This window comes from Pangasianodon hypophthalmus, chromosome 1 (genome assembly GCF_027358585.1).
Source record: "Pangasianodon hypophthalmus isolate fPanHyp1 chromosome 1, fPanHyp1.pri, whole genome shotgun sequence".
NCBI classification, from domain to species: Eukaryota; Metazoa; Chordata; class Actinopteri; order Siluriformes; family Pangasiidae; genus Pangasianodon; species Pangasianodon hypophthalmus.
The window spans coordinates 10,188,995-10,261,083 of NC_069710.1; the positions used below are offsets into that span (position 1 = coordinate 10,188,995).

At 37.5% G+C, this 72,089-nt stretch overlaps 2 protein-coding genes and 1 long non-coding RNA gene across 11 annotated transcripts; 2 read left to right on the forward strand and 1 right to left on the reverse strand.

Moving 5' to 3' along the window:
- Window positions 1–684: 684 nt before the first annotated feature.
- On the reverse strand, window positions 685–15,550 carry esco1 (establishment of sister chromatid cohesion N-acetyltransferase 1). 2 transcript variants are annotated; one of them, XM_053231450.1, is made up of 10 exons: window positions 15,409–15,550; window positions 11,689–13,668; window positions 11,434–11,515; window positions 11,090–11,168; window positions 8,159–8,252; window positions 7,633–7,764; window positions 7,371–7,460; window positions 7,023–7,166; window positions 4,896–5,080; window positions 685–1,070 (listed from the first exon to the last, which is right to left on the reverse strand). In XM_053231450.1, exons 2-10 carry the CDS (start codon window positions 13,648–13,650, stop codon window positions 923–925), a joined length of 2,916 nt encoding a protein of 971 aa, XP_053087425.1. In that variant the 5' UTR covers window positions 13,651–13,668; window positions 15,409–15,550; the 3' UTR covers window positions 685–922. The 2 variants fall into 2 exon arrangements, with proteins under 2 accessions (XP_053087425.1, XP_034162217.2); XM_034306326.2 differs by having other exon boundaries at window positions 15,418–15,542.
- Window positions 15,551–15,780: 230 nt separating this feature from the next.
- On the forward strand, window positions 15,781–43,145 carry rbbp8 (retinoblastoma binding protein 8). Of its 8 annotated transcripts, none has more exons than XM_034306867.2 (19): window positions 15,782–15,995; window positions 16,594–16,753; window positions 16,942–16,984; window positions 19,684–19,779; window positions 20,400–20,497; window positions 20,743–20,815; window positions 21,186–21,352; window positions 23,291–23,386; window positions 23,701–23,771; window positions 24,083–24,153; window positions 24,467–24,554; window positions 24,698–24,812; window positions 26,836–26,906; window positions 27,506–27,614; window positions 28,600–28,776; window positions 35,056–35,086; window positions 35,181–35,274; window positions 36,730–36,871; window positions 41,111–43,145. In XM_034306867.2, exons 2-19 carry the CDS (start codon window positions 16,627–16,629, stop codon window positions 41,194–41,196), a joined length of 1,755 nt encoding a protein of 584 aa, XP_034162758.2. In that variant the 5' UTR covers window positions 15,782–15,995; window positions 16,594–16,626; the 3' UTR covers window positions 41,197–43,145. The 8 variants fall into 8 exon arrangements, 7 of the variants coding, with proteins under 7 accessions (XP_034163606.2, XP_053093283.1, XP_034162758.2 ...); XM_034306572.2 differs by having other exon boundaries at window positions 15,783–15,995; window positions 16,525–16,753; window positions 35,053–35,086; window positions 41,111–43,087; XM_034306271.2 differs by having other exon boundaries at window positions 15,783–15,995; window positions 35,053–35,086; window positions 41,111–43,072.
- Window positions 43,146–65,353: 22,208 nt separating this feature from the next.
- LOC117598234 (uncharacterized) lies at window positions 65,354–70,907 on the forward strand. Its single transcript, XR_004578932.2, has 3 exons — window positions 65,354–65,413; window positions 66,174–66,202; window positions 70,581–70,907. It is a non-coding gene; the product is annotated as an uncharacterized LOC117598234 (long non-coding RNA).
- The last annotated feature ends 1,182 nt before the right edge of the window (window positions 70,908–72,089 follow it).

Genomic DNA, 72,089 nt, shown 5'->3' on the forward strand with positions numbered 1-72,089 from the left:
CTTGTGGCTGAATGGACACAAATCCCCACAACCATGCTCCAAAATCTATTGTAAAGCCTTTCCGGAAGAGTGGAGGCTGTAATAACAGGAAAGGGGGAGCCAACTCTGTTAATGCCCATGGTTTTGGAATGGACACATATGGATGTGATGGGCAGATGAGCACATACTTTTGGTCATATAGAGTATGCCTAAATGTTTGTGTAAATCTAGACCCAAAAGACAGATCAATGATACTACCTGAGATGAAAAAGAAGTGTTCTGTTATTGTAAGGTAGCCTCAGGAGAGAGACATTGTTTGCAGTAGTATATTTCATATATTTTCCCTATGTTCAAAGAGGATTAGCAAACACTGATTTTGCAACTGTGCTCTAGACAAAATGGCTTCTAGAAGATATGGGAAGTCTTAAAATAGGCTTTGAACTAAACCTGAGAGAATTGCACACGCTTTTCACCAAACTTAAAAATACCTATATGCTACTGTGGAGTGTTACCCAATGCACATTTCCATATGAGATGGCCTTGATGGAGTAGACATCATAAGTTGCATAAGGCAGGTAATAAATCTCCACTGTTTAAAAATGTTACTTATTTAATATATCCTATAATTGATCTGGGATTATCTCTTCCCTGTTCATATCACTTTGGGATCTGAAATGAAATCATATTAGGATATGTATTTAAAAAAAAAAAAAAAAAAAAGTATCCAACATGATCAACATTCTTTTTTAAAAGAAGCTTGCTAACAATAAGCCCGTGTCTTTTAATAGTAAAAGGTAAAATGCTAAAATCTTCCAAGGTGTAGCTCCATTTTTTGGGGTTCATTTTGCATTTGGATGCAATGGTTGAATCTGTTCTTCTTAAATTGTTGTGATATTTGAGGGGGGGAACTTTGTGAAAGTGCTGGGTCCATTTATGAGTGTCGTCAGGTTAAACGTGTCCCACTGATGAAGTTGTACACCAGAAACTGCGAGGTTCCACAGTAATGAGTAGCAAAAAGCTTGCCATCAGGTGTTGGGTCTGAGAACGCAATCTCATCTTTGCTTAAATGCGACCCATAGATGAAATTGTTCCTGAAATGGAAAAACAAACATTATGATTGAAAACATGACATTAGAAAAATTAGAGTTCAATGTAGAAAGGATTTTGTATTTGGCAGTTAAAAATAAAAGTAATATAAAAAAAAAATTCATATTGACGGTGTAAATATATTTATGCTAAGATGTTTAAATTTCGTAAGACAAATACACTATGGAGTGGTTAAATATCTAACACCATAACTCCAGAAGAAACACATTTCAAGTCTAAATACACAGATTACTGATAATGGTATATTTGAGAATTATTAAGTACAACGATTCTAAGTCTAAATACACTGATAATTAATGATGGTGTATATGACAATGAATCTTGACTATTACAAGTCTAAATAAACAGATTCTCATATAGACCATTTAACAAATTATAATCAATGGGAAAGAAATTGTTAATTGAATGAATTTCAAAAAGGTAAAATAATTCAAATTATCAACACTTTTACTATTAACATTAAACCTGTTACTTCTTACCTTATTAATCTAGTTCTTCATGGCACTCAAGTTTTTATTTTTTAATAAAGATATATAGTCATTTGTATGAATAGGGAAATTAGTGCATGATTTATCCTCATTGTGTCAATGGAATTTATATCATTACCAAGTTGTGAAGTTGTTTTAACTAGTAATAGTCAGCTAATGATAGCTAGCTAATGACTAACAGGAAGTGTGTGTTTCTCTGCATTTTTTTTTACTACAAGCCCTCTTATATTGCGTGAGAGTGAGTTATTCAAGGTGTTTGCTGTATAACAAAATATATGCTGTATGTGCTGGAGAACAAAATACACATATTAGATACTAAAATGCATGAAGAACACAGATCAGGTTGTTGTAAGTGTAAATGTAAATGTATTGGATAATAATAAAAAAAAACATATACTGAGTCTCATTTATCAACCATTCGGTAAAGGTTTGGGCAAATGTTTGTGAAAGTCAAACCAAACTAAAATTTTCCACCAGATTTACAAAAAATTCAGAAACACTGATTTTCTCCCTACTCATGTTTATGTTGGCAGAAAGGCAGAAGTGAAAGTTATTTTGAATCACTTCTATGCCAATAAAAATATTTAGCAGTGTAACAGCACCTGAAATGGTCAGAAATCTAGACACAAATTACAGAATTAAGTTTGAAGTAAGCAATTAGGTGAATTAGGTGTGAAGTAAGTATGGTGATAAAATGGTGTAACATGAAAATGGAAGGAAAAAAACAAAAACACTATACCCAAGTGATAATGCGCACCCAGCACCTCACACTGTGTACAGGGAAACTGCTAACGGAACAGACTTATAAGCCAGCTTTTATCCTGACATCTAAATCTTCCGTCAGCTGAGGCATTTGTTTACGGCTTATGCGCAGACCAGCCAGTACTCTGTTTATACAGCAGCATTTCTTTTGTAATAGATGAATGACTAATGTTATTTGTCTTAATTTATGGGTTTGTGTTGGCTTGCTTCCTTATATTCTTTAATTAATGCTCATATTCTTTAATGAATAATTCTTTACTTTTCTCATATTCTTTAATTAATGCCAATAATATAAAATGACTGAGCTTTCGCTCCGGTATTCTTAGCCCCTGACATAGTGAACTAGCATGAGGATGTATTTTTGATAGAGACTACAAAGCACTTCTATAAGTCGCTCTGGATAAGGGCATCCACTAAATAATGCAAACATAATAAAAATAAGCAATTTAAACTTGACAGTGCAATCCATATATAAAACTGCAGTAATTAAATGCAAATTAAATGATTCAAAGTCAATCAAATCATGGTTTATATTACTTCTTGGTCTTATTACATGTAAATTTACATATAAAAAATCCATTCACTATTCACTGAAGGCCTTCCACCCAAGGGCATACAAGGCCCATGTGTGAAAACCAAGGTTTTGCCTTCCATCTCAGAGCCATGAGCAGGTCTCTGTGCTTTGGTTGCTGAATTCTGCAACACTTGAAGAATGTTGAGGAGAGGAGATGGTGAGGCCAGTTGTGGGGTAGGTGGCTTTCCAGCTCTACATGGAGAACCACAACCTGCAATCTGCTGACTTGGCATTAGCAAAGAGGTCCAATAGTGCCTTGCCAAAAATTTCTCAGATGCTGGTTAAAACTTCTGGGTGCAGATGCCACCCCCTTGGACTTATATGCCCTCTTGACAGAGTGTCTACTGCACCACTGTATAGCCCTGGCAAAGCAGATTGTGCAAACCAACGTTGGTGGTGTGCATAAACTAAGTTGGCAGAGAGATGCATCATATCCTGGCTTAGGTATCCCACCATGAGGACAGAGAAAATCTGAAAATCTGTTACTCAGCTGGGTTTTGTATCCTAAGAGCATTGTTACCCTGAAACAGCCGAGGTGCTAGACCTATCAAAGTCCTTGCTTGAACTTAGCATAGCTAATAATCTGTTCTTTCTTTCTGTCAAGCTGTATGTGCACTCCACCTCTGCTGACTAATGTGAGGTCTGATCCTGACACAATCCTCTCGCCCTGTGGAATGGTCTGAGTCATCTTGATACTCTGCTTCAGCTTAGAGTTTCTGCACGTACTGTATGTAAAATTAATGCAACAAATCATTTAAGTTTAACATATTCTTTAAAATATTTGTGCACAATACTGTTTATTTAAAACAGTAAAACACTGTCAAATGTTTCCAGTCGACATTTCACAATTACACCAATCAACCATAACATTAAAACCCACTGACAAGTTAAGTGAATAACAGTTATTATCAGTTATTATCAATTGATTATCTCTTGGACAAGGGACTTGGTGATGGCTGGATCTTGTGGGGTGTTCACGATATGCAGTGGTTAGTACCTACCAAAAGTGGTCCAAAGAAAGACTACCGGTGTACTGGCGACAGGGTCATGGGTGCACAAGGCTCACAGAAGAGATGGCACCAGAATGCACTATGGGAAGAAGGCAAGCCGACAGAGGCAGTGTGATGCTCTGGGCAATGTTCTGCTGGGAAACCTTGGGTCTTGGCATTCAAGTGGATGTTACTTTGACACGTACCACCTACCTAAACATTGTTGCAAACCAAGTACACCCCTTCATGGCAACGGTATTCCCTAATGGCAGTGGCCTCTTTCAACAGGATAATGTGCCCTGCCACACTGCAAAAATTGTTCAGGAACGGTTTGACGAACATGACAAAGAGTTCAACGTGTTGACTTGGCCTCCAAACTCCCCAGATCTCAAGCTGATTGAGCATCTGTGGGATGTGCTGGACAAACAAGTCCGATCAATGGAGGCCCCACCTCACAGTTTTTATATCATACAAGCATACTGCATAATATAATTTAATTACACTCATTATCTCATTTCACAATAATTTCTTTCCATACTTTAACCTACATGTTTTCAGTTTTTTATGCATATATAAAATTTATGCATATGCATGTAGTATAGGGTTCCCAACTAGCCTTCTCAAATGTTTTGTGGCCTCTAAGTGGCCATCGCTTGTCAAAATTAATCTGTGGTAAAATGAGTACATTATAACCAAACAAAAGACTTACAAGGCAACAAAGAGACTAGTTAGCCAAAGTGTAAGACTCCAACGGCCAAAGAAGCAGGTTGCTTCAGCCTTTCATTTTCCTTTGTTGATTTATTTATCCACTGACCAACCAATGTTGCTAACTATCTAGCTATTGAATTCTGGCATGTTAGAAAGAGCTTTTTTTAGGTACATTTTAAAAAAATGCACCTAAAATGACTAATCAGATATGCCCAATCCATGTTATGTATGTGATTCACTAAAAGTATTGCTGCAGTGGTGAATGATGATATAATAGCTGATGCTCACCTGAGACACTCAATCATTCGTGAGGCAATGCCTCTCCTCCTCATCATGTTAAAGACCCAAATGCGACTGATCCCACACACTGCTGGCTCTGGAACAGTAGAGCAGCACCAGGCCCTTTGGCGCTCAAACATCACTTTCTCCCTCTCTGAACCCTCTGGCAATGGCTCTTCGATCACCCTGTAACCCTACACACAGAATTATTAAATCCACTTATGGATTACTTCTGAAAACTACATAAAGTCTATTATGCAAAAACAAATTCATCAAAACAAAATTAAATGAGATGCAATAAGACACAAATGACAGTTATGTCAATACAGTAATGTCATTGCAGTAATGTAATTTTTGTAACACTGAGCCTCATTTAACAAGCTGGATATGAACAGATTTATGCACAAATCGTTCGTACGAGCATTTACACAAAAAAGTATTATTCATGAAAATCCCGTAAATTTAAAAAAAAAAAAAAAAATTCATATCCTACTCCTGAGTGTGTAAATTTCTGGATAAGAAGACTAACTAATGTAAACCTTGATTGATCAATGTTCCATTATATATTGCAATGAGTTACTCTATTTTTATGTACAAATTATGGTGTCAAGTTCAAATCACTTATTTATTTCAAATATGCACACAAATTCAATATTTTTTGGACTCGTCGTTTCATATAAGCCTAAATGGCATTAAGGAAATATTACACACACATACATGCAGTTATCTAATCAGCCAATCATGTGGTAGCAGCGCAATGCAAACAATCGTTGCAGATACAGATCAAGCTTCAGTTAATGTGCACATCAGAATAAAGAAAAGTGTGATCTCTGTGACTTTGATAATGGCATGGTTGTTGGTACCAGATGGGCTGGTTTGAGTATTTCAGAAACTGCTGATCTCCTAGGATTTTCACTCTAGATTTCACACTCTAGTCTCTAGATTTTACACTGAATGGTGCATTCTGAGATGCACTTCTGCTCACCAGGGTTGTAAAGAGTGACTATTTGAGTTACTATTGACTTCCTGTCAGCTCAAACCAGTCTGGTCACTCTCCTCTGATCTCTCTCAACAACAAGGTGTTTCAGCCTGCAGACCCTCCGCTCACAGGAAGATTTTTTGCTTTTCGCACCATTCTGTTTAAACTCTAGAGACTGTTGTGTGCGAAAATCCCAGGAGATTAGCAGTTTCTGAAATACTCAAACCAGCCCATCTGGTACCAGCAACCAGATTACAAAAATCACAAACTGAAACACATTAACTGAAGCTCTTGGCCTGTATCTGCATGATCTTTTGCATTGCGCTGCTGCCACATGATTGGTTGATTAGATAACTGCATGAATGTGCAGGGATACCTAATAAAGTGGAAAGTGAGTGTGGTGTACACATACTGAATACACACACAAAGACAGCAAGTAAACCCAAATCCTAAGACTAGTTCTTCAATTAAGATGAAATGCTGGTGTATAAAAGGAGGGTGAGGCTGGTCTGTGCAGATGGTAGCTGCAAGCCGAGCCGGTGCAAATGGCAGAATTGATATTACTACAACAGTTAGCACATGATGCCCTTAGGAGGCAACGGATACTTCGAGACCGGTATGATTTTTTTTTCTCCAGAGGATGAAAGCTGGCTCAGAAGTCAGTTCAGTTTGCCACACCATTTTGTCAATTTTAAAAACCTCTGTCATGGTTTCACCTCCCCTGGAAGCAGAGGGAGTCAAACCATTTTCCTTTGACCTTACTTACATTACACTGAACGGACGACAATAAATTCACCTCCGTAATTTCTCTCTTTATTTTGGCCTTTCCAGGTGCTGGAAATGCTGCGAAATAATATTTTTTTTATTCTCGTACACAAGTCAAAATTACTTCAACTTCTGCCCCAGACGTTGGCCGTTTAGTAGCCATTTTGCGCTTTCTGCTCCGTGAACTTGACCTTTTTATGGAGTTTTGTAGGCGTCACCAAACGCAAATCAGCTGCACGCACCCAATAATTTATGGGTGATTGCCATTTATCAACATAGACACATACTGCTGACATTTTAAGCAACACCAATTTAAAATGTTTTCATATGTTCATGATACTGGACAAAAAAGACCCTAACTTAATCTCTTAAAAAAGGCACAAAGCACTAACCTCCTGAATGTGTTCAGCGATCAGACACCCCGTCACCTTCTTGTCATTTGAAATGAAGAGGAAGGTTTTGGTCTGGGAAGGGACTTTAGTCTCCACTTGCTGGAATCCTAGATCGTTGTCCACCATTTCTCTTATTTCCTCCACCTCAAAGCAGACAAAATTAAAACAAACTATTAAGGACAATAAATTCTCCTGATTTACTGAAGCTTTTATTTAGCACTAATTAAGACCGGTGAATAAAGGACTTTTTTTAAACTACTTCAGCACCCAAGGTTCATCTCTGAACAATTTTATCCTGTGCTGTACTTATGTGAAAGTGTGAAAGCACTTTAAATTAGTATGCAGTACCTTTTTCAGTGCATATTTAGGGTCATCTGGGAGAACAAGTATAATCTTGCCATCTGGGTATTCTCCTAAAATCCTCTCCTTCTTCCAACCCTGTAAAATAATCAAAATAAGTTGTGTTGATACAAGTGTGTCCAAAAAGACAGCAGACGTTATATAGGTAGTCCATCAAGACCATCTCACATGTGAAATATTTTAACCAGAATTTAAAATAAAATTCAAAGGAACTATTGTAATATGCAGTAAGGTAAGCCAAAATGCGCACCACATATCTGACAGCACTGATGAACTGGTTGTGGAACAGTAGGTGCTGGGTCTCATCCTCGGTGGTGGAAGGAGAATATAGCATCCCACACACATTGCAAGTCGTGGCTCCGAATGCATTCTGGTTATTGTCCTTCATTACACAATATATATTGTTATCAGGCAGGAACTTTCATTAATACTGTGCACAACTTGAGATGGAAATCTTGAACCTGTGACCATTTTTGTGTACAGTCTAAGATTCTAGGTAATATCATAAAAAGAACATGAACTGACTTGATAAATGTAGTGATTCAGATAATATTCACACATGACATTTCAATAAAAATCTAAGGCATACTAACAGCTGAACAGGTGAATAAAAAATTTGAGAAATATACGTTGATTATACTTACATTTACTTACATGTTTCAGTTAATCAGACAAAAAATTATAAAACCATTGTAAAACATCCACAATAATTACACACATATACATCTTAAGAGTCAGCTATAATCGTGACAGTTGAATCTATAATCTTGACTTACTGAGTTTTTTTGCTCTCCTTCTAGACTTCCAGCCCTTAAATTATTCGTAACCTCATTCCTAAGCTCTGTGTCTGACCCACTGCCACAGCTGCCCCTAAAAAACAAAAACAAATCAAAAAAAAAAAAAAAATTATATATATATTATATATATATATATATATATATATATATATATAAAATAAGATTCAAAATTCAAGAGATTTATTGTCATATGCACGGTGAAAACACAACGGTTTAGACCATACATTGAAATTCTTACTTTGCATGTCTCCCTAAAAAAGAAGAAGAAAAGAAAAATATACATAAAAAAAAAATATATATATATATATATATATATATACATATATATATTTTTTTATATATATATATATATATATATATATATAAATATATATATACATATATATATTTTTATATATATATATATATATATATATATATATATATATATATATATATATATACAGTCCCTGAGTTGGTAAGTAAGTAAGGCGCTCTGTGCATTGTGTGACAACAGGATAACAGTCAGTAGGGGTGATGGGGAGTGAGGTGATTAGTGTTTGCAGTATTGTTCAGGAGTCTGATTGCTTGTGGATAGAAGCTGTTGGTGAGTCTTTTTGTACTTGATTTCACACTCCTGTAACGTCTCCCAGATGGCAGAAGTGTGAAAAGACTGTTGTGGATGTGTATTGTCCCTGATGATGTTGTGGGCCCTCCTGAGGACCCTGGTGGTGTAAATGTCCTGGAGTGATGGGAAGGCTACTCCACAGGTGAACTGTGCAGTTTTTATAACACACTGGAGAGCTTTCCTGTCCTGAACAGTGCAGCTTCTGTGCCACACTGTGATTGAGCTGGTGATCAAGCTGGCGATCACACTTTCAACTGTACATCTGTAGAAGTTGCTGAGGATTTCGGTTGACATGCCAAATTTCCTTAGCCTTCTTAAGAAGTACAGTCACTGCTGGGATCTCCTCAGGAGCTGCTGAGTGTTGTGAGACCAAATGAGGACCTCACTGATGTAAATTCCACAGAATTTAAAGGTTTTCACCCTCTCCACCTCTGTCTCACCGATGTAGACTGGGGTGTGCTGCTCCTTCCTCCTCTTCCTAGGATCAATAATCATCTCCTTGGTCTTGTCTATATTTAAGTGGAGATTATTTTCCTGACACCAGGCTATCAGTCCTGCTACCTCCCTTCTGTATGATGTTTCCTCTCCACCAGTGATCAGTCCGATGACTCATGTGTGGTGTCATCCACAAATTTTATTATCCTGGTGTTGGTCTAGGAGGCCACGCAGTCATAGGTGAAGAAGGTGTACAGCAGTGGGCTCAGGACACAGCCTTGGGGGGTCCTTGTGCTCACAGTTCTGATACCTGATGTCCGGTCTCCCACTCTGACTGACTGGGGTCTGTCTGTCAGGAAGTTCAGTACCCAGTTACAGAGGTAGGGTGTCAGTCCGAGGGCGAGGAGCTTTTCGGAGAGCCTGTGTGGTATGACTGTTGAATGCCAAGCTGTAGTCAATGAATAGCATTCTCACGTATGTGTCCTTACCCTCCAAGTGTGTGAGGGCTGTGTGGATGGCATCGCTGAAAGCATCATCAGTGGACCGGTTTTGTCGATATGCAAATTGAAATGGGTCCAAGGTGTCTGGGATTGTCCTTTTTATGTGGGTCATGACTATCCTTTCAAAACACTTCATCACATTTGGGGTGAGTGCAACAGGATGATAGTCATTCAGGCAGGTCACAGTGTTTCTCTTTGGGAGGGGCACGATGGTGGTGGACTTGAAGCAGGAGGGCACCGAGGCCTGAGCGAGGGACAGATTGTAGATGTCTGTGAGCACGTCAGCCAGCTCCGACGAGCAAACCATGACTGCCCGCCCGGGGATGTTATCTGGGCCGGCTGCCTTCCATGGGTTCGCTCTCTTCAGAGTCAATACACGTGTATTTATTTATTTATTTATTTATTTTTTCCCTATTATGAAATTCTACAAAAGTGGTGAGAAACACCGTAACCCCATTGAAAACTTTTTGGGCAACATGTTTATAAAGTTTAGTACTTTTTTAGACACAATTAAAATATAGTTCTAGTACTCCTTAAATTATATAAAAAAAGCTAAAATACTGTTTTCTAATATGCCTTTTAAAATACTATTAAAATAAATAAATTTTCATGTGTTTGAGAAGTACAGTATTAGAAGCGTCAAATCAAATTATTTTACTGTTTTCAAAATAATTTAAGTTCCAAAATGCTATGCAGATATGCAGTGCAGTTGTGCTGAGTTAGGGGGTGTGGACGACAACCAACTCGGGTCAGCTAGCTAACAATCTACGAGATAACTTATGCTCTTATACTCCATTACAGGCCTAGGCTTTAAACTGGTAATACCATTGGGCATAGGTGGTGTCACAGCAGGGAGTGTTCTCCTGCACCCGCTTTGACACACTTGCTGGAGCAAGTGGTGTAGGAGAAAGGCTGACTTGACCAGTTAACATGGGTAAAAAAAAAAATCTGGCCATTTTCCTCTGACCTCTTTTATCAACAAGGTGTTTCCACCCAAAGAACTGTTGCTCACTCAATGTTTTTTTGTGTCATTCCGTGTGAACTCTAGAGACTTGTGTGTGAAAATCCCAGGAGATCAGCAGTTTCTGAAATACTCAAACCAGCCAATCTGGTTTGAGATGCCATGGTTAAAGACACATAGATCACACTTTTTCCCCATTCTAATGTTTGATGTGAACATTAACTAAAGCTCTTGATGTGCATGATTTTATGCACTGTGCTGCTGCCACATTGGCTGATTAGATAAATGCATAAATGAACAGGTGCACAGGTGTTCCTATTAAAGGGGACAGTGAGTGTATATGGCTAGCAAAGCTCGTACTTAAAGAACTTTTATTACCAGTTCAAAGACAGGAAAAAGTACAATACCTGTTTTTCACTTCTGAATTGTCTGTTGGTGTCTTATGAGAACCATCTTGTTGGTTAGAGGACTTGATACCTGTAGATGCTAGTAACAAAAATAATATTCAGAATAAATGTAATGGGTTTTTGGCTATTGAAAGGAATATATCATAGTCCACACAGGAATTCACAATGCTCAGATTGAGACTAAACATTTTCAAAAAAGAAACAGACTTTGGGATAACCAAGCAGCTTGTGACCATTTATTGAAAAACATACAACTGGAATGCAGAGATCAGACTCCACAATTTTATAGACAGTCTAAGATTGATCACTAAATGTAGGTATAATGAACAATGATTGATGTTTACCTGTAGGGGTCTTGATGCATATGTGCTTTCCCAGTGTTCTAGAGGACTCTACAGCCAAAGATGAGGGTTCCTCCATTCTGCCCTATGAATAAATTAGACATAAAAATGGAATAACTGTGCCAGAAATAGTGTATTATTTGTACATAAGTTTGTTAAGATAAATACAGACACTTCACCAGTAGAACTGATGAGTATGGTTGTGTCAGGGGCAGAATAAGGGCAACATGACATGTACAATGGTCTTGATGTCTTTACCTCCTGTTTGGGAACAGCTGGCTTGCTAGTCTCTTCACCTGGCTCATCCAGCTCAAAGTCATCTGGTGAGTATTTTGGTCTGGGATTATATGGCTTATACTCCACAACAGGCCTAGGCTTTAAACTGGTAATACCATTGGGCATGGGTGGTGCCATCGCCGGGAGTGTTCTCCTGCACTCGCTTGATCCCACTTTTAACACATTCACTGGAGCAAGTGATGTGGGAGAATGAGGAGGAAGACTGACTTGACTAGCTGATACTGAAATGGGTAAAGTCTGTGTGGAGTCTTTTGCATCGTCTTGACTAGCCTGATCTGATTTCAGCTTTTTAACACGGGTCCATGTCAGTTTGTCCCTCTGCAGCTCAATCTGTCTCAGTTTCTGGAAGCGGGACAGCTTCTTTTTTTCTTGAGTTTTAAGGGGGACGGACACTTGGCTAAGGAAAAAACGTTTCTTGGGTGCACTCCCGTGTACCTTGGGTCCCGATGTCTCCTCAGTGAGGCTTTCTGGGATGGGGAGGTCACTGGAAACAGTGGGAATTGTTGCATTCTCTACCTCATTTTTACTCTGAATCATCTCACTGGACTGAATGCTATCTTCTGTCTTCTCTTCTTTAGCTGCCGTTGTGTCAGATGCAATGTCGTCGGCGATTTCCTCACACAGAGCTAGGAGATTGAGCTGCTTGGGGGGCGGCCTCCTAGCAGCAGCTGCTCTCTCCTTAGCCATCGCTGCCAGACGAGCCTTGGTTCTGGCCTGAGGATTCATTGCTTGCTTCTTGGGAGGTTCCGCACTGGCCTGTGCAAGGGAACCTTGTGTGGAGTCTTTTGCACTGTCTTGTGGAAGAGAAGGAGTTGATGTACTCTCCTTACATACCACAGCTTTGCTGGTTTCTTTGAGTCCATTTGATTCCTCCAAGTCCTGGGGGGGCTGCTCGTTATTGTCTAAGGCACTGAGGTCACCAGCCATTTCTTCCAGCGTTTCAATCTCAACTACACAGTGTTCAATCTCAATATCACCCAGTGTTTCTGAGGTCAGAGAGCTCTGTGTCACGCCAGGAACATCAGAGGCCACCAGATTATGTAGAGTATCCTGTAGAAAACATGCATTCACCATGGCAAATGCACCAATATCTGAGATGTTTTCACTATTTAAGTCATGTTTGTTTAAGCTAGTTTCTTGAATGACATCAGAAAATGCTTGTATAGGAGACAGAGATTCTCCCATCACACCTACTCCAGCATCTAAATGTAGAGCGACTTTCCCAATGGGGTCAACTGAGAGTTCTTTCTGCTCTTCAAGTGATTTTTTTTTTGTTGTTTTAGTCTCAGAAGATTGACTCACTTGGGACACTGAATGATACACTGCAGCATCATGTTCATCATTCAGATCAAGACCTAAACTGGTGGTTCCTCCAAGCTTGTTTTTATCTGGCAGTGTTGTTTCTTCACTGTGTGAATCAGGAGGCTGACCATAGCTGTGCTCTACTAACACAGGGTACAGTACTGCAGACACTGTGCAAGCTGTTTCTGAAAGCGGAGACTGACATTTATCCTTCTTCACTCTTGAAGAGTATTTCTTGCTTCCTTTTTTAAGGACAGGCAAAGTCAGACACAATTTATCCCCATCTTTGTTTGAAGTTTTACTACTAATTTTGGAGCCTGGTTCCTTTGCCACTGCAGATTTAATTGATGTTTTTTTCCTTTTTACACCAGTCACCATCTTCGAGGGTGTTTTCAGTCTAGAAGAGCGACGTGGTGGGTTTTCCACATCATCTCTTAGCTGTGTTGAAGATTTTCTTTTGGCCTTAACTGAAACTTTCTTCTGCGCCGCTCCGGACCTTTGGGACCTCTTGGGCCGCAGAGATGTTCGGCCGGGTTTATCAGACGCTGTCAGGCTAGGATCCACCTGTTTCTTATTGTCTTGTGGTTCAGTAGATTGCATTTTCCTTTTCTGACATGGCATTCTAGTGAAAATTAAATACTGGAACACAGTCACAAATGAGTAAATATTTAACACATGAGCAATGGATTAACAAGCAAGAGAAGTTAAAAAATCATTAATAATGGTAATTGCAAACAAACTAAAGATTATTTGAGAAAAGACAACATGATAAACTATAAACAGCCATGGCACATGTATAGGCAACATATACAAATTATAGAGTTCCACTGCACATTGTCTTGTGTCCATTGTTTTCTTGATACCACTAGGAGATTTCATTCGTATATAAACATATCAGAAAGACCTGACGAATTTTGCCAGAAAAGCAAGTTGTACTAGGGGGTCAAAGGCTGGACAGCCAGTCTGCATATGAACCCAGATAACACTGAAATCATTCTTGGACCCAACACTATTAGAAATAAGATGCCTGAGCACATTATATTAGCTGACGCCAAGCAAAATATACTAAACTTTTGACGTTATAGCCTCTTATTATATTTCATCCAAGGGGCTTGATATTTTGTGATGTAGTAGTAAAATATGTGCCAGTGTGTATCATGACACCATGTGAAATTTAATTTAGTCTGTTAATTGGTCTGTTTAATTTTGGCTTATTAAGATTAAAAATGAGTGCAGTTTAGTTAGTGAGAAATGCAGTTAGTTAGTGAGAATATCCAGTTAAATCCACAAATTCCAAGTAGCTTTTATTTAAAAGAATTTCCTTATGGAACTGCTTATTCGTAATTTAAATTCGGTTATTGTTATCAATACAGGGTATTCTCATTAGATTAGCAATAGAAGAGAACGTCATGAAAGTAACAAGATTTTAAATGTTTGATATTTGTGTGTCATTTATAAGCCAATTTAATCCAATTAATCGATTGTTTGTAAATTAATTATTAATTAATGATTAATCCTGACACCTATATATGTCCATGCTCCAATGCTGGACACTTACAAGACCCTGTTCTCACTTCTGATGGACTGACACATGGCTACACTGTCTGCTTTACCTACAGTATAATGATTACAGTCACAACTAGATTCCAGGTGTTGCATAGAAAGTGCAATCAGGCAATCAAACTGCAACTTTTAACATTATGAAAGGTCAGGGGGGAAAGAAAAAAGAAAAAAGTCAGATGCTCTGTATTGCATGGGGCAGAACTTCTGAAACAGAGCTCACTTGCTCACTGAGAGCTTATGCGTTGCTTATAAAAGTGCTTTGAGACTGCACTATAAAAAAGGCCAAGTGTATTCTAACTTTCTGCATGAAGACATTCACACAATATAGTACTGAACGTGCAGTGAAAAATATCAAGATCAACTTAAAATGAAGTGATCAGCAGGAAGTCAATGTGATCTGTCGCACTAGGACTAGGTGCTGGGAATCCACTTCCATGAAGGAGATTAAAAAAAAAAATCTGTTTTCTCATTAGACTCGATTCTAGACACTGGGTGTTACATTAGAAGCGGGTTTTAGGCATTTAGGAGTCTGAAGCAGCTGAGAAAACGTCCAAAAGCACCCTAAACAACGTGTCAGAACATCAGACTAGGACATGAGGCTGAAATACTATTTTGACAAGTTGCTGATTTCGGTAGGATGTGGTTTTGGACGATCTCGCAGCTTTAGCAAAGCGGCTAACCTGCGGACAGCCATTCAAAAGCGATTCCTTGGTTAGAAAATCGTTGCTGGAAACCCAAAGACATACAGAAATGCACGGAAAACGCATAAAACGTAATTACAACAAAATAGAACCACGTATACGAGCTAAAACTTACTTATCTTACTCGGTTTTCGAAAACAGCTGTTCTGTGCTGTGCTGTGGGAAGTTTACATTCGCTTCCGGAGCTTGTGTCTTCTTCATCGGCTTTGGCATAGTGATTGTTTGTGTGAATAATCGCCACCTGTCGGTCTGGCGCGAGGAGACGATCTGCTGTATATAAAACCTAATCCAGGCTAAGAAACTTTTGCATGTTGATGTGTTTAGATATGATTTATTTTTATTTTACTATTTTTTTTGCAATTTTCCTGCAAATATCTAATTACGTAGGTTATATAGGTTTCAACGCCATTTACACCTCGCGCTGTTTTTTTTCAACCTAACCAACAGAGGGCGCTGGTGCGTCTCTGGACTGACTGATGGGCTTAAAGCCGGCGAGCGAGTCTTCGAGGGCTGAATCCCAAATGCTTCAAAGCTCCTTATATGCGTACACTATTTAGGGTATTGAAAAGGATACACATAGTGCACTATATAGTGCAATATGGAGGCATTTGGGCGTGAGACAAACACGATCTGGCGCGGGATTCGTTTGTTTTTTCAGGCTGAGGCTGTGAAGTTGTAGCTGTAGCTGTATGTACTGCGTCGGTAAGAATAAACTTTTATTGTTACTTCTAGTATTTGCGTTTGTAATTAGATATTTTGATACAGAAGCAACAACTGATAAGGAAAAATGATTGATTTTTTTTAAAGATTTTTTTTCTGCTAATGTAACATAACATATAACATAATATAATATAACACACTATAATAGCTAGCTAACGCTAAATCAGTATTGGATTACGGTTCAGGTTAGAGCTGCACGATACAGAAGAAAAATGCGATATGCGCTATGATAATGCTATAAGTGTGTAAAATCAACTTATATATATATATATGTGTGTGTGTATATGTGTGTGTATATGTGTGTGTATATATGTGTGTATATACATACATACTGAACATGGCATCAGTATGACCTACATACATGTTTAATGTTCTTTTGAGGAAAGGAAAGTATTCTCTGCTATCTGCGTCACCCTAAAACTTTTCCTAACTTTTTGAAGTATTAAAATCATCCGGTTATATCGTAATATTTACATTGGCGATATTTCGATAATTTCGATATATTGTGCAGCACTGGTTCAGCTTCTTCCAGCACGGCCTTTTGAGAGTGGTGTCGTTTTTGGCTCTAACCCCCATAAAGGCAGCTTGCTGTCCTAACTGACTGAAGTGAAGAATGAGCAGTGCTCAGTGTAGTGATGAAGTGTGCACTCCGGGTAGCAGCACGAGAGCCGCCGAGAGCACAGAGCTGTTCCAAGACCTGCTGGAGCGTCTCAGAGAGTGCCATGATAATGCAGTGCAAGGTCATTATTTAACCTTTCTCATTTATTACTAACACAACCCTTTTGTGGCAGTGATTGTGGTGGTGATAACAGAATTCGAGAGATGATAGGTATTTGTTGGTCGATGTGAAGTGTAAGCATCACAAGATGTTCACTAATAATAGTAACATTAAAGTAACTATTATTTTTGTTCTTCTTCTTCTTTTCAGGACTGCAGTTAAAAGTCAATAAACTGAAGAAGGAGCGTTGTTTGTAAGTAGAATTAAAAAAATAAATTTGCATTTTTGTTTCCAAATCCATTTTCCCTCAAACATATATTTTCATTTTGTTGAGACAGGGGTGGTTAATTTTGGGGCTTAGTGGGTTAGTGATTTGGGGGCCCTTGGCAAAATATAGGAATGGGGCCTTATTCATTTGCACTTTATCCTTGAGCTTCCTTTCTCTGTTGTGATAACAGTGATATGAATCATTTCATTGTTTTAACATCGATATTTAAATTTTTGGCATACGTTATTTAGCATTAATAAATAAAAATATATATAATTTGCATTTTTAGGGGGCCCTTGGCATCTGGGGGCCTCAAGGCAGTTGCCTACCGTGCATAGTGCTAATCCGCCCCGGGTCCGGATCCAGATATTTCCATTCTGAAAGTTAATTTCAGGCCAGTGAATACCAGAGGCAGAAAGAATACAAAATATACTGACTTGTGTAAACATATTACTACTCTAATAATAATTCAGTTGAGTAAAATTAATGAACAAAATGACTAAATAAATTATTTACTGGTGAAAATCTACTTGAGTAATTACTTGACAAATTAATTTTTTTTTTTATATATTTATACAATTGACACAACTAGTTAAAAAAGTTCTACTCTTTTCTTATGTTAACTAACCAAGTGGCCTATGTAAAGAATAGCACACAACAGACCATGCTGTTACAGGAAAATAATATGATGTGGCATGATCCGCAGCAGAGTCTCTCCCATTGTCTTTTTTCTGAATATTCTGGTGTGTTTCAAGTGACACTGCCGCTATGGGACATGCTTACGTTATATTACAGTACGAAGACTTTACCCTAGTGAGCATTGGCGCATGATGCCCTGATGTGCTCGCGGATATCCGCATACAGAAATGTAAATGCTCTAACATCAGTAGTCTCTGAATATAGAATAAGGTGAGGATAAGGATAAAGAAGAGCTAACAGAAACTATATGCACTATTAGATGATATCATTTATTAAACTGATTAAAGGGTTTATATTTAAGTAACATATATATCGCACGGGCAAGAGTGCTGTTAAAGTAAATGTAAGCAGATATCCGCATGCTATAGGCACAAGGCCGCAGATAATCACAGCCATGCTGATATTCAATTTAACAGTACAATTGCGAGTGTAATGTTGCCTTTTTTTGGGTTTGAGATCAAAAGAAGAACATGAGATGATATATATTAATATATTCTATCTTGTCTGCTGTTTACATATTTCATATTTATATATAGCATGTTGGTCTCTTGCACCATGGTCTCTTGCACTTCAGTATTGTTTTACCCTTGTTATTGTGTTGCGTTTTTGTATTTTTGTATTCTTCATTTCTGTATCCCCCTTGACTTTATATCTTTGATTCTGTGTTTGCACCTGACATCAAGACAAATTCCTAGTACTGTAGAGTGTCCTTTACTGTACGTGGCAATAAATTGTTTCTGATTCTGATATATCAGAATTTCATTTCCTGATATTTACATTTGTGTTATACAAATTAGAACATGGCACCTTTGGTGGCAGACCACCCAATCTTTAGGTGAGAAATTGGTATTGGAACAGATAATTTTAAAGTAAATTAAAGTAAATAACACTTAATACTTGGTTGCATATCCCTTGCTTGCAATAACTGCATCAATCTGTCGACCCACTGACATTACTGACTGTTTCTTTCTTCTTTTGTGATGCGTTCCAGGCCATGGCTTCTTTCAGTTGTTGTTTGTTTTGGGGAGTTTCTACAAGACGATGTTCTCTTTAGCAGTGTCTTTTGGCCATTGTCTTGCTGCATGATGAAGTTCCTCCCAATTAGATTGGATGCATTTCTCTATAACTTGGCAGACAGAATGTTTTTGCAGACATCTGAATTCATTCTGCTGCTTCCATCATGAGTTATTTCATCAACAAAGATGAGCTCGTTCTAGAAGCAGCCATGTAAGCCCAAGCCATGACACTACCTCCACTGTGCTTGACTGATGAGCTCATATATTTTGGATGATGAACAGATCCTTCCAATTTTTACTGCTGATGATTCTTACGGCCTCTATATTTCTGCTCTCAAAGTCTTGTCATACCACCACCCTGCCCTGTGAATGTTGTTGTTGATAATGTTACTGACCATTGTTTTGAGGTTTTCTTCACAGCTCTCGTAATGCTTCTGTCAATCAACTGCAGTGGTTTTCCCTTGGCTGACCTGTTCGATGTCTGGTTGTTAGTACATCAGTGGTTTCTTGCCTTTTCAGGACATTCCAAATTGTTGTATTGGCTATGATTGGTTTTTTTTTTTTTCCAAAATGGCTTGCTTTTCTCCCATAGACAGCTCTCTTGTCTTCATGTTGGTTTATCCTTTTTAACAACAAATTGAGTCTTCACAGGTGAAACCCAGGGCTCAAACCAAGAGTAGACATTTAGAGCTATTAATTATTTAAACAATCAGTCTAACAGAGCACACCTGGCAACAAGAATCACCTGTTGGTCACATGTTCCAATATTTTTTGATCACTGAAAAAATGGGTGGGTTCAAACAAAAGGTCTCATTCATACTGAAACCTGGAATGTTCTGTCAGTGGGCTTTGGGGTATTTTAGATGAAAGTACATATAATCTTTACAAAATAGATACAGTATGTTGTTTAAGGATATGTTTATAAGGACACTGTTTTTTCTGAGTCTGTCTGGATGCTTTCTTCATTAGTGATGCGCAAAGACTGGAGGAGTTTTATAACAAGAATCAGCATTTACGTGAGCAACAGAGAACACTGCAGGAATCCATCAAAGTCCTGAAAGAAAGGTACTTCATACAGTTTTACCATTTCCATCCATTAATACTTGCATATAACACCCATACTTTACACTTTATATGGATATATAAAAAAGTTTTTGACCAATTAAGAGAAATTAATTATGGAAATTATTTGTGTAAAATAAAACTATATATGATAAGTTGAAAAAATACAAAAAAAACCCTTTTGAATTGTTTTCTCCATTCCACTTATTTTGCACAGCTTCAGTTGGCGATCTGAGCTGATGAATTTAATGTGTCTCATTGTTGGTACTGAGTGCAGACATGACTGATATATTTAGTGAGAACTTTTTTGCATCATAAATGGCACACACTGGCAAAACATTAGATATCTTACTCCTTTTTACTTATTTTATTACTAACCAGGATATAGCGCAACTCTTTAGCAACTTTCTCTATGTCTGACGTCAGGTGTGAGATGAAGAGGCATAAATAAATTATCACATAAATAGTTATTCCAATTTTAATTAGAAGTTCTGCAGTACTTAATATATTTTAAATAAAATAGTCTTATTAAACTCATGAAGTCAGGTGAGTTTAGGGAAAAATCAAGAAATATAAAGTGAACCATGATATATATGTGTAATATATGATAAATATGTTACTAGATTACAATCTGGACCTTGTGATCGCTGCAGAGAAACAGAAAAGCAGATGAAAAAAACACAAGCTGTGTTTGAAAATCTCCCACTCCTCAATGAACTCCGTAAGTACATACCTGCCTCTCTTTCTGAGGTTCTGTTTGGACTACAGTGCAGTAGGTATTTGTTCTAAACTTCTGGGCCAAATTAATTTCTATAAACTAATTTGAGTTGGCTAAACTGATGTAAAATGCTTACAGTGTTTTGTTTTTTTTTAATATAATGTTATGTACACATGTGTATCATGTATTTATTACATATAATGTACTTTTTGCAGTGTTGGTTTATCAGTGTGTATGTTGATGTTTAGAGTCTGAGAGAAATATGCTTAAAGAAGAGAACAGGAAGCTCAGTCTTCAGCTAGAGCAATTACGTGGACAACTGTAAGTGAAATGAACAAGGACGCACACACCTCACATTACTGTACCAGAAGCACATTTCATGTTCAAGGTTTCCATGCATTCTGGAAAAAAAATGGCAATTTATAGTAATGTAAAATTGTGCCAGTAAGAGTGTATATTTTAGCATATTTTTTCCTCAGCAGTCTTGGCATATATGCATTTACGCTACATTTAACACTGAGTGAGCCTATATATTTCACTTCTAATATTCCATTAAAACGTTATCAAATGATAGTTGGTTTGTGAGAGTGTGTGTTTCAGTCACTCAGGTGTTTGAGTTGTATTGTTGACTTCAATATTAAGGATGTTGACAGACGTGAGCATCCATTTGCTGGTAAATAATTTCCGTCAGCTGCATGTTTAGTTTTGCGCAGACCTCAGTCTCAGAGCCAGAGGAAGGCATGATCCCAGATTCACCAAAGCAGCCACTGTCCTTTCCTGTAGTCAACAAGATGAAGCGCAAGAGAGATCAGAGCCACGTTCGCTATGCTGAAAAACTGCTTTCTCAGCCACTACCTGGTTAGTCATACAGAAAGTACAGACACATGCACACTATGTTACATTTTTATAACATTGCAGACCTGCCAGCCTTTACAAATTTTGTGTCCTTTGCAGTTTAACATCAGTACGCTGCTGGTTATCATTCAGAAATATGCAAAAAGAGTCTTGATTTTTGTTGTTGTGCCCACTCTTTCTGTCAGGGTAAATGGAGAATATTTTGAGTTCATTGATTAAGCAATATTGCCTGAGCAAAAGTGCTGTTGTACTGAATATCAGCACAGCTGTGATTCTCTCTGATATTCAGTCCAAAAGCATGATTGTAAGTGTGATATTTTGTTTATTTAATTTAACAAACTATTGCTAGAATTGGACATTTATGTAGTGAACACAGACAAGTGAATTGATAATAACAGTGAAATGTACCAGTGCTGTTGTGCTAAATATCAGCACTCTTAGAACGCTGCTTATCCAGTCAAATTTGTGGACCGAAACTAACTGTTGTCTAATGTGAAATAAAATCTATCAACCTACTGTATGTTTGACTTGGCTAACATTATATAATATTATTAACCTCACTTAACTAAAATTGTTTAGGGATGGCACTGAAAAATGTCAGCTGAAAATGGACAAACACGGCACTTTTCCAGAAATGTGCACCTTTTTTTCGCAGAAAAAAAACCCCTTTAAATTTGTTTACAATGCAGTGTCATAACTAACACTTCGAAAGTATTTTAAAATGCGCTTTGCTTTCCCGTGATGGTCAGCACTGATGTGTTCAATTAGCACTGTCAAGCCTGTCATGGTAGAAACTAATGTGCATTTACAGTCAAGTCCCTTAATATTTGGTTATTGTTATTTAAGCTGTCTGGCACAGTACATTTGAGTTGAAATTAAATAATGAATACGCATTTCAGCTTTAATTTGAGAGTATTTACATCCAATTTGAGTGAACGGTGTAGGAATTACAGCACTTTTAATATGTGGTCTCCTCCTTTTTAAGGCCCCAAAAGTAATTGGAGTAATTGTTTAGCACAGGAACACCAGAAGGCCTGGAGGACCACAGAAAACAAGTGTGAAAGATGACAGAAGAATTTTTTTCCTGCTGAAGAAAAACCCCTTCACAACAGATCAAGAAACCCTCCAGAATGTAGGCATATCTGTATCAAAGTCAACAGTCAAGTGATGTTTTCACCCAAGTACATACAGAGGGTTTACCACAAGATGTAAAACACTGGTAAGCCTCAAAATAGGAAGATCAGATTAGAATTTGCCAAAATGAGACACAGATGAACTTTGTACCAGAATGATGCGAAGAGTAGGGCATGAAAAAGGGAAGGAACTGCTCTTGATCTGAAGCATACCACCTCATCTTACGGTGTGGGCATGAATGGCTGCGAGTGGAACTTCTATTTATTGATGTGACTGCTGAAAAAAGCAGATTTTTTCAGATTCAGGCAAATGCTCATTATACAGCGCTTCGCGCTGTAGATGGACAATGACCCGATGCATACTTCAAAAGCAACCCAAGACTTTTTTAAGGCAAAGAAGTGGAATGTTCTGCAATAGCCAGGTCAATCACCTGACCTGAATCCAATTGAGCATACATTTCCCTTGCTGGAGGCACAAGTGAAGGCAAAGCGCCTCATTAACAAGCAGGAATTGAAGACAGCAGCAGTATAAGCCTGGCAGAGCATGACCAGGGAAGAAACCCACCGTCTGGTGATGTCTATGGGTTTCAGACTTTGACTGGATGCAAAGGACCTGGATGTATATACGCTTAAATTAAAGCTGAATGACTGCACTTTGAGGTCATATTCATTATTTAATTTCAACTTCAATATACTGTGGTAGACAGCTAAAATAAAAATAACTTTGTCAGTGTCCAAATATTTATGGACTAACTGTACATTTTCACAGTAAGTGTGAACGAGAACATTTTTGTTTTGTGTTCTGTAGACCCCCAGAAAAGAGAGCTGGCTACATTCTTGTCCTGCCATGCTGGAGCTGTGCTTGTTCCAGAGACATGTGATATGGATGTAACAAGTATTACAAGTAAGAACATTATTAATTGATGAAATAATGCCCAAAATCATATGTCCTCAAACTGTAGATCATCCTCACTATTCATTCACAATCAAAAGAGGTGATCAGAAAAGTATAAAATCAAAAGCTGTCAAAATTATGACATTCGTCTTTATATGGAGCTAGTTTAGAAAAAGGTTTTTTATAAATCTGTATACACACCAGTTATTTACATATCAGCATGCTCTGCTATTTCTTTTTTTTTTTCTAATCTTTTATTTATTTATTATTATTTTTTTATTTCTTCTACCATTCCTAACTTATTTGTCTGATGATTTATTTAGAGTGCAATACCAAGATTCATGACAGAACTGTGGTTGCAGAAAGTTGTCATATCGACCTAAATTCTGAGCAGGTTTGTCAGACTTTATTGCTTTTTCAATTAAATGTACTTTATTTTAGATATCAGGGGTTAACACAAAATATATTTAATGAACTACTTCTGTGATACCATACTGAAGAGACTAGTGGACTAAAAATTATTGTCTCAGTATTGATGTACTGACTTGTGTAGGGACTTTGAATGTGTGCAAAATGACTGTTTGCGCTGTGTGATTGAATAATGTAAACAGTAGTACTCTAATACACATTCTACACTTGTAATCTACCACAGTAAGGTGTGACAGTGCCTTTACTTTTTTAACTTCAAGCATCTCTTGCCTTCAGATGCCTGAGACGGATGTAAACTCTCAGAACTTTCTCAGTGACCCTAAGCACAAGGCAAAGAATTTCACTAGGTAAGTAGATATTCCCAGCAAGCCAAACATGATTTCCTGTTATCAGGAAATTAACCAATATGAAAAAAGTATGATGTGATTATGAATGTTAGAGTCTTGGTTTACAAATATTTCCTTTTTGCTGTTATCGCCTTCTGTGTGTAACTCAAGTGTCTCTGTATTCCATGACTCACCATTTATTTGGCAAGGTGATATGGTTGATTGTTTTGGGCATATGCAGCTAACTTCAGGTGACAATCCCAGCTGCATGTCCTGTAGCCTCTCAGAGGGAGGGAAGCAAAAGCACATACTTGTCTCTTCTCTGTCCTAATAGTTGTCCGGGGGACGAAGAGCAGAATATGGGGAAGAATCATGACAGGCCAAAGTCTTCAGAGAAACAGTCTAGCAAGCACATTGAGCAGGTAAATGTCCAGGAAAAACATAGTGTGTTAGGTGTTTCTACTTCTTATAAACAGCTCTGTAGCTCATACAAGACCAGCTTTGCACTTTTATCATTACATTTTGGAGTTACTTGTATTATATTCTTATAAATACACATTTCAAGGAACCATGCAAAAGAAGAAGCTGGGAGACAGAACGGGCCATGCCTGATGCCCCATGTACGAGTCCATGTACTCCATGTGAGAGTCCTTTGTTGAGCCAGAATTGTAGTCCAAATGGTATGTATGTAACATTTCCTAATATTACAGTTGCTGTGGACAGAATGCACACATTTGTCATCATTATATACCCACTTACCTCAGAGCACTTATCACATCCTGCCCTGCACCACGCTCCCTCCCATCCTCTACCACCATGCATCAAGGCATGCATCAAGACTCTTCTCTGTTCGGACATCTAGGTGTTGGAATGAACTTCCCCTAGATGTCCGAACAGCTGAGTCACTGGCAGTCTTCAAACGATGTGTAAAGACCTACGTCTTTCTAAAATATTTAAATTAGCACTTAAAAAAAATCTTTGTGTTGTCTGTGTGCGTTTTACTATATACAGAGTTTTTAGACTGATGGTATTCTTAGTCCGTGACCTAGCCAAACCAGTATCAGAATGTATTCATTGATAGAGACTTCAGAGCACTTGTGTAAGTCGCTCTGGATAAGGGCGTCTGCCAAATGCAATAAATGTAAATGTAAATCATAAAATATCTTGGTATACCAAAGCACCCAACCTCGCTTATAAATGCAGTCAAAAAGAGTTTAATGACTACTAAACTTGTCACTGGCAGTTTTAGCACTTCAGCCAATTGTCAGGCAAATTAACAATCCTGTATTTTCATGGTTTCGTTTAAGGGTGGGTGGTATAATGATTTTAGATTGTGAACAGTTAAAATGTCTCTACAATCTGTTTTTACAGAGCGAAAACATGTTTTGTCAGTTGCACTGAAAACGCTTAGACTTGGCACCCCACATTGTTTTTTGGACCAGACATTACTATATTTGCTAGTCTAGCTAGCTCCCTGACTGACACACAAACAAACCAATAACAAGCAAGAGTAGGCAGTTCCTTGGCTTACATTTTCTCCTCATTTTTTTGTGCAACATAGCAGCATGGAGGAGTTGGTGCCTAAAAGATTTAGCATCAGTTATATGGAACTGCTGGATTTTAAAAATAGTTGATTTCTAAAAATACTTCTTAAAAAAAATAGTTGATCCTACAGAATTATTTTTTCTAACACATTTATTGCTTAGCTGTACACAGAATTCCGAGAGAAATGCAATGAAAACCAATACAATGAAACACGAATGCTTATTCTGAAAATGTTAAATAAAATATAAAACCAACTCAGCTAATGTATTCAGTATTTACACATATTTAAAATACTCATTCAACCATCAATCACCTTTCCATTTATAGCAATTTTAAATACTGAAGACATTAGTAGAGTTGATGTACTTTTTATTTACTATTTTTTAAATATGCTACCCATGCTTGATTGTTTTCATTTTAGAAATAATTGTTTACGTTTTGTTGGGAAGTGCACTTTATTAAAATTTGTGTGAAAAGGTACTGTGGCCTAAGTGGTCTCTGTTATTCTGTAATTGATTTTGAGGTTAATATTTCCTTGTAGAGCAATATTTTCATCAATAGGAAAATTAGTTTGGTTGCTTTGTTCAGGAACTTGCAAAATAGTCTTTAAAACCTTCTTGTAAAATAACTATGTTAAGATTGTGGATCGAGATCCAGCCTGAAAAAAACTTGTGATATGATGTTTTTGCCAGATCTCACTAGTTTAAGTTTGAGTTTCATATAGTTCCATATTTGACTTAATATAGAAGGTTAATATAGAATGTCTAATATAGAAGGTTACCCTGTATTTTTGTTTTTTTAAGTATTGTCTTATTTCAGTCCAGTGTCTCCCTCATTGCTGCTCTGAGTGAGAGAGTGATCGCAGACAGGGCTTTTGTGTTTACCTGAAACACATAATGCTCATGTTAAAACACTGTGCTTTATAAATTAAGGAAGTTGTGTCTCATGCCGCTAAATAAACTAAGATGGCAAAAAGTTTTAATTTTTTTAACTTACCATTTCAACATGATTTAACAACTCTCTAGAAATAATTTTTTCCAATCCTATCCAGGAGGACTGGCTACTCTAATTTGTGCAATTCTGTACTTCAGAAATGATAGTGTGTATCTATGTAAATAATATTCATATTTTCTCAAAGATTTTCTCACCACCTTTCAGATGAGAGCTGGAGCATGGACCCAGGTGCCGCTCTGTCCCAATATGACACAAGTATCCTTCCTCAACCAGAGGTACTATTCTCCGATACATATTTCTTTAGCTTAGGTAGTAGGTGGACAACCATCTCTGCAGCGCTCCGTAAATCAGGCCTTCATGGCAGAGCTTCAAGATGGAAGCCACTGTTGAGTAAAAGGCATATGACAGCATAAAGGACTTGTGGAAGAAGAGACGATCTGCCATGAAAAATGGGATAGACTGCCCAAATCCAGGTGTGCAAAACTTATAGAGATGTAATCCAAGAAGACTTGTGATTGTAACCGCTGCCAAAGGGGCTTCTACAAAGTATTGGATAAAGGGTCTGAATACTTCTGTGAATAAGAGATTTCAGTTTTTGATCTTTAATTAATTTTCGAAAATTTTTTCCACTTTCACTTCGACATTATGGGGGATTAAATGTAGATTGATGGGATCAAACTCAAATCCACAACACTATAAAATGTGCAACAAGTAAAGGGGTCTGGATACTTTCTGAATCCACTACAAGTCTTGCATTGGGACAAACAGTTATAACCACCAGGCAGGAGATATCTAGGCCCAACACATAAAATATCTTATTTGTTACAGAACTCTACAGTTTTTTTTTCTTTTCTTTTCTTTTCTTTTCTCACAGCCCAAAATACAGGCAGAGACTGTAGACCTGGACTGCACATACGTGAGTCATAGTTTGCTAGTAACTCACCAAAAGCAGACTGAATTGGACCAGACAAACAGCATCACAGGTATCTGCAGTTCTACTGACACTCATCCAAACATTAGAAATGTGTTAAATGTGCTTACAGCCAATGTAGTGCCAGGAAAATTGCACTAATACCTTCTGATGCTGAGAGTGTATGTTGAAATACCTACTGCAATACCCAAGACAAGCAAGATGACAGAAGGCATGGACCAAATTATCAGCTTCACATAAAGACATAAGTTTAGTAATATTTCAGAAATGAAATAATTGAGAGATCAGAGTCAGTGATCATCAAAAGGTCACAGCTACACAGTGCAATTTCAACCAATTAAGGTTTAAGCCTAAGACATATTTGGGTAGGTAATTTTGACCAAAAACCTGTTTTAGAATTCAGTCCTTAATTTGCTTTTAACCATTCTTAATCCATAAAATGTTGATATTTTTATTTATTTATGCTTGGCTGGAGAATGTCAGGCCACACATCTCACTTGTTTCCTTGAAGAATCCAAACTGTTGCCCATTCATTATTCAATCATTCATTCATTCATTCATTCATTATTATTGTTGAGACCTCATGTTTGCTATTGGCTGCTATGTTCAAAGAACCAAGAATATGTACTTTTATAGCTGTTATGTTTAGGTCCAGTACAACTGAAACCAATGAAAGCCACAATCTTAATACTACAAAGCTACAAATATCTTAATAAAATAATGAAAACTGAGGGCCTAGACACAAAAATTGCTGTGATATCAAAATTATTTACTATATATGCCAAATCAGACCCCAAAATGTTGTTATTCTCTCTGGTATTTATATTTATTACAGTTTAAATCAAAAGAGCACTGATATACTTACACATTTTTGTGCTTTTATAGAAGGCACTGTATTTTATAGGAATGACTCATTTAATTCATTTAACTCAAATTACTACTTGTCTGTCATACAGTAGACTCAACTGAGTGGTTTCCCTAGAAGACATAAAAAGGTAAAATGCCTAATTTATAAGTTCAAATCTCTCTTTTCATAGGAATAGGGCAGAAGGCTAATGACAGCTTAGCAAATATCTTTGATACCACTGGGAATGAAGATTATGAGTCCTGCCCTCAGGATGAGATGAGTGCCTTGGAGAAGGAGGAGGAATGTGAAAAACAGAAGGAGGACATGAAACAAGATGAACAGATGGAGGAAGCAAAGTTTATGGATGGTAAAGACTTCTACACTTACTTATTAAAGCAATCCACTGCAACATTTCCTCATGTAAAAACCACTGGTATTTGCATCTAGTGCAAGTTAGTAACATTACCTATAGATAATCTGCTAGATTTACAGTTCCTTGCAAAAGTATTCCCCCCCCCCCCCCTAAAAGTTATTAGATTTGTCTGGCTTACAAATGATACTTAGACAGATTATTCCAGCCAGTATTTTTATTGCAAACCAATATGCCCTTAAAGTACATTTTCAAAGTCAAAATTCATTATTTGTCAGCAGATCTTTTTTAAAAAAAATTCAAAACTGAAAAAATGCTGTTTTTGTAAGTATTTAACCCCTTCAGTCTAGTATTTGGTAGAACCATCTTTTGTTGCAATAACAGCTTTAAATCGTCTGAGTAAGTTCCTCTCAGATCTCCACACTGTTTGGGAGTGATTTTCACCCATTGTTATTGACAGATTTGCTCCAGGTTGTTCAGATTATTGAATGACCCTTGTGGATGGCAAATTTTGATTAGTGCAACAGATTCTTGATTGGATTAGATTTGGACTTTGACTTGGCCATTGTAGAACATTCACTTTTTTCGTTCTCTGACCACAAAACTTTATCCCACATTTTAGTTGCGTCACTCTGATGCTTTCTGGCAAACTCCAGACATGCTTTGATGTGGTTTTTCTTCAGTAATGGCTTCTTTCTAGCCACCCTCCCAAACAAGCTAGTTATATGCAGAGCTCTTGATATCTTTGACTGGTGCACCTTCAATCCAGTCTTAGACACTGAAATCTGTTGCTCCTTCAAAATTGTCAGCCTCTCTGTGCTTCCCTCACAAGTCCCCTTCTTGTTCTAATGCTGAATTGTCTTGCCCTGATGCCTGGGAGGTATGAGGCAGCTTCCATTTCCACACAATTGATCCAACTCCACAAGTGCACACTGGCAAATCCAAACATTTGGATTTTGGATTTTATTTTGTAGCCTTTTCCTATCTTGTGCATGTCTCTAACTTATCTCTATAATGTGTTTAATTTATCTCTAATTTCCATAAATGGTCTTCTATATTTTCACAGCTTTCCTTCAGATTCCCAGCCTGAACAATGGTATTTGAATTAAGGGGTCTTTTATATAGAAAAGGTGAACTTTTTAAATGATTCACAGGTAGAGGCTTACTGTAAGCTTCCACAGTGTAGGGGTTGAATATTTATGCAGTTAGTAACAGAAGGTTTAGTTAGTTATTTTCAGTTAGTAACAGAATGTTTTCTGACATAAAACCATATTTAAATTAATTATTTTTGAGTGTCTTTTAAAGTAAAAGGTGACTCCGCATAATATATTAGAGTGTCATTTTTAATCAAGACGAACCTTGAATACGTTTTTGCAAGGCGCTGTAAATATTACTGTGAGAACCCTGGTCAACTGGGTGGGGAATGAGGATGCAGGAGGAAGGAGATGGAGAGAATGGAGCTGTTCTTTTTATTAAACATGCGCGCACACAGCACAAAATCAAAACGAAATAAAATTAATCTCAGCTCTCTCTGAGAACAGTCGTTCCCAGTTGCTTCAAATCTACAACCATCAAGCCCATGCCAAAGAGGTGTAGCATGACATGCTTGACTACATCGCTGTAACATTCATTTCAGTTATCATGAAGTGCTTTGAAAAGTGGTACTGGGACATTATGGGTAATGGTAATGGGTCAAAGCCTCACTTCCAACTTCACTTGACTCATACCAGTTTGCTTCTTGTTCAAACCAGCCCACTGACTACACCATATATACAGCCCTACACCGAGCCCTGTCCCAAGGAACATATATTAGTAAGTGCTGTTCACACTGACGCTGTATGACAGCACTGCAAAGCACAGCTCAAACTGCATTATGCTTGTAGGCAATACCACAGTAGTGGGGCTCATCAGCAACAATGAAGAAACAGCATACAGAGTGGAGGTGAAGCCAATGGACTGGTGTCTGTTAAACAAACTGTCTCTTTGACAAGACAAAGGAGATGATTGTAGAGTTTAGGAAAACCAGTGTGCATCACTCTCCACTTCTCATGCCCCCCCCTGTGGAGACAGCGATAAACTGCAAGTTTCTAGGAGGATGTCTGATGAATTCACCTAATGTTATGCAACATCTTCACTTACTGCACCAACTGAGGAAAAGTAGACCCCCACTTCCTATTCTTACCACATTCTACAGAGGTGTCTTTTGAGAGTGTCCTGACCAGCTGCATCACTGTGTTTTATCGGAACTGCAATTCAATTCAATTCAATTCAATTTTATTTATATATCAATTTTAACAACAGAGATAGTCACAAAGCAGCTTTACAGAAATCCAGATGTAGATGTAGAATGAGCAAGCCAGAGGCAGCATTGGCAAGGAAAAACTCCTTACGATGACATGATGAACAACTTTGAGAGGAACCTAGAAGAGGCTGGGTTCTCTTTTGAACCTGGTTCCTCTCAAAGTTGTTGAGTCAGGAGTGTGACAAGAGATAGTGAGATAGTGAGATAGTGAGATTGAGTCATTACTCTTCCACAGTTGTATACTATATAGTCAAACAGTGCTGAGTATGTTTAAGGGATGTTCAGTATCAGAGTCTTTGATGATTAAAGAAGATGGTTTTAGGTACAAGTCTAGAGGATCCAAGTGTAGTTATCCACAGAAGAGCACATGAGTCTTGGGCATAAACTCACTCAGCTTTTGTAACCGTTTTATCCTGATCAGGGTATTGTGGTGGATCTGGAGCTTATCCCAGGAACATTGGGCATGAGGAAGGAATACACCCTGGATGGGATGCCAGTCCACTGCAGGGAACCATGTACACAAACATTCACATACACATTCCCACCTAGGGGCAATCTATGTTAGCTCTCAACCTACTGACATGTTTCTGGGAGATGGCAGAAAACCAGAGATCCCTGAGGAAACCAACACAGGTACGGGGAGAATATGCACTCGGCACAAACGTTCATTTTAGCTCAGGGTTGAAACCGAGACCCTGTGAGGCAGCAACGCTACGTGCTGCCCCACCACGTTGCCAGTCTGCATAAACTGTTTTTAGTAAGTGCAAAATTTAGGGTATATGAGTGGAACCATCCAGATCAGAAATATTCAAACCTCCATGAGCCACACTTCCCAGTTTGTGAGAACTCGCAAAAACCCATGCCCCCCGCTGAAATTTTTTTTGGTGGCATCCCTTATAAATATAGTTAACTGATGTTGACGATTTGCTTATTTAATGATAGTTAAGTCAGACATACATTAATAGATTTTATTTCACATTAATGAACTTAAAAATCATGAAAATTAATACATCAGTACATCTTTTAAAAATACTGCTCTTTTGGCATATTTTCAAGTACTTTTGTTAAAATGCGGAGCTGCTGCACAAAATGTTTAAAGGTTGGCATGTCTGAAATGGTTTACATTTTTTTTTTTTTTTTTTTTTTTTTTTCTCCTTCCCCCTCCATTTGCAGCCAACCTGCAATTCCTTTCCCACAGTTTGAATGCCTCTGATCCAGAGTAATCTTTACGGTTTTGATGTGGAGCCACCCCAAGCAGCAGAGGGAGTCAGAATGAGGCACCAGCATCCCATCAGGCAGCAGGAGTAGCAACACTGTATTTAATATGTGGTGTATCAGACAGCAAGGCCCTGCTGAGGATAGTGAAGAAAGAAGAGAACATCACAGGGGTCTCTCTGCCTCCAATACAGGATAGTTACCACAAGTGCTGCTCTTTATCCCTCTGCCATCTGGCAGAAGTTGCAGAAGATTCTTTCCTCAAGCTATCAAAAACTGTCTCCCATACACCTCCCTTGGAAATAATGGGACACAAACCCAGAATTGTGTACTAGCCAATCACCTCGTCTGGCTATCTATTCGTACATCAAAGCATATTCACACTAGGGTGGTCTATATAATAATTTTAGATGATCAGCAATTAATGTTTCCTCCTCATTTTCTTGGGCAGTATAGTGACAAGGAGAAGTAGGCACATTAAAAAATTCAGCATCTGTTATATGGATCTGGTGGATTTTACACAGTGGACATAGCTGAAACAGTGGTTGTTTGCAAAGCATGCAGAAGCATGCTTGTCTTGATTAACCACAAGAAAAAGGTCAACAAATGAATGGCTTCAGAAAAAGATGATCAGTATTTTGGAATGGCCCAGTCAGAGATCTAAGTCTCATTGAAAACCTGTGGAATGACTTGGAGAGGGCTGTGCACAGGAGATCCCCTCACAATTTGATAGATATGGAGCATTTGGAATAAAATTGCCAAAACAAGCTGTGTTAAATTGTTGGATTCTTGTGCTGTATTACAAGCAAAAGGTGCTATTGACACATTATTAGCTAAGGGGTGTGAACACTTGTGCCACTAGATTATTGTACTTTTTCTTTTTTTTTTTCCTTAAAACGTTTGTTTGTTTTCACTTGGATTTTGTTGATATAGACATATCAGAAAAAAGGAGAGAAAAAAAGTCTGACATGGTTTATCTTGGTTTCATTTTTTATATCACAAAAACCTGCAATTTTAACAGGGGTGTGTAGAATTTTTACATCCAATGTAATGGCCATCGAAACAGTCCAAAGCAAGGATTTTAAATGGCTACTAAAAATAGTTGATCCTCATTACAACTTGAGGGGATTGTGATAATATACTGTCTTTGTTTTCGCTAAACATAGCGGTGTGCATGATGACCAAACATTCAATTCAATTCAATTTTATTTGTATAGCACTTTTAACAATGGACATTGTCACAAAGCAGCTTTACAGAAATAATTATATTCAAATTTAATTAAACCCAAATAAATTGTAAATATTATTGTAGTAATACTGTAAATGAATTTATCCCTAATGAGCAAGCCAGAGGTGACGGTGGCAAGGAAAAACTCCCTGAGACGATATGAGGAAGAAACCTTGAGAGGAGCCAGACTCAATAGGGAACCCATCCTCATCTGGGTGCTAACAGATAGTGCAATTATAAATAAATCCCTTCATGGACAAATAGTGTAAATTCATCACAGTTTTCACATAAAATCCTGTTTGTTGAACCTATTCACTGTCCACTGATGGAGTCCTAAGTACAAAATTGCTTGCGGCAACCGCAGCTCCAAAGCCACCACAGCAATCGCAGTCCCAAGCCATCACAGTACAACTCCCCATACATCTCCACCTTGGTCTTATCAGTCCAAAGGATATTGTTCCAAAACTTTTGGGGTTTGTTCAGATGCAGATTTGCAAACCTAAGTCATGCTGCCATATTCTTTTTGGAGAGAAAGGGCTTTTTCCTAGCCACACTTCCATGAAAACCATACTTATTCAGTCTTTTTCTGATTGTGCTGTCATGAGCATAAACATTTAATGTGCTTACAGAGGCCTGTAGCTCACATGAAACAGTCTTTCAGCCTGTAGCTCACATTAAACAGTCTTTCCTTTGACTGAAACAGTCCTTCTCACTGTAGAATGGTGAATTTCAAATTGTTTGGTATTACCTGAGATTATTTTTTTTGCTTATAGAAGTTGATAGAGACCACAGAATTGTTATTTAGACCCTATAAGTAAAAACAGAATTGAAGGAGGATACACTTTCTTTTTCCCATGACTGTAGGATACCTTTGTATGCTGCAGCATTACAGTTTCCCTTCAGTGGAACTAAAGGGCCTAGCCCAAACATGTTCCAGCACGTCAATGCCCCTGTGCACAAAGCAAGGTCCAATATAGACATTGTTTACCAAGGTTGGAATGGATGAACTTGAGTGGCCTGCACAAGGCCTTGACCTCAACCCCTACTGAACACCTTTGGGGTGAACTGGAATGTTGACTGCGCCCCAGACCTCCTCGCCCACCAATTGGTGCCTGGCCTCACTAATGCTCTTGTGGCAGAATGGGCAAATCTCCACAGCCACATTCAAAAATCTAGTGTACAGCCTTCACAGAAGAGCGGAAGTTATTTTAACAGCAAATGGGGACTAAAAAGCACATATGAGTGTAATGGTCAGGTGTTCACAAACTTTTGGCCATATAGTGTACATATGGCTAGAATGATGATAAAGCTCTCTACAACATCTACTCCTCCTCAGTCTCCTCATATTCTCTCATCCTCCTCTCAACCCAGCACTCAATCATGCCCCATTGCCACAATTACGTATGAAGAATCGTATATTTTTACATACATTTTCTTTGTTTTATTTTTTAAATGTAACAGGGATGGCACAGTCTAATCACAACATTTGCATGGACATTTACTAATGCACTTTTGTTTTTGTAAACAGAAGAAGAGAAACCCAATGGAGATTCTGCTGAGAGGTGAGATCTGGAAGTAGATGTAATGTTAACAAAGTATTTAAAAAAAAAAAACAACCAATGCTTAATCATGCTTTGTTCTTCCTTTCTTCTTCAGTGCTAAGAACAAGTCTGTTGCTTGTGTGGTAGTTGTACGCAAGAAAGCTGAACGAAGAAAACTTCAGGGCCACACATGCAAAGAATGTGAGATTGTAAGTAAGGTCTTGTTCAGCAAAATATATATTCTCTCAAACTGCACGACGTCCAATCTCATCCAAAAGTATTAGACCGGCAAGGCCAATTCTTTTTTTTTTTCGTTTTTGTTGTACACTGAAGACATTTGGGTTTGGGATCAAAAGATAAATATGAGATGATAGATCAGAATTTCATCTTTCATTTCCTGATATTTACATCTAGATGTGTTAAACAACGTAGAACATGGCACCTTGAGTGTCAGACCACCCATTTTTTTTAGGTGAGCAAAAGTATAGCGACAGATAGTTTTAAAGTAAATAACACTTAATATTTTGTTGCATATCCCTTGTTTGCAATAACTGAATCAAGCTGGTGACATACTAACATCACCAAACTGTTGCATTCTTCTTTTGTGATGCTTTTCCAGGCTCGTACGGAAGCTTCTTTCAGTTGTTGTTTGTTTTTGGGGGATTCTCCCTTCAGTCTCGTTTTCAGGAGGTGAAATGCATGCTCAATTGGTTTAGGGTCTGGTGATTGACTTAGCCAGTCTAAAATTGTGTTGACAGTATGTTTTGGGTCATTGTCTCGCTGAATGATGAAGTTTCTCCCAATTAGATCGGATATATTTCTCTAAATTGGCAGACAGAATGTTTCTGAGACATCTGAATTCATTCTGCTGCTACCATCATGAGTTAATCATGATCAGCCATGCAAGCCAAAGCCATGACACTACCTCCAACTTGCTGAACCGATGAGCTCGTATGTTTTGGATCATGAGCAGATCCTTTCTTTCTCAACACTTTGGCCTGTTCACCACTTTGGTAGAGGATAATCTTGGTTGCAGAACTTTTGTGGCTCATCTCTGCATTTCTCTGTAAATTCCAATCTGGCCTTTGGGTTTTTCTTCACAGCTCTCACTGTATTTCTGTCATTAACCACTGTTGTTTTCTTTCTTTGCAAAGACATTCCATATTGTGGTATTGGCTATGACCAACAAAGTCACCCAGTGTAGACATTCAGAGTTATTGATTGTTTTAACAGGGCACACCTGGGCAGCAAGAAACACCTGTCAGTCACTTTTTCCAAATTTTCCAATATTTTTGATCACTTGAAATGTAGGTTCAAACAAGGTGCCATGTTCTAAACTGTTTAACACACCTAGATGTAAATATCAGGAAATGAAAGCTAAAATTCTGATCTGTCATCTCAAATTAATCTTATGATCTCAAACCCAAATGTCTTCAGTATACTGTATAGCAAAAACAAAAGAATTGGCTTTGCTGTTCCAATACTTTCAGAGGGGACGGTATGTCACCAAATATTACTCATGTTTATTCATTCACGTAGTTCCAGAGCATATTTCACATTATTAATAGATGGTTGAGGTAGTGCAATTCACAGAACAAATCAGGATTCTTTAAGTTCACCAAATGTCATTGTTAATTGTAATGATGGCATGATGTGGTATTTAGTATTATGCAGACCTCCCGGAGGAAGAGAGACAGAAGAAACTGTCGTCCTGCTCACGGCATCGTTTTCATTACATTCCCCCTTCCACCCCAGAGAACTTCTGGGACGTGGGCTTCCCTTCTACACAGACTTGCATAGAAAGAGGTACTGTCTTTAACAGTTGTTCAGTTTTGTATTTTTTATCCCAAAATATTGTAAGCAAATTCAGTTGGTGAGTCCATGCTAAATTACAATTATTGCTATGTTGTATTAATAGAAGTTACTATGAATATTTTGAATACGTTGTAAATATAATGAATGGCTCCGTATGGTACCCATAACCCATTCTTTAAAAGGTTATCTGAAATATTTATGTAACTTAAAAAACAGCAGCTATACTTCCAGGCTGCAAAGAATCTGCTGATAGAAGTATTTGTATATGAAATATCGGATGTCTTTGATAACTCAAAGAAGAGTGAAAACAGTCTTGCATGTGGCTCATGCTGGTAGCTCAGTCTTTAGCACTGATTTGGTGAACCAGACCAGTGATAGATTTTTTTTTTGTGAAATCAGTGATAGATTCATCAATAAAAACAAAGGATTTCTCTGTTTCTAGGATAAATATTACTTTGCTCAATTCATCCAAAACAACTGTGGTGCATAAAGTCAGCTCTTGATTTATTAATTAGAATTATTGTTGCCTTTTGGTAAACAATATGAAAAATGTCTTTGTTGTTTATTCACCTAATCTCACACTGAAAATATGAGTGAACTATAAGATTTAATTGAAGCATGATACCAGTCATGATAACAGTATTGTATTGCATTTTTTAACACAGAAACAATATCTATATATAAAATAAATACCCACTGGGCCTCATTTATCAAGCTGGGTATAAGGGGATTTATTTGTAAATCATTAAAGCATTTACAGAAGAAATTTAGTATTCATGAAAATCCCTTAATTTCGGAAAGATATTCGTATCCTACTCATGCTCCTGAATGTGCATAAATTAGCATAAGAAGACCTTGTCTGATTGGCTTCAAATCCTATAAATCATGAGTTATGGCACTTTTATATGTGGATTACACTGTCAAGTTTAAATAACTTATGTATTTCAATTACACACAATAATGAATATGTTGTGAAACCCAGTCATTTCATATTAAAGACATTAACTACAGAAATATTAAATATGAATAAATAAATAAATAAATAAATAAGACAAAGTAGAACAGTCATTCATTTAAGAATGCTGCTCAGGCTGTGTATAAGTTGCATCTTCTTTTAATGCTGTGCAACACTTCATTAGAGCCAGCTTAAATGACGAGTGACTGATATGGTATGTCTCAAGCTGCAATGTGCCATATACTATCTAGTGTGCCATCATCAGGCTTACCTTGACACTTCCTGCTTCTCCAGCATGGCATTGAGGAGGGCACATTGCTGCTGACAGTCCCCGAGACACTTAATTTGAATAAAATAGCGGTTTCCCTGTGTGACGTGCTTGTTGTTCATGATCACTTGAGTACAGTAGATATTTTTTCTCCATTTTCATGTCCAAACCTTTTTCTTTTCACTTTACTTAATTGGACCACACTGAAAGCCTATCATATACCCGGCAAATTTAAACAGCTTGTCCAGGGCTACTTCAACCTAGCTCCTTCATACCTTGTGGAGATTCTATCTGTTCATAATCCCTGTAGAACTCTCAGGTCATGCGCTAAAGCGCTACTAATGGTTCCCAGATCTAGATGGAAGCTTAGGGGGGAGATAGTGCTTTTGCTGTGGCTGGCCCTAAGCTTTGGAATAGCCTGTCTCTACACATTAGAACTGCACCTACCTTAACTATTTTCAAATCCAAGATAAAAACTTTATTTTCCTCGGCATTTGACCAGCTGTAGAGATAGTTTTAAATTTGTTATATGATTGTTATGTAACAAGAGTTATAATGTTAGGTTTTTTTTTTTTTTTTTTTACTGATATTATTTTATTTCTATTTTAGCTTCTGTAATTATTGTTGTAAAGCACTTTGGTCAACCTATGTTGTTTTTAATGGTGCTATATAAATAAAAATGACATTGACATTGACATTCACCCAGTTTAAGATGTGTCACCTGCAGCAACTTAACCAAAGACTGGCAGACACTGGAGATAGAAATAATCACCTGGTGTAAAATCTCAGTGGTCATGTCAGTTAATAAACCGGGAGAGGGAGCCATACTTGCAACTGGTGTTCAGCATACTCCGATCAGGGCTTTTTTGGATGACCTGACAATAACAGCAAGTTTTTTCCCAGAAGGTCCTTGGAAGATCTAGTAGAAATCGCCAAAGAGGCTAGAATGGAGTTAAAACCATTGAAATCCAGAAGTCTATTCCTTAACAGGGGCCGCATTCAGGATTGGTTCCAATTCAAAACTTTATCCCCTGGAAAAAGCCTATAAAGAGCACGGGGAAGTGGTATAGGGTGAGCGCAAAGGAGATTATAGAACAGTAAGATACTTGGAAGAGAGCCCTGGAGAAGAATGGGTTCTATGGTAGGTTCAAGGCCTCAGCATGGGGCCCCTCCCAGGCACTCTTTGTCTGTGAAGTGCCCCTTTCCACAGTAGGCTAGAGGGATTTTTCCAGGACAATCACTTTGGAGAGGTATAATAAGACTAAAAGGTCCAGCTCAGAAGAAGTTGGTAGTGGACATCAGTAAGCAGGTGGAAACTGCATCCGCTGCTGTCGCTGAAGAGAGGAGAGTGGTGGCAAAATCAAACTGGCAGCAAGGAGGGAGGGCAGAGATGAACAGTGAAGTGACTGGTGTAGTGGTGGGGACAGTTCCAGGATGCTGGTTTTGATGCTGGTTGTCAAGCCCTTCTGAGGTGTCAGAGGCTTAAATTGATGAAACACTGGTGAGGAAGGGGTCCCATTTGAAAACCTAAAGAAGCCGCAAAACCGCAATGTTCCTCAAACCATTCCTGAATGATTTTTGCAGTGTGGCAGGGTGCATTATCCTGCTGAAAGAGGCCACTGCCACTAGGGAATACCATTGCCATGAAGTGGTGTGTGTTCTGCAACAATGTTTAGGTAGGTGGTCTGCGTCAACATCCACACGAATGCCAGGACCCAAGGTTTCCCAGCAGAACATTGCCCAGAGCATCAGACTGCTTCTGCCGGCTTGCCTTCTTCCATTAGTGCATCCTGGTGCCATCTTCTCCCCAGGCATGCGACGCACATTTACCCTGTCCACAGATGATTCATCAGGGGAGTAATTACACACATGATTCATCAGACCAGGCCACCTTCTTCCATTGCTCCATGGTCCAGTTCTGATGCTCACGTGCCCATTGTAGGTGTTTTCGGCGGTGGACAGGGGTCAGCATGGGCACTCTGACCGGCCTGCGGCTAAGCAGCCCCATACACAGCAAGCCGCGATGCACTGTGTGTTCTGACACCTTTCTGTCATAGCCAGCATTAACTTTTTCAGCAATTTGTGCTACAGCAGCTCTTCTGTGGGATCAAGCCAGACAGGCTAGCCTTCGCTCCCCACACGCATCGATGAGCCTTTGATGCCCATGACCTTGTCGCTGGTTGACCAGTTGTCTTTCCTTGGACCACTTTTGGTAGGAACTAACCACTGCATACCGGGAGTGTGCAGTGGTTAGTTCCTACCAAAAGTCTAGCCATCACAATTTGGCCCTTGTCAAAGTCACTCAGATCCTTACACTTGCCCATTTTTCAAGACAACTTCAAACAACAACAACTGTTCACTTGCTGTGTAATATATCCCACCCCCTTGACAGGTGCCATTTTAATGAGATAATCAATGTTATTCACTTCACCTGTCACTATATTTCATATATATATATATATATATATATATATATATATATATATATATATATATATATATATATATATATATATATATATATATATATATATATATATAATATTGTGTCTGATTTATTAAACTGTGATATACATACTGGTAATATAGGGGCGATTTATTACCAATTTCCCTGAGCTTTGATAACATCCTGATGCAGTACATCAGTATTACATTTAGTGTGTCCCTGGTTTCTGCCAACTAGCATTATGTAGTAAGCTGGTCTGACCAGCACTGACCTCTTCCTCAGGCTGTTTTAATTCTTATTTCTTATTTCAGTACACAGTCATGGGCACAGAAACCGGAGATTTGTTCTGTTCAGCCATTAGCCTATCTGGGATTTATTGAAAAATGTAAAAACAAAATATCAGCACTAATATTTCTACATATGTGTTATGTTTTGTTACATAGCTTAATGCATTTAAGGCCCACTTGCCAGTTTCTTGAGAACTTTCTTGAGAATTTAACACATGTATGCCACATGATTTAAAACTGTATAAACCTTGTAAATTCATTATATTTTTAACAGGATACATCAAAGAGGACAACCAGGCAGATCCACGTTTGAGGAGGAGGAAACCTTACCTTGCTACATTCTCACCAAAAGCATTGTAGTAACACCTCATTGGGATATTAATATCCTCATCCAATCTTCATGTTTACAGAACACAATATTGCTCTTTAGCCCATGGAAAATACTTTATAAATCCAATTTTTATTTGGAAGCTAATTATTTTTACCTAGTATTTCTAACATGTGTTTAGTATATGATGCAGGTTGTAAATATGAACACTTACAAAATCGATTAAATAAATAATAAAATGAACACTTTCTTGTTTTTGCAATGCCTGTGTCAAGCCTGAAACCACAAGCAACATTAAACAAAAAAGACAAAATCACTAAGCCAGTCACACATTAGTTCCATGGCAGCCATCTGACAATCTTTCACTACCCTACTTGAAGAGCACTTTAGACCAAGTGCTTGATTGTGGCGACAGCTGTCACTAGCAACATGGTTGACCTGAGTCACCATGGGGCCCAGACGTAGGCACACTGTTCTCAATTTCCTAAGTAACATCTCTCTTGATGGCCAGGTGATTTTTAATGACTGTGAAGACCAAGGTGAACCTTCAGATAGTGCCAGTATTTTGTTTATGGATCTTGATCTGGCTTCAGGGTCTGCAAGGTCTCCTAGCTCAATGCTCGCCTCAAGATACCCAGTGCATCAGTTTGGATATTTTGCTCTTCATACTAATCTGAATCAGGGAGCGAAAGACACCTATCCATAGCCCAATTCCCTGGTAATTTAGGCAGATATCTACAGCACATACATGGAGACTTGCATGGTTTCACAGTGGAAACCAAAGGTCTGTGCTTCTATTCATGTATGAAAACACATTTGATGTTCCTTTTAGTGCTCTAATTTGTTAAGTTCTTAAACCTTAACAGATTTTAGGTTACACTAACACTAAGTATTATTAATGAACCTGAAATATTTATGGAAATGTCAGTGTAATTTTGTAGCAATATGAGACTAGTGCAAAATTTTGCATGTTCTCCTCATATCTGGTTTCCTCCCACCTCCTAAAAACATGTCAGTAAGTGAATTGGATGTGCTAAATTGGGCCTAGTTGTGAATGAGTGTGCCAGTGTGCGTGTATGGTGACCTGTGATGGACTGGCGCCCCATCCAGGATTTATTCCTGTCTCAAACTCAGTGTTGCCAGCATAGGTTCGGATCCACAAAGAAACTGAATAGGATAAAATGGTCACTAAAGATGAAGGAATAAATGACTATAACATGACTATATAATTATGTTGGCTTGACAAACCCAACATACTGTTTTCCTATTTAAACTTATTATTTAACTTCTTCTTCTGAGATTATTTATTTCTACATGCTACTCCTCCCAGAGCTTTCAAGATACATCCACCAAACTTGAGTTGCTATATCTTTTCTAACTGATTGGAATTACGAGTTTCCTGTTACAGAAGCTCAAAGTGGCCAAAATTCTGATAGAATTCCTTTCAAAATTTCTGACTGTTATAACTCCTTGACTGGAGCCAGCAGGTTACTATTTCATCTTTGGTATACAGTATCAGGATCAGATCGAGTATATGCGTAAGTATTCAGTAAGTTTGCACAAAGAAATGTAAAGCAAGGACATAGAACAAAACCCACAACACTGAATTAGACCTTATTGTTTAATTTCAGAGGTGGTGTGGTGGCGTGGTGGCGCAGTGGGTAGCACTACTGCTTCACAACTCCCGAGTACCTGGTTTGATCCTGTTGGAGTGGGATTTTGCTGGGTTTCTCAGCAGCTGATAGTGCCATGTCTAAGGCAGAACTGTCTTTATTAATATAATATATATTGTTATTCATTACTGTTTGTATTTATGTTAATATCTTTATGCATCATGTATTAATTTTAGCACCAATTGAATATTTCTTTTGGTCAACTCTGTTACCATCCTTTGACGGAGTTGACAATTTTAAACATTTGAGACAAAATTTCTACTTGAGGTTAAAATGATAATCACAGAAATGACATTTAAAGGTTCAAGAAAATAGTCCAATAAATAAGCGTTGGTCCCCATCCTGTCATAATATGGTTGTGACAACTCATAAATGTATTTTCAACCCAGTTACTATTTTTATCAAACTTTTTTTCAGAGAGGGCAGCAAACATACCTCCATGTGTTTAGCAGCCAAGATATAAGAGGAAGTTTCATCACCGCCCGTCACTTACAAAGCAGTGGGAATTAAAGTTCCCAATTTGAACAGGAATTTCAAGGTAACAGAGCTGACAAGATGATATTCAGCTTTTCTAATCGTAAAATTTGACAGGCCTAGGTCAAAGCAGTGTAGTCTACGTGATACGCAGGTATACGCCGTATACCCACCAGAAAAGGTCAAGGATTTCCGTATACCCACTTTAAAAAGCGCGAGGATACGCAACAACATCGTATTGCGACAGAATTTTCACACCTTCATTCATAAATTAACCACATCTGTCTTGCGAGGCGTTTGTTTGACTTGAAGCGGCGATGTGCAGACCAATCGGCTGCTTCAATTCGAACACTAATGACATATGGACTATTAAGGATTCCGTAGCGTGCTGTGACCTGGATCTGACGTCACCTACCAAGCTTGGCGGTCGTTGTCGGCGCGAGTTTGAAACCAAGTTATGCAAACCAGTAAAGGAGATATGAAACGAAAGCAGACTCAAATTACACTCTTCCAGTGCTTTCGTAAGCCTGTCCTTGAACCTACTGCCGCTTCGTATGACACTGCAGCTGCAGGAGAAACCAGTACTACAGAAAATGAGCCAGGTGAGGCTGATGTTATCGAAATATATATAAATATATATATATATATATATATATATATATATATATATATATATATATATATATATATATTTTTTTTTTATATATATATATTATTTATATATATACAGTATATATACGTAATCATAATAAAGTACTACAAGATAATACAGAGAAGTAAGAGGAATAAGGAGAGAGAGATAAGAGAACAACTGGAAAAGGAATTAAATGAGAACGGAAAAGATACACAAAAAATAAAAGAATTGGAGGGAATATTAAAAGAAATAGAGGAGGAAAAATATGAAGGCGAGATTAAGAAGTAAAGCAAAATATACGGTGGAGGGCGAAAAATGTACAAAATTTTCCTTTGATCTAGAAAAAAGAAGAGGGAAAGCTGAAATGATTAAAGAAATAAGAGGAAAAAATGGTGTAGCTGTGGAAACAAACGAGGAAATATTAAAAGAAATAAAAGCATACTATGAGAACCTGTTTAGTGTAGAGGGCGTGAGGGAAGAAGAGAAACTGGAGTTACTGAAGCAAATAAAAGCAAGAGTAGGAGAAGTAGACAAAAAAGAGTGTGATGAACAGATAAGAGAAGAAGAGATAAAAAGAGCAATAACTGAATTAAACAAAAAGAAAAGTCCAGGAATAGATGGTTTGGGGAGTGAATTGTATATAGTTTTTAAAAGATTTTTTAACTAGCATTTTAAAAGAAGTATATGTAGATATTTTTAACAAAAGAGAATTAAATCAAAGAATGGGAATGGGTTTAAATGAAGTTGATATACAAGAAAAAAGGAGAGAAGACAGATTTAAAGGATTACAGACCGATTACAATGCTGAATACTGATCTAAAGATTTTATCTAAAATATTAGTCAACAGACTGAAGGAAGTCATGCCGAGTATAATTAAAACTAACCAGGTGTACGGAGTGAAGGGAAGAGACATAGCAGATACAACTATTAGTATAAAAGATATGATAAAATACATACACGAAAGGAACAAAGATAGGTTTATAATCAGTTTAGATTTCGAGAAAGCATTTGACAGGGTGGATCATGGTTTTTATTTGATGTTTTAAAAAGCTTTGGTTTTGGAGAGAATTTTATGAAATGGATCAGGATCTTATACAAGGGTGCAGTAATAAAAATTAAATGTAATGGGTTTTTAACACAGTGTTTTAAAATAACCAGCTCGATAAGGCAAGGATGTCCGTTGTCAGCTCTTTTATATTCTTTAGTTGCGGAACCTTTGGGCCTGACTATAAAACAGGAGAAGGGAATTAAAGGGATAGGCATTGAGGGAGAAGAAGAAATTATTTTTCAATACGCAGATGACACGACATTATTGCTAGAAGATCTGGAGAGTGTGAAAAAAGCAATGGAATTCGTACAAAAGTATTGTAGGGGATCAGGAGATAAAGTAAATGAGGACAAAACAGTATATATGAGATTCGGAGGGGCAACAGTTTTAACAGAGCACTTTATTTTTAAGGAAACTAAAGAAATAAAGATTTTAGGTGTATTAATGGGGAGGGATGAAAAGAAGGCAGAAGAAACGATGTGGGAGGAAGCGTTAGGAGGGATTGAAAGAAGATTGACTTTTTGGAAAATGAGAACATTAACTTTGAAAGGGAAGGTTTTAGTTCTTAATGTTTTAATGATTTCTAAATTGTGGTATATTTTATATATGTCAGCTATGCCGTTGTGGGCAGAAAAAAGGCTGAAAAAAATGTATTTTAGATTTCTTATGGGAAGGGAAGCCGCCGAAAATAGCACACGACACTTTAATAGGAGAAGTAGAGAAGGGAGGACTGGGGTTTATGGATGTGGAACAAAGAAAGAACAGCTTGAGAGTGAAAATAATAAAAAGGTATTTGGATGAAGAAAACAAAGCAAACATGGAAGAGAACAATGGGGCATTTTTTAAGCAAGTGTAGTAATTTTAATTTGGGGGACAACATTCTACGGATGAAAACAAAAAAATTGGAAGACGGAGGGGTCGCCAGATTTTTATAAAGAACTGATGGGGCATGGGGCAAATTTTTAACTAATGTGCATTTTCAGCCACAAGGCAGAGAGAACATCTTAAATCAGCCTTCATTCTTAAACAACTGGATTTTAAATCAAGGGAAGGAGATTTTTTTAAGAAATGGTGGGATGTGGGAATCACGAAAGTCAGAGATGGTTTATATGAGTTCAAAGTTTTTTTTACCAGTACAATATATTGTTGATGTAATGGAGGAAGCAAAGTAGGATTATAGCAGACAAGAGATAACAAACAAATGTAATTAAGAATGCTATACCTCAAGAGTGGATAAAGAGAATTGAAAACATGGAAGAAGGGAAACAAGAGAAAAATGTGTATGTGAGGCTCGGGGAAAAACTATATGCTTTAAATGAATGTACTGTGAAAAAGATTTATTGTGTTTTTAGAGATACTGTTTTTAAGAAACCTGTTGTAAATTTTACGATCTAGAAGAAAACAGCATATGGGGGAATATGAATGGAAAGCGTATACAATAATTGGAAAATAATTAGAAAACTCAGAATATTTTATCAGACACAAAGTACTACTTGTAAAGTTTGTAATGATGATGATGAAGGATTTTTACATTTGTTTTTACATTGCAAAGAACTGGAAGATTTTAATGGGAAATGTAAAAGTATGGTGTTAAGATTGAGAGGGGAGGACAATGAAAATACTGAATGGGATAAGGTGGTGATGTTGGGTCTGGATAAACAATGTAAAAATAAAAAACTTATAAACTTGTGATGTTGATTAAGAGTGCAATATGGGAAAGAAGAGTGGTAGCAAAGAGAGAAAATATTTTAATGGATGTGTGGCATGTGTTTAAAAGGAAACTTGAAAAGTATGTTCAATGTCTGTTTTATTATTTTAAACAAGAAGAGAAAATTGATGTTTTCTACAATGTTTTTACACATGATGCCTGTAAGGTTTTAAAAGACTCGGGTTTGGGAATGTCATTTTTACATAATTGAAAGATTCAAAAAAAAAAAAAAAAAAAGGAAGGAAGGAAGAACGCCCTCATCTGATTCAGGAAGATTGACTACAAACTTGAAAAGGAGAGAGGAATCAAATCAATCAAATCAATCAATCTTACACTATTTAAGTAGACACCTTTTGGAACCAGCTCTCGCTTACGGCCATACCACTCTGAGGGTGCTAGAGAGTTTACAGGAAGTGGGTGGGCAGTAGCTGGGAGAGAAAGGCTTTGTCCATTGTGTTTTTTTCATTTTTGTTCATTTTGTTGGTTTGCGAGTTTAAAGTTTAAAGTTTGTGGTTTTTTACGGTTTTGTTTTGTTTTTTAAACCACCTAACAGCAGCATATTGCTGTCTGGAGGGTGGTTAATTTTTATTTTTCTTTATAAAATGGACGGATTATCTGGTATCGACTTGGAACTGGCTGGAGAGACACGAATGGCTAATGATGCTGGACTGGAAAATCGACAAAGAGTTGGAAATGGAAAGGATCAAGGAGCAAGGAAAAGATTCAGTGAAAAGAAATACTTAAAGGAGGCAACTGTGATCGTGAGTGTGGAGAAGGTGAGCGAGGTGAGAGCGGAGCATATAATCAAAGCTATTTCGGAACAAATTGGAAGTGGAAAGATTTTGGCTGTAAGACCCAGACATGACAAAGAATATGAAGTGACAATGGAAAAGGAAGAAATGTGCGATGGACTGACAATAAAGGGAGTGAACTGCGAAGTAAAGAAGTTGCAAAATAGAGATTAACTTGTTTCCTTCATGCACCTGCTCGTCTACCTGGAAGATAATGAAATTTTGGACAAATTGGAAGGATGGGGGGTTTCCCCCATATCTAAAATCAAAAGAAGGTGCTATCCGGGCACTGACATAGAAGACAGAACAAGATTCGTTAAGGTGAGGTTCCCAAAAGAAGTGGCATCACTCCGTTATAGCACGAAGTTGGAAACAGCGGAAGGGCTGCAGTACTTTAGGGTGATGCCCAGCCATCAGGTGAAGACCTGTAGGCTGTGCATGAGTCCACAACACCTGCAAAAAGAATGCCCACAATTCAAGTGCTATAAATGTGAGGAAAGGGGACATTTTGCACGAGATTGCAATGCTGACAGGTTCCCGGAGTGCCAAGAAACTTTAAATAAATGTGAATGTTGGATGGAGGGAGAGGAAGGAGGAAGGGAAGAACAGGTGGACGGACAGGTGCATGAAGGAAACGGCGAAGAAGAAGGACATGAAGAAGGACAAGAACAAATAAGAGAAGAGGACACGCAATGGACACCAATGGAAATATCTTGTTTCTAAAAATTTCTTGGATGATGTGGAAAAAGATGGAGAAGAGGGAAAAGAACAAAGCAAAGAAATCGACAGTGAAAGAGAAATAAGGAGGGAGGGGAACGAGAAGGACAAAGAGGGGAGGGGACTAATAAGAAGAAGATCAATGAAGGTAACGCCAAATTTGGAATCCGCAAGAAAAAAAGTGCTGAAAAAAGGACTAGTGAAATGTTTAAACCGATATAGGAGGACTAAGATGATGGATTTTAGGTATTTATTCTTTTTCTTTGGTTTTAAGTTGTGTGACCTTTAATGCGAGAGGACTTTTGGACTTGAAAAAATTTGGAAAAGTAAAAGAAAAATGTAAAAGAGAAAATATTGTTGCAAATAATGGAGACGGGAGGTTTGGAAGAGGAGTGGCTATTTTAATGAAGGAAGATGTTTTTAGAATTTAAAATTTTATACAAAGATAAGATGGGGACATGTATGGTGGTTGAGACAAAACATGAAGGAAGAGAACTGATTTTAGTAAATGTACCTGCACCAGGAGAGGAGAAAAGAAAATAAAGAGTTTTTTAATGTTTTAAGAAATATTGTAAACAAGTATAAAGAAGTAATAATGATGGGGGATTTTAACACAGTTTTTAGTAAACAAGACATGGCAGAAGGAATGGTTTTTAAAACTGACACGGGAAGAAAATTAAAAAATTAAAAGCATTAATGGAAGAAAATAATATGATCGATGTGTGGAGAGAAAGGAATGAAAAGAAAAAGGAATTTTCAAGGAGGCAAATAGTGGGCAGTTTGTGTGTGAAACAAGAATTGACTTTATTTTATGTACGAGAAATGTGGAGAATTTTATAGAGAAGATTAAGTATGAAGAAGCAAGTTTTAGCGATCACAAGTGTTTATCTTTTAAAGTGGAATGGAGTAAGGTGCAAAGAGGGCCGGGAGTATGGATTTTAAATACAGAGATTTTAAAGAATGAAGAGTATGTTTCAAAAGTTAAAGAGATGATGGAAAAGGAAAAGGAAATGTATGAAAAGGATAAGAGAATATGGTGGGAGAACGTAAAGTTTTTAATCAAAAAATTCTCGTTCAAGTATTCTAGTATTGTGCGGAAATGCAAAAGACTCAAAAAAAGAGAAATAAAGGAAAGTTTGGAAATGGAATTGAATAAAGAAATAAAGACATACAAAAAACTAAAAGAAATAGAAGAGAAAGAATATGAGGGGGCGAGGTGAAGAAGCAAAGCAAAATATGTGGTAGAGGGAGAAAAATGTACAAAGTTCTTTTTTGCTCTGAAAAAAAGAGAGGGAAAGCTGAAATGATAAAAGAAATAAGAGGGGAAATGGGGAAATTGTAGTAGGGAACAAAAAGATTTTAAAAGAAATGAAGAATTTTTATGAGGATCTGTTTAGTGCAAGGGGTGTTGAAAAGAAGGACAAAAATAAACTGTTGAATCAGATAAAAGCAAAAGTAAGTGAGGAAGATAAAAAAGAATGTGACCAAGAAATCAGAGAAGAAGAGATTGAAAGAGCAATAAATCAACTGAATAAAAAGAAACGTCCAGGAATAGATGGTCTGGGAACTGAATTTTATGTATGTTTTAAAGAGTTTTTAACAAAGATTTTAAATGAGGTTTTTAAAGAAATTTTTGAAAAAGAAGAAATTAATGAAAGAACGAGGATGGAGTTAATGAAACTGATATATAAAGGGAAGGGAGAAAAAGTAGATTTAAAAAACTAAAGGCCAATCACTATGCTGAACACGGGTCTTAAGATTTTAGCGAAGGTTTTAGCAAACAGATTAAAGGAAGTAATGCCAAGCATAATTGAAACAAACCAAGCACACGGAGTAAAAGGAAGAGATATAGCGGACATAACAATGAGCATAAGAGACACAACATGGTATATGAAGGAAAAAAATGAAGATGGATATGTAATTAGTCTGGACTAGCTTTTGATAGGGTGGAGCACGGGTATTTATTTGAGGTTTTAAGGAGCTTTGGTTTTGGGGAGAACTTTATCAAATGTATTGAGATCTTGTATAATGGTGCATTAACAAGGATAAAATGTAATGGGTTTTTAACAGACTGTTTTAAAAACCACATGATCAATTAGGCAGGGTTGTCCACTTTCAGCCTTACTGTATTCGCTTGTATCGGAACCGTTGGGATTGGCTATAAAACAAAAAGAAGAAATAATAGGGATAAAAATTGAGGAAAACAATGCTGAAGGGAAGGTTTTTCAATATGCCGATGACACAACGATAATTGTAAACGGAAAAGATAGCGTCAAAGAAGTTATGAATGCTGTAAAAGAATATTGTAAAGGATCTGGAAATAAAATAAATGAAGAGAAGACAGTATATAAGAGATTTAGTAAAGCTATGGTTTTAATGGATTGTTTTAACTTCAAGGAAGTGGAAGAAATTAAGATTTTAGGAATTTTAATAGGGAAAAATGAGAGGAAAGCAAGAGATGAAACGTGGGAGGAACTAGTAACAGATATAGAGAGAAGGTTAAATTTTTGGAAATTGAGAACACTAAACTTGAAGGGGAAAGGTTTAATATTGAATGTTTTAATGGTTTCTAAGCTTTGGTATGTTTTATATGTATCTGAGATGCCTTTGTGGACAGAAAAGAGGTTGAAGAAATGTTTTCTTGACTTTTTATGGGAGGGGAAACCAGCAAAAATAGCCTATAACACGATTTTAGGGGGTGTTATACGCTATTATATAGAGAATCGGGGCTTAGGTTTAATGGATGAGGAACAGAGAAAAAATGGTTTGAGAGTAAAAATAGTGAAGAAATACCTACAAGAAGAGAACAAAACTAAGTGGAAAAAACTATGAAATACTTTTTAAACAAATGTGGGAATTTTAACATTGGGGATGGAACTTTATGGATGAAAACGAAAAGTTGGATGACAGAAGGATTACCTGAGTTTTATAGAGAAATTTTTGGTGCCATGGGGAAAATTTTTAACGAAAATTGTGTACAATCCACAAGGGAGAGAAAACATTTTAAATCAACCTCTGTTCTTAAATAACATTTTAAAACAAGAGAAAGAAATATTTTTTAAGAAATGGATGGAAGTGGGGATAACAAGAGTGAGAGATGTCTTGTATGAATTTAAAGAGGGGTTTCTACCGATACAATATATTGTGGATGCGATGGACGAAGCAAAAGAAGAATACAGTAAACAAGAAATAATAAACAACTATGAAATAATTAAAAATGCAATACCCAAAGAGTGGATTAAAAGAATAGAGAGTATGGGAGGAGAGCAAACAGAGGAAAATATTTATGTGAAACTGGGGGGAAAAATTGTATGATTTTAAAGGATGTACTGTAAAAATGTTTTATTGTGTTTTTAGAGATGGGGGTTTTTAGAGAGCCGATTGTAAATAAGTACTGGGTGGAAAAATTCAAGGATCTAAAGGAAGAATGTATATGCAGAAACATGAGGGGGAGGTGTGTGGAAACAAAGTTAGAATGTTTGGCGTATTTTATAAGACATAAAGTGGTCTTTACTGAGGCTATTTTAAATAAAATAGGAATGGAACAAAATGCGATGTGTAAAGTGTGTCAGGAAAAAGAAGAGGGGATTTTACATCTGTTTTTATATTGTAAAGAATTGGAGGAATTTTTAAAGAAATGTAAATGTTTAATTAAAGATTTGACTGGGGAGTGGGATGAAAATGGAATGGAATGGAAGAGAGTGGTGATGTTCGGTTGGGAAAAGTGTCAGAACAAACTGTTTATCAATCTGTGTGCAATGTTAATGAAAAGTGCAATATGGGAGAGAAGAACTGTGGCTAAAAAGGAAAAAAATTGTGTTGGATGCTTGGACTGTTTTTAAAAGGAAAACAGAAGTGTACATGGAAAGACTGTATATGTATTTTAAATGTGAAAATATGTTTGATGCATATTATGCCGTTTTTACAACAAATGTTTATTGTGTTTTAAAGGATTTAATGTGGAAGCTGCCGGGGAGTGATGGAGATTTCTAAATTATGTATGTAAATGTGTGAATAAAAAAAAAAGAACGCCCTATCTCGTCTGATCTCGGAAGCTAAGCAGAATCGGGCCTGTTTAGTACTTGGCTGGGACACCACCTGGGAATACCAGGTGCTGTAAGCTTTTCAGTGAGGCCTTCATTTGCATTAGGATTTTAATTCTCTCAGGACATCATACTGTTTTGGGAGGAAGATTGACTAGAAACTTGAAATGGAGAGAGGAATCAAATAAATAAATACACAAATAAACCAACCAACCAATCAATCAATCTTACACTATTTAAGTAGACACCTTTTGGAGCCAGCTCTCGCTTATGGCCATACCACTCTGAGCACTTGGTACATTCCAGTGACATCACAGGAGGTGTTGCAGTAGCATTTGGTGGGAGAGGCCCCCCATTTTGTTTTTTGTTTAGATTGTTTTTGTTTAATATTCTTTCTATTTGGGCTCCCTAGCAGTTAATGCTGCTTGGGGAAGCCACTTCTTTGAAATGTCAGAAATGGATGGATTAACGGTAACGCATAAGGATGTGGCAAAAGAAACAAGACAGGAAGAGCATGGACCACAAATGGCAAAAGATAATGAATTTCGATAAGTTTGGTGGCAAAACAAAGGAAAGAAATGCAAGCAAGTCTTTTCTGAAGGAAGCTACAGTAATTGTGAAATTGATGGATCTAAGAGATGCAACGGCAGAGGACATTATAACGGCTGTGACAGAAAAGATTGGATTGGGAAAGCTGTTGGCAGTAAGACCAAGACCAGAGAGAGAATATTAATTAACTTTGGAAGATGAAGGTATGTGTGATGATTTAATGGACGGTTTAATAATAAAAGATAAGATGTGTGAAATCAGGAAATTGCAGACAAGAGAATGCATTGTTTCATTTATGCACTTACCAGCATATATGGACAATAAAGACATTTTATCAAAGCTGGAAATGTGGGGTGTAACCCCAACGTCGGACATTAAAAGGCGGTACTACCCCGGCACAGATATAGCTGATGGAACGAGGCACCTAAAAGTCCGCTTTCCAAAAGAGGTAGTATCTCTGCCCTATACTGCCAAGTTTGAGACTGCCGAAGGGGCGCAATACTTTAGGATTATGCATGATAGGCACATGAAAATCTGTAGGTTATGCATGGATCTTGGCCATATCCTAAAGGACTGCCCTGATTTGAAGTGCTATGAGTGTGAAGAGCAGGGTCATTATGCTCGTAACTGCAATGCTGTGAGGTGCCCAGAGTGTAACCGTGCGTTGGTGAAGTGCGAGTGTTGGATGGAGGATGAAGAAGTGGAAGGAGATGACAATCAAATAAAAGAGACTGAAATTTTGAGTATAGAAGGACAAGTACGGAAGGAATCTCAGGACTCAGCTGAAAAGGAAATAAATAAACCTGAAAGGATGGACGAGGAAGAACGTAATAACTTGATGGACAACGGGGATAATGAAGTGGAGCAACAGAAAGAAAAGGACAACGATGGACAAATGGAAAGTGATAAACATCACTAGAGACGATGCAAACAATGACAGACGAACAGGACAAAATGGAAGAAGAGGATTTTGAAAAAGGTGAAAAAGTGGAATCTAAAGACATGGAAAAGGGAAGAATGCAGAGAAGAAGATCCATAAAGGTAACCTTCAATATAGAAATGGCTAAAAAGAGAAGACAAAAGAAAAGGAAAGAATTTGAGGAAAACAGATTTGGAGTATTGATGAATATGGGAGGTGAAAATGAATGATGAATTTAGTAAAGAATATTTTAATTATTAGTTTAAGTATTGTATCATTAAATGTTAGAGGTTTACTGAATGCGGTAAAATTTGAAAAAGTGAAAGAATTATGTAAAAAAACAGATTTTATTGCAAGAAACAAACTGGAAAAATGAAATGATGGAAAGTGTTCAAAGAAGGTGGAAAGGGAAAATTTATTATAATAATGGAGATGGGGAAAAGGGAAAAGGAGTTGCGGTCTTATTTAAAAGAAATATAAGTGATGATGTTAAAATTATACATTGTAATAAAGAAGGGAATTGTATTATTGTGAGAATGGTCTTGGGAGGAGAAAATGTTATTTTATGTGATGTACATGCTCCAAATGCAGAGACTGAAAAGAAAATATTCTTCAATAATTTAAATGTTCATATAAAAAAAATGGGAAAAGGTTATACTAAAGGGTGACTTTAATACGGTTCTGAGTAGAATGGATATAGCGAGAGATATGGTTTTTAAAAGAGATAGTGGAAGGGAAGAATTGCTAAAATTAATAGATAAAAATGATTTAATAGATATATGGCGAGAACGAAATGAAGGAATAAAAGATAAAAGGCAACAGTTGGTAAAAGAAAAAATGAAGCAGAGTAGAATAGATTTTATGTTGATTAAAAGAAATATGAAAAGAAATATTGACAAGATGTAGGATGTCTTCTCTTAGTGATCATAGTATGTTAATAGTGAATTTTAATGAAACGGGGGTGGAAAGGGGATATGGTGTTTAAATAATGAACTTTTAAAAGATGAGAATTATAAATTGGAGGTGGAAGCAATAATAAAAAATGAGAGCGGGAAAGGAATGTTTGAAGAAGATAAGAGGGTGTGGTGGGATAATGTAAAATATGAAATAAAGAAGTATTCACAGAGGTATGGTAGACTGAAACAGAAGATTAAAAGGGGAGAAGAAGCAGCAGTTAGGAACGTTTTGAAAGAGGAATTACAAAAGAATAATAGTGATACAGGGAAGATTATAATTTATGAGAATAGACTAAAAGAAATAGAAGAAGGAAAATGTAGAGGAGCTATGATAAGAAGTAGGGCAAAGAATGTGATGGAAGGGGAAAGGTGTACAAAATTCTTTTTTAAATTAGAGGAAAGTAGACAAAAGGCTGATACAATAAAGGAAGTGTTAAAAAATGATGGAAAAAGAGTAAAAGGGAACAATGAGATTTTGAAAGGTGTAGGAGAATTCTATGCAGATCTATTTAAAAGTGAAGGGATAAAAGAGGATGAAAAGCAGTTTTTAATTAAAGCCGGTTAAAACAAAAGTAGTTAAAGAGGATAAAAAAATGTGTGTTAAGGATTTGTTAGAGGAAGAAATCGAGACAGCAATAGTACAGTTAAACAATGGGAAAAGTCCTGGAGCAGATGGCTTGAATTTTATAAAGTTTTTAAGGATACTTTAACCCCAATTTTGAAAGAAGTATATGAGGAAATGTATGATAGAGGGCAAGCAAGTCAATTGATGAGAGTAGGAATGGTAAAGATAATTTATTTAAAAAAAAACCCAGGGGATTCAGCAGATTTAAAGAACTATAGACCCATATCAATGTTAAACACAGATTTTAAATTTTTAGCCAAAATGTTGGCAAATCGATTAAAGAAGGATCTAAGAGAAAACAACAAATCAAGCTTATTCAATCATAGGGAGAGAAATTACAGATACAGTAAGTAACATAAGAGACAAAATAAGATATATGATATATGATAAGATATATGATAGAAAATAAAAAAGATGGATACATAATTAGTTTAGATTTGGAAAAGCATTTGATAGGGTAGAACATGATCATTTATTTGTACTTTTAGAGCATTTTGGTTTTGGGAATAATTTTATAAGATGGATTAGAGTTTCATACAAAGGTGCAATCAGTTTCATAAAGTGTAATGGGTTTTTAACTTATGTTTTTGGTATAACAAGATCAATAAGACAAGGATGTCCTTTATCTGCATTATTGTATAGCATAGTAGCTGGACCTTTGGGATTAGTGGTAAGGGAAGATGGAAAATATTAAGGGAATAGGCTTTGGAGGAACAGAAAAGGAGCAAAAAATATATCAATATGCAGATGATACAACTTTAATTTTAAGGGATATAGACAGCATTGAGAGAGCAATGAATAAAATACAAAAATATTGTAAGGGTTCAGGAGCAAAAATAAACATAGATAAGACTGTAATGATGAGAATAGGAACAGCAAAGCCTTTACCAGATTATTTTAGTTTTAAAGAAGAGATAGAAAGTATGAAAATTTTGGGAATCAGAATTGGGAAAGATGAAAAGAAAACTAGAGATTTAATATGGGATGAGATCTTAGGAGGAATGGAGAGAAGACTGACCTTCTGGAGACAAAGAATGTTGAAATTAAGAGGATTTTGATTATAAATAAGATTTTGATTGTAAATGCTCTGATGCTTTCAAAAATGTGGTATGCATTATAGGTCACTTCATTACCGATGTGGGTTTATAAGAGATTGAAAAAGTGTATTTTGAATTTTATATGGGAGGGGAAACCAGCAAATATTGCTTATGATACAATGATAGGACTATTTGAGGAGGGAGGTTTAGGTTTGTTAGATCCGGATATAAAAATGAAGGGTCTAAGGGTTAATTTTTTTTTTTTTTTTTTTTTTTAAATAGGTGTGGTGGTCTTAACATGGAAAATGACATTATATGGGTGAAACTGAAAGAAAATGTGATAAAAGGTATACCAGAGTTGTATATAGAAGTTTTAAGAGCGTGGAAAGAATTTTTATTGACAATTATGAACAACCCAGAAGGGATGGAGGAGCTTTTGAATCAACCATTATTTTTAAACTCAAATATTGTATATGAAAATAATGAAATATATTTTAAGCAATGGGTTAAAGCAGGAATAAATAAAGTTAAAGATGTTTTATATGAGGTTAAAGAAGGTTTCATACCACTGCAAGGCATAGTAGATGAAATTGAAGAAATTGGAGAAGAGGTAGATAAGAGTATTATAAAGCAACATTTTGACAAATAAAAAAAGCAATTCCGAATGAATGGATAGGAAGAATAGAAAAAAGGAGGAAGGGGTGGGAAAGGTTGAAGTGTTTTTAAAAGAAAGTGGGAAAGAAATGTCTATTCAATATGATCTTTAAAAATGATTTATAATTTCTTTAGAAAAACGGTTTTTGCTAAACCAATAGCAAATGGTTTTTGGATTAGATTATTTCCAGTGACAGAAACTTGAAAATTGAGAATTTTAATTTTCTTTTAAGACACAATGTAATATATACATTATATACAATATATACATATATACATGAGACTATGTAAAATGGGAATTAAACAAAATGCAAGATGTGATGTATGTGAAAATGAAGATAAAGGTCTTTCGCATTTGTTTTTATTTTGTATTAAACTAGCAGATTTTGTGAGAAAAAATAAAATGTTTGTTGAGGAACCTTTGGGAGAAAAAATTGAAAGACAAATAGAATGGAATAAAGTGTTTTTGCTTGGTGTAAAAGGAAAAAGGAAAGAAAAGTATATAGTGAATTTCATTTTATCTATAGCAAGATATGCAATATGGTGTAGACATAATGTCATGAGAGAAAAAAGTTGCAATATTAATATGTGGAGTTTTTTAGAAGTAAGTTGGAAGGACATATACAGATTTTATATAATTATTTTAGTATGAATGGACAAGTTGAGAGGTTTTATAAAATACTAATTAGGAGTGACACAAGAATTATGGAATGTTTTCAACAATATAAGATAAATTTGCCAAGCTAATTTCTGTTGGTTACTAAAGAAATGAGTATGTACTCAATTAGGAGGAATGAATACGATATGTGGAATTGTATAATGTGAATTTTGATATGTAAAAATGTGTAAATGTAAATTGTTTATAAAAAAATTAAAAAAAAAAGAACTTTATAAATACTTTTAATAAATTTTGCACTATTTAAGTAGACACCTTTTGGAGCCAGCTCTCGCTTATGGCCATACCACTCTGACAACTAGAGGGAGCTAATGAGAAACAGGAAGTGAGTTGGCTATAGGGAGGTGAGAAAGGCTCACCCAAACTTATTTTTTTTGTTATTTTTTGCGTTGTTTTTGTCCAAAATAAGTATTTGGTTTCTAGTTTTTTTGTGTTATTTTTGTTATTTGTCTTTGCTGTTTGGGAGGGATCGTTTCAGTTTTGTGTTTTTAAATGGACGGATTAACGGCTACAGACATGGATTTGGCACGAGAGACAAGGCGGCAAATGGAAAACGGACTGGATAAAAGACAACGAGAAAAGAATTACCCTGAAAAGAGACGCGAACTATGCTTCCTATGCTAAGGACGCGACGGTGGTGACTGATTTGACGGAGGTACAGGACGGGAGGGCGGAGGACATTATAAAAGCATTGACCGATAACATCTAAGTGACGAGCATACTAGCGGTAAGACCAAAAATGATGAAACAATATGAAATTACATTGGAGAAAGAGGAAGATATTGAGAAACTGGCAGATGGATTGATGATAAAAGGAAAGACGTGTGAAATTAAAAAGTTGAATAATAAGAATTTTGTTGTCTCTTTCATGCATCTGCCCGCTTACCTGGAGGACGACGAGATTTTACAAAAATGGGGGGTAACTCCCATCTCCCAGATCAAACGGAGATTCTACCCGGGCACCCGCATAGAGGATGGAACGAGATTCGTGAGAGTACGGTTCCCGAAAGAGGTGGCTTCTCTGCCCTACAGCACGAGAATGGAGACGGAAGAGGGACCTCAGTATTTCAGGGTGATACATAGCCAGCAGGTGAGAACCTGTAGGTTGTGTATGAGCCCCGAACACATGATGAAGGACTGCCCGGACTTCAAATGTTGTAAGTGTGAGGAAAGGGGCCACTTCACGAGGGACTGTAATGTGGTGAGGTGCCCGGACTGCAGGCTCGTGCTGGTTCGGAGACCAACAACAGGAGGAAGAGCAGAGAGCGGGCAGATGCATGAGGGAGACATTGAAGAGGAGCAACTTGAGGACACGGGAGGAACACAAAGAGAGGATATTGCAAGCACAGACATTGAAGATGAAAGTGAAGGTACTGGATTAACGCAGGACAGTGAGGAAACGGGGTCACTGATGGAAATAACAGGCTGAATTGGAAAAGACAGAGGGGCAGGAGCGAGTCAGCGAGGAAGGGAGAATGGACAAAGTCAGGGAATACATCGATGACGGCGGCACTACGGGAATATCAAATAAAAGAAGAAGAAAAACTAAGGTAACACCAAATTTAGAGAAAGCCAAAAGAAAAGTTTTAAAACAAGGATGTGAGGAGAAACAGGACAGTGGAGAGACTGTAAAGGAAGGGGAGGGCATGGACTGACAAAATGGGGATTTTATGGCTTTTATTTTATTTTATGGTGCTGAAAATCGTGACTTTTAATGCTAGAGGATTAATGAATGGTTTTAAATTTGAAAAGGTGAAGAAATTGTGTAGAAATGAAGATGTGATTTTATTGCAAGAGACAAACTGGAAAGAAAATGTTATGGAGGATTTTAAAAAAGATGGGAAGGGGAATTACTTTTCAATAAGGAAGAGGAAACAATGGGAGGAGGAGTGGCGGTTTTAATAAGAAAAGACAGAGGTATCAAGACAAAATATATGATAAAAAAGGAAAATGTATAATGGTAGAAATTGAAATGGAAAGAAGAAGACATTTATTTTAGTGAACGTGAAGAAAAGAAAATGTACTTTAATGTTTTAGCTGATGTAACTGAAAAATGGGGGAAGGTGGTGATCGCAGGGGATTTTAACACTGTTGTTAGTAAAATGGATATGGCAAACGGGATGGTTTTTAAATCGGATAGGGGAGAAAAGAACTAAGGTCACTGTTGGAAGAGAAAAATATGATTGATGTGTGGCGGGAAAGAAATGGGAAAAAAAGAAGGAATTTTCAAGAAGACTGTTGGTGGGGAATTTTATGTATCAAACCAGAATAAACTTTTTATTAGAATTTTTTTAAGTACCAGAAATCTTGAATGTTTTATTGATGGAATATTTTACAAAGAAACGACCTTAAGCGATCATAAAATGGTTTTAATGACGGTGGACTTTAAAAGAGAAACGAAGGGACCTTGGGTGTGTATTTTAAACACTGAGGTTTTAAAGAATGAAAGTTTTAAAAAAGAGATCGAAAATATATTAGACGAGAGAAAAAAGGACCTGATGTATACGGAAGACAAAAGGCAATGGTGGGAAAATGTTAAGTATGAAATTAAGAAATATTCAATAAACTACTGTAATTTGTTACAAAAGGTGAAAAGAACTAAGGAGAAAGAAATAAGGAGACCGCTAAAAGAGGAGTTAAGTAAAAATGAAGTAAATGTGCAAAACGTAATCGAAATAGAAAATACGTTGAGAAAAATAGAAGAGGAGAAATGCAAGGGGGCAATGTTAAGAAGCAAAGCAAAATACACGGTGGAAGGAGAAAAATGTAACAGATTCTTTTTTAATCTTGAGAAAAGCAGGGGGAGCGCGGAAACAATTAAAGAACTTAAACGTAGGGATGGGCAGGTGGTTTTGGATACAGAGGGGATTTTAAAAGAAGTGAAATCATTTTATGAGAAACTTTTTAAGTCAAAGGGAGGAGATGAGGAAAAAAGGAACATTTTGTTGCAACAGATAACAAGGAAAGTTGGTGAGGAGGATAAAAAGGATTGTGAAAGGGAAATAACAACAGAAGAGATTATACAAGTCATAGATCAGTTAAGAGTGAGGAAAAGCCCCGGAGTAGATGGTATTGGAAGTGAGTTTTACAAAGTTTTTAAAGAAAAAGTAACTGTGATTTTAAATGAAATTTATGAAGGCGTTTTTAAAAAAGAAAGAGTAAACCCAAGAATGGGGCTAGGATTAATGAAAATAATATACAAGAAAAAAGGAGACAAAACTGAGCTTTAGACCTATTACAATGCTAAACACTGATTTTAAAATTTTAGCCAAGGTCTTAGCGAACAGGGTAAAAAAATGTCATGCCAAATATAATAGAAACCAACCAAGCTTATGGAGTAAAGGGGAGGGATATAGCAGATGTTACTAGCGGCATTAGAGATATAGTGGGGTATATAAAAGAAAAGGAAAAAAAAGTGCATACGTTGTAAGTATGGATTTCAAAAAGGCTTTTGACAGATTGGAACATGGGTTTTTATTTGCGGTTTTAAAGGAATTTGGGTTTGGGGGTAATTTTATAAAATGGATTTCAGTTTTATACAGGGATATTTTAACAAAAGTAAAATGCAACGTTTTTTTAACTCAACCTTTTAAAGTTTTAAGGTCTATAAGACAGGGGTGTCCGTTGTCGGCGCAGTTGTACTCTTTGGTGGCAGAACCTTTAGGGCTTTTAATAAATAGAGAAAAAGGAATAAAGGGAATACAAATGGAAGAAGGAGAAGAATTAATTAATGAAAATATTTCAATACGCCGACGACACGACAATTGTGGTTGAAAATATAGAAAGTGTTAAAAGAGTGATGGAGAAAACTAAATTGTATTGTGAGGGTTCGGGTGCAAAAATAAATGAAGAAAAAAAACGTATACATGAAATTTGGAAGGGCGGAGGTTCTAACAGGGGTCTTTAAGGTTATGGAGGTGCAAGAAATGAAGCAATTTTAGCAAAGAACGAAAAGGGGGCCATGGACAGTATGTGGGAAGAGACGGTGGGAGGGATGGAAAGAAGACTGATTTTTTTGGAGAAGCAGGTTTTTAAGTTTGAAGGGGAAAATTTTAGTTGTAATTTTTATGGGACAAGAATCACATATTTTACACTGATAGGGAAACCGGAGGAGGGAGGGATGGGTTTGGTGGGCGTAGAACAAAAAATGAAAAGCATGAGGGTAAAGGTGGTTAGAAAATATTTGGATGACACAAACAAAGCAGAGTGGAAGAGATTGATGGGGTTTTATTTAAATAAATGTGGGAATTTTAATTTGGGGGAAAACATTTTATGGATGAAGCTGAAGAATTGGATGATGGAGGGGATCCCACGGTTTTACAAAGAGGTTTTAAGCGCTTGGAGGCTTTTTTTTTTTTAACAGAGGTGGATTTTAATCCGGAGGGGAGGGAAAGGATTTTAAATCAACATCTGTTTTTAAATGAAAAAATAAAGATACAAGAGCATGACATCTATTTTAAGAAGTGGTTGCAAACGGGGATTGTAAAGGTGAGGGATGTTTTATGGGAATTTAAAGAGGGATTTTTACCACTTCAAGTGATTATAGATGCGATGGAGGAGGAGAATGTAACGGTTTTAAAAAGACAATATGAAGGAGTTAAAAAAGCAATCCCAGGACAATGGCTGGATGAGATTAATAAGAGGGAGAAAAAGAAAACAGGATGAATGTGTTTCTAAAAGGTAAAGACAAGATGGTGAATTTTAATTTGGTTTCTGTTAAAATGTTTTATGTTTTTTTTTTTTTTTTATAAATGGAGTTTTTAAAAAACCTGTTGCCAATCAGTTCTGGATAAGGCATTTTAATGAAATTGAAGAGAAAGATATATGGAAGAACATGGATATATGATATATGGAAGAACCGCTCCAAACCGGTTCTGAAGCAGGTGAAAACCTGGCCAGCAGGAGCCATCTCTGCTCTTCAGGACTGCTTTGAACACACTGACTGGCACATGTTCAGGGAAGCGGCAACTGACGGCGACTTCACTGACTTGGAGGAATACGCGACATCAGTGACCAGCTATATTAGCAAGTGCATTGATGACGTCACCACCTCCAAGACCATCACCTCACGCTCCAACCAGAAGCCGTGGATGACTGCAGAGGTGCGTGCACTACTGAGGACTCGAGACTCCGCCTTCAGAGCAGGCGATAAGGTGGCCCTAAGAACAGCAAGGGCCAAACTGTCCCGGGCCATCAGAGAGGCGAAGCGCGCACACGCCCAGAGAATCCACGACCACTTCAAGACCAGCAGAGACACACGGCGCATGTGGCAGGGCATCCAGAACATCACCAACTACAGGTCATCACCATCTGCCTGTGACAGTGATGCCTCCCTCCCAGATGCGCTGAACAACTTCTACGCTCGGTTCGAGGCACAGAACGGCGTGATGGCGAGGAAGACCACCCCTTCTCCCAGTGACCAGGTGCTGTGTCTAACCACGGCTGACGTGAGGAAGACTCTACACAGAGTCAACCCACGGAAGGCTGCTGGACCAGACAACATCCCTGGCAGGGTGCTCAGGGGATGTGCAGACCAGTTGGCAGATGTTTTCACGGACATCTTCAACACCTCTCTGTGCAGCACCGTTGTTCCGACCTGCTTCAAGGCCACCACCATCGTCCCCGTGCCAAAGAAGTCTTCAGTGTCCTGCCTCAATGACTACCGTCCCGTTGCACTTACACCCATCATCATGAAGTGCTTCGAGAAGCTCGTCATGAGGCACGTCAAGACCCTGCTGCCCCCCTCACTGGACCCCTTGCAATTCGCTTACCGCCCCAACCGCTCAACAGATGACGCCATCACCACCACCCTCCATCTGGCCCTCACCCACCTGGACAATAAAGACACTTATGTTAGAATGCTGTTCATAGACTTCAGTTCAGCATTCAACACAATCATTCCTCAGCACTTGATCGGAAAGCTGAACCTGCTGGGCCTGAACACCTCCCTCTGCAACTGGATCCTGGACTTCCTGACTGGGAGACCTCAGTCAGTCCGGATCGGGAACAGCATCTCCAACACCACCACACTGAGCACTGGGGCCCCACAGGGCTGTGTGCTCAGTCCATTGCTGTTCACTCTGCTGACTCACGACTGTGTAGCAATGCACAGCTCAAATCACATCATCAAGTTCGCCGATGACATGACTGTGGTGGGTCTCATCAGCAAGAACGACGAGTCAGCATACAGAGAGGAGGTGCAGCGGCTAACGGACTGGTGCAAAGCCAACAACCTGTCTCTGAATGTGGACAAAACTAAAGAGATGGTTGTAGACTTCAGAAGAGCACAGAGAGAGACCACTCTCCGCTGAACATCGACGGCTCCTCCGTGGAGATCGTCAAGAGCACGAAGTTTCTTGGTGTTCACCTGGCGGAGAACCTCACCTGGTCGCTCAACACCAGCTCCATAACAAAGAAAGCCCAGCAGCGCCTGTACTTTCTGCGAAGGCTGAGGAAAGAACATCTTCCACCCTCCATCCTCACCACGTTCTACAGAGGGACTATCGAGAGCATCCTGAGCAGCTGCATCACTGCCTGGTTTGGGAATTGCACCGTTTCGGATCGCAAGACCCTGCAGCGGATAGTGAAGACAGCTGAGAAGATCATCGGGATCTCTCTTCCCTCCATCACAGACATTTACACCTCCCGCTGCATCCGCAAAGCCACCAGCATTGTGGATGATCCCACACACCCCTCACACACACTCTTCACACTCCTGCCGTCTGGTAAACGGTACCGAAGCATTCGGGCCCTCACAACCAGACTGTGCAACAGTTTCTTCCCTCATGCCATCAGACTCCTAAATACCTAGAACTGGACTGAAGGAACACACACACACACACACATATATATATACACACACAACTGAACTGGTCCAAAGGAACTCACGCATACATACATACATACATATATATACACACAACAGAACATCCTCTATGCACATGCACTGCACATGTTTTGCACATGTTTTATTATTGCTGCTACTAATATGTTTACACTGTTTACACTACCTCAGCTGTAATATTTGCACTACTGTCACCTTATCACTTTCAACAGGACTGTGTACTGGTCGGCGTCGTAGTTATGTAGTACTGTCTGTTCTGTCTTGTGCTGTCTGCACATGTTTGCACTTGTGCACTTTACGTTTAATTTATGTAATTTATGTAGTCCCCGTAGTTCTATGTTGTTCTGTGTTGTCTTATGTAGCACCTTGGTCCTGGAGAAACGTTGTTTCGTTTCACTGTGTACTTGTATATGGCTGAAATGACAATAAACTCCACTTGACTTGACTTGACTTGACATGGAAATGGTTGGATGTAGGTTTAGAATGTTTTAATTATTTTATTAGACAAAATGTAATTTTTACGGAAATGAGATTGTGTGCTACACTGTAAAAAGTGATTTTTTGAACTTGCAAATAAAGATAGCATAATTCAAGTATATTTTACAAACAAATCCTATTTTGTCTTTTTACTTAAAAATGTCACGTATAATTCAGTAAGCTACTTGAGGTTTCGTTTTCATTTACTGTGCTTAAATACATAAGTAAATTCAAATGGATCTGCCGAAGTAACATTTACTTAGTGATTTGTCATCTAATGAACTAATGCAAAAAATGACAAACGCAAGTAAATCTTACTCCACGAAGCCCGGTAATCTATGCGCATGCTCTCTTGGTTCTGAAGTTGGCGCGCAGAGGAAGGCAATGGAGAATTTTCTCGAAGACTGATGTGATTTTTACACGGTAAGTTATGAAATATTTGTTTATTGGTCAATTTAGTTACTTTTGCAGAAAAGTATAGAGCTGTTAAGCTGTCTGCGGTCCTGGTCGTTAAAGAGTTAACGCGTTAACTGTTAATATAGTTGACAGTTGAGTTTGCTAAAGAACCGATTTGCACAAACATCCGTTATTAATTAGCAAGCGGCATCTGTGTCGAAAACAGTTGTCTTGTATTTTACATGTAATCTACGGAGAAGTTTAATGTACAGTGAACTTTAAAATGAACTTTGCCGGATGGCAAATATAATGGCAATATAATTCAAGGGTGTGTGTTTATTCATATGTGAGAATAAATAATTGTGCCCTCACGTGCTATCTGAATTATTAGAAATTGGACATCGGAAGTCATATTTACGAACCCGGAATGATACCCGAGGCCGAGCCCCGAGATGGGTGGGACATTAACATTAATTAAGCCGCTAATCCCCCATTAATCCACATCAGCTACAAAGGTCTTACTGATAAAATCGATAAGCATTTGATGCATATTAATCAAGTTAAACAGAGATTATACTCCCTACTGAACCTATACAATAGTGATACATTAGTACTGTGTGTTCAGGCAGCCTTACTCTACCAGATGATCTATACTTGCAAACATTTAATGTAGTTGTTCCAAAATAAATTAACTGGTCAAATTTCAAATCAATAAGATCAGTATATTTATTCAAATTTGGTAAAAAATCTATTTCTGACATTAACATTTCTAACATATGTTCCACAGATTGCACTCACCATTCAAGCTCATGCAAGGTAAGTTGGCAATACTTCTTACAGCATATACAACACTGATTAACCTTGCAGTATGACACAGATTTCTAGATATACATACATATATTATACACACATATACAACCACACACACATACGTGTTATATATATATATGTATATATATATATATAAATAAAACTTCGCAAGATGTAAACACTGGACCAGCAGCACTTCTGGTTTCATTTTTTTTTTTAAATACTACATAATTAAATCTTAAAGGTATTTGTGTAAATTTTTAATTCAGTTAATGTTAAAAAAAAAAAAAACTGAATTGATTTATATTGGTTTATATATATATATGTGTGTGTGTGTGTGTATGTGTGTGTGCACATCTTTTGTTTATTGCAGGTGGCACAGCATGAGGTGGTTGTGTAAAAAATGCAGCTTTGAGTCAAACAAAAGACTTCAACTTTTAAAACACTTACGGCTCAAGCACGGAAATTTTGGCTGTCAGTCATCGACCCCTTGTCTTTATGCTGATTGCCCTTGTTCATTTAAAACATTTAATGCTCTACGAATACATTTATCCCGACACCACACAGAATCAGACAAACCAACAGAGGTGCTTTCATTTTGTTGTCTTCTATGCAATTCATTGCCATTCTCTTCAGAGAAGCAATATTTGGAGCACTTTAGCAACCATCTGAGGAGATACGAGGTGGTGACTTGTGTATTCAAAAACTGCAGCTTCAGCACAAGCATTTATTTGACCTTTGCTACCCATAAACACAGGAAACACAATAAACACTCCCTTGAAGATTTTACAACAGAAGTCTTGAAAAAATACCCAAATCCCACTGTTTTGCAAAATGATTCACAGGTCTCTGACGATGACACAGAACTGGATGAAACTTTGGTTGAACCACAAGATAATTTGTCTGACGTTATAAAGAAGAAGTTTGGTCAACTTTTTCTAAAGTTGGAAAGTAATTTCAACGTGTCAAACAGGTGCATTGATCAAATTGTAGATGAGCTTCAGTTAATATCCTCCTCTGCATCTGCTCCAGTTTTGAAAGATGTTGTTGAGTCCACTTTAAAAAGCAATAACTGTGACATAGATCCAACAGTTAGCTCAGATTTGGTGAAAAATCTGTGTGAATCAAACCCTTGTCAGTTCAGCTTTAGGGAAAGATGGACCTTTTTCAACAGCATATAAGAGCAGAGAATTTATGAAAACACATTTTTCAGTTGTTGAACCAGTAGAATACATACTGGACAATAAAGACAACAGAACATTCCAGTATGTTCCAATACTCCAGTCTTTGTTGCAAGTCTTGAAGAATATCGAAGAAAAGGACCTAGTCACTCAAAAAAATACTGGATGTGCATCACAATACCAGTCCTTCCATGATGGATCTCACTTTCTTGTAAATGAATTTTTCTCAGGTGATGTCGAGAGATTAAGTCTTATTCTGTACATCGATGACTTCGAAGTATGCAATCCCTTGGGAACTTCTCGCAAGATTCACAAAGTCACCGCTGTCTACTGGGTGTTAGGAAACTTTCCAGCACATGCACGATCAACATTGGCATCTATTAATTTAGCCATTCTTTGTAAGGCAGATGACACAGAGCGATTTGGATTTCAGAAAGTACTAGAGCCACTGTTAACCGATCTTCAAAGCTTGGAAAAAGATGGTATTTTATTCCAAGTCTAGGAAAAGTCATGAAAGGCACTGTGGTGAGCGTGGTTGCTGATAATTTGGGAGCCCATTCTGTGGGAGGATTCGTTGAAAACTTCACGGGATCTCATGTCTGCCGATTTTGTCTTGCAGACAGGTCCCAGTTTCAGACTACAGAAGTAAGATCTGGACTTTTTCAGAGGAGAGATAAAGAGCAGCACACTCTGCATGTTGAGACAGTCCTACTTCCACTCCTTGCTATGGTGTGAAAAAACAGTGTGCACTGTCTGAAACACTTCATCACTTTCATGTAACATCTGGTTACCCACCAGATGTATTACATGACCTTCTTGAAGGTCTTGTTCCAGTGGAACTGGCATTGTGATTTCAAACGTTTATCAAGAAGAAATATTTTTCTCTTGAGGAGCTCAACAATTGCATTCGACAGTTCCCTTATAAGTGGAGTGACCAAACAAATCATCCACAAATGATTCCTGCTCATTTTGCCACAAAAAGATCTGTAGGAGGCAATGCGCATGAAAATTGGTGTGTGTTGCGCCTGTTGCCTCTCATGATAGGCTTGAAAGTACCTGAGGATGATGAAGTGTGGCAGATGTTAATGACCTTAAAAGACATTGTGGAACTTGTGATGGCCCCAGTTCATACAGAGCAGAGCATTTGCTACCTTGACTCTTTGATTTCTGAGCACCGACACAGATTTCTGGAAGTTTTTCCTCAAGAAAAGCTTCTTCCCAAACACCACTTTCTCGAGCACTACACTGAACTCATTCAGGAATTTGGTCCTCTGGCAGCCTTGTGGACCATGAGATTCGAAGCTAAACATGGCTTTTTCAAAAAAGCTGTCAGACAAACAGGCTGTTTCAGGAACATACTGCTGTCCCTTGCAAAAAAAACACCAGCTCATGATAGCATTGCATCTCCATGAATCAAATTTGAACAAGTCATCACTTTCGGTCACAGCAACTTCACAAGTCTCTGTGGACGTCCTAAAGGATGACATAAAAGATTTGGTGCAACATAGGTATCCACATGTCACAATGGTACATGTTACAAATAATGTGTGCTTTTTAGGCACCAACTATAAACCTGGAATGTTGCTATGTCATGGTTTCACTGCAGACTTGCCAGACTTTTGTGAGGTGTTACAGTCCATCTTGGTTTGTAATGAACTGGTCTTTGTTGTGAGACTACTAAGCACATGGTACAATGAGCACCTTAGGAGCTATGAATTGGAACACCCAGCCAACATTCAGTTACTTGAGCAAAGAGAAATGGTTGACTACTATCCCCTGACTGCTTACTGTTGCAGGAAGCACTATATTTGCCCCTCTTTTTAGGTGCATGATTATCGAAGTTAATGCTATAGTGAACAAATTTTTAATTAGGATGAATTGTTTTAATTGCTGTTTTTTTCTGTTGCAGATGTGTTCCCCAGCAAAGCTGCGAATTGTTTTTGAAGAGAATGACATTCACAAATTGGTTCTGCCCTCAGGCATCCCCAGTACTCTTCAGGACCTTAAACATGTTATCAAAGAGACATTTAATATTCCAGACCGCTTTACTTTGATGTATGAAGACATGGATTTTGGGGGCCAGTTTTTCACCTTGAGCTCAATAGATGATGTACGGGATAAATGTACTTTAAAAGTGGTACAAACTGAACCCATCACCCTGAATCTGAGTGCTGTGGAAGAACCGATCCTACGAAATGAGTCTGACGCCATATCATGCAGTTCTCAGGACACCATTGTGCTATGTCCTTCTGAAAGTGAGACATCATTCCTTTCTTTAGACTCCAGATCCAGCAGTCCTCAAGACACTGTTCTGCTATCTTCATCTGAAAGTTCCACATCATTCCGTTCTCAAGGATGGCCAGCAAAGTTTAAAATACCAACTTTCTCATTTGATACAGAGCTCTTGCTTGCAGAAGGAAACAAAGCCTACCAAAAGGATGGCACCCTCTTGAACAATCCAAGAGTAACGAGTAGTGTCCTTGAGACACTAGCAGAGACAATATTTCGTTACACTGCGTACACAACAGGTGTCCAGATTATGAATGTAGTAGAGATGTTGATTGAAAAGTACCCATGCCTCAAAGAGCCAGGGTCCTTTAATGGACAGTATGGGTGGCAACAGAGGATTAAATATAAGATGGGCAATTATCGAGCCAAATTAAGAGGCAGTCAGCTTTCCTGTCCAGAGCTGGAGGTCAACACTTTGAAAAGAAAGAAGACAAATGAAAAGTCTTGCCCCAAAGGTATGAAAAGACCCAGGAAGGCTGAAGTAAACTACTTGCCCCCATTTCCATTTGGGGAAACTGAGGAACCTTTAGAGAAGGAAAGAGTTGATCTTCTTAAAGAAATTCAGAAGAAAAACAACAAAAAGGTCATTGGTGAGATAATGGAGAAGACTTTCTCCTATCGAAGATTAGAAATCATTAATCAATGCCCTGCTGTCAAAGATTTCATGGAGAGATGGCCAGCTCTTTTTTGTGAATCTGAGGTAAACCTTAGTTCTTCTTTTGCTGGCTTGATGGTAATATGTACTTATAACTTTTGGAACTCATATTTCATTCATTAAAAGCAATTAAATATCTTTATATTTCATTACTATAGCATGATTGTGTGTGTGTGTGCGCGTGTGTGGTTGGCAAAAAAAAAGTGTTTATTTGACTACTAAATCTTAAATGTGTTACATTTATTTTTCTTTGTCTTAGATCAAGAATGAGTTCAGAAGGATAACCACAATTCCCCTGGAGCCAACCTTTCTGCAAAAACTGGACCTCTACACTCCAAAGCTCCTGGATTTGTTTAAAATGAAGGGTAGGGATGCAGGCATAAAAATTAGAAGTGTGCTAGATTCACTCAGCCAGGTAAATGTATATATTACACATCTGATATCCTGCTGCTTCCTGACTTTATAGATATGCAGTTGTAAGATGGAAGTGTACCCTGTTAATGTTCGCTGCAATTTACTTTTGTTTTTAACAGCAAGTTGAAGATAAGCGAGATGCTGTGATTTGCTGCCTGCTTCCCTACCTGGGAGAATCATCTGAGGAGCTCATTGAAGCCTACCAGGTACATTAATAGATAAATTCAAATTTTGTTTTGACTCCAAATATGTACAGTACTGCAAAAGTCTAAGGCACATTAGTGTTTTCATCCCCAAAAAATGGTTTTTACTTTTTATATCTTTGTGCTGTAGTTTGTCAGTATATGAAATATCAGTTTACATTCCTAAAGATTCATTTTGCAATTATTTGTAATAATACAGTGAGATTTTTGTATGCACAGGTAGTCTGACAACAGTTGGTGCTCCACAGAGGATTTGGTCTCACCATCGAGACTGTCTATTATAATATGAAGAAAGAGATAAAACTAAGACAGCCTAAATCAAGAAAAACTGTGGCAATGTTTGCAAAATGCTTAAAAAACTTACATGCAAAGCTACCTGAAAAACTATATCAAGCATACCTAGGACAAAAACTGCTTTAAGTGCAAAGGGTGATCACACCAAATATTGATTTAGTCAATAGAAGGTAAATGAAAACCAATTTATGAAAGCATTTTAAAGGCATCCCCACTTTACAGAATTTTTACACAAGTGCCTACAACTTTTTACAGTACTGTAGCTTTGCAGGTAGTTTAAGTGTCTTGCAGACACAGTTCTTCTGGATTTAGTCTGTCTTAATTTTTTCCCTCTTTCTTCATGTAATAACAGATTTAATGATGGTGAGACCAAATCTCTGTGTGGGGCACTTATCACATAAAATTAAAGAGAACATGCAACTTACTGTACAGTATTGTAACCACTTTGCTCTTATTTGTGTATTGACAGGATGTCAGCAGAGACAAGATTAAAGATAGCTTCATCAATCATGTAATGAAGATCGTTGTACTGGGCAGCACTGCAGGAGAGGAAGATGCCAACATAGCTGACGTCATCATCGTCATTGAGGGAACTGCAGGTGCTGTTGGGATGTAAGAATGCATGCCTTCTGCTCATGGGCTTCATTTACTCCCTGAACTTAAGCTATCCCCCAAAGCTGAGAAACACATTTGAAGTCTTTCAGAAAATCTTTCTTGGGCTGGATGCTTTAAAATTTTCTCCAAAAGTTAGCTCTTTGCATAGAAAGCTACTAATGTAAGTCTGGTAGTTGGCCAAGTTTGTTGGACACCTACACTTACTTTTTTGCATTTGGTCATTTGTTCTGCAAGTGAGAATG

Coding starts and splice junctions, on each gene's coding strand:
- esco1 (XM_053231450.1), bottom strand. CDS start 13,650: ATGCCATGTCAGAAAAGGAAAATGCAATCTACTGAACCACAAGACAAT. Junction 11,169..11,433: donor ATGCATCAAGACCCCTACAG/GTAAACATCAAT, acceptor TTTTGTTACTAG/CATCTACAGGTATCAAGTCC. Junction 7,765..8,158: donor AAGGAGAGCAAAAAAACTCA/GTAAGTCAAGAT, acceptor TGTGTAATGAAG/GACAATAACCAGAATGCATT.
- rbbp8 (XM_034306572.2), top strand. CDS start 16,627: ATGAGCAGTGCTCAGTGTAGTGATGAAGTGTGCACTCCGGGTAGCAGC. Junction 19,780..20,399: donor ATCAAAGTCCTGAAAGAAAG/GTACTTCATACA, acceptor ATATGTTACTAG/ATTACAATCTGGACCTTGTG. Junction 27,615..28,599: donor CCAGACAAACAGCATCACAG/GTATCTGCAGTT, acceptor CTCTTTTCATAG/GAATAGGGCAGAAGGCTAAT.